Below are 71241 nucleotides of genomic sequence, written 5' to 3' on the forward strand. Positions count from 1 at the left end.
CCTGGGGACTGGGAGAAATTTAGAACTCAGCAGAGGAGGACAAAGGGTTTGATTAGGACAGGGAAAATGGAGTACGAGAAGAAGCTTGCAGGGAACATTAAGGCGGATTGCAAAAGTTTCTATAGGTATGTAAAGAGAAAAAGGTTAGTAAAGACAAACGTAGGTCCCCTGCAGTCAGAATCAGGGGAAGTCATAACGGGGAGCAAAGAAATGGCGGATCAATTGAACAAGTACTTTGGTTCGGTATTCACTAAGGAGGATACAAACAACCTTCCGGATATAAAAGGGGTCAGAGGGTCTAGTAAGGAAGAGGAACTGAGGGAAATCTTTATTAGTCGGGAAATTGTGTTGGGGAAATTGATGGGATTGAAGGCCGATAAATCCCCAGGGCCTGATGGACTGCATCCTAGAGTACTTAAGGAGGTGGCCTTGGAAATAGCGGATGCATTGACAGTCATTTTCCAACATTCCATTGACTCTGGATCAGTTCCTATGGAGTGGAGGGTAGCCAATGTAACCCCACTTTTTAAAAAAGGAGGGAGAGAGAAAACAGGGAATTATAGACCGGTCAGCCTGACCTCAGTAGTGGGTAAAGTGATGGAATCAATTATTAAGGATGTCATAGCAGTGCATCTGGAAAATGGTGACATGATAGGTCCAAGTCAGCATGGATTTGTGAAAGGGAAATCATGCTTGACAAATCTTCTGGAATTTTTTGAGGATGTTTCCAGTAAAGTGGACAAGGGAGAACCAGTTGATGTGGTATATTTGGACTTTCAGAAGGCTTTCGACAAGGTCCCACACAAGAGATTAATGTGCAAAGTTAAAGCACATGGGATTGGGGGTAGTGTGCTGACGTGGATTGAGAACTGGTTGTCAGACAGGAAGCAAAGAGTAGGAGTAAACGGGTACTTTTCAGAATGGCAGGCAGTGACTAGTGGAGTGCCGCAAGGTTCTGTGCTGGGGCCCCAGCTGTTTACATTGTACATTAATGATTTAGACGAGGGGATTAAATGCAGTATCTCCAAATTTGCGGATGATACTAAGTTGGGTGGCAGTGTGAGCTGCGAGGAGGATGCTATTAGGCTGCAGAGTGACTTGGATAGGTTAGGTGAGTGGGCAAATGCATGGCAGATGAAGTATAATGTGGATAAATGTGAGGTTATCCACTTTGGTGGTAAAAACAGAGAGACAGACTATTATCTGAATGGTGACAGATTAGGAAAAGGGAAGGTGCAACGAGACCTGGGTGTCATGGTACATCAGTCATTGAAGGTTGGCATGCAGGTACAGCAGGCGGTTAAGAAAGCAAATGGCATGTTGGCCTTCATAGCGAGGGGATTTGAATACAGGGGCAGGGAGGTGTTGCTACAGTTGTACAGGGCCTTGGTGAGGCCACACCTGGAGTATTGTGTACAGTTTTGGTCTCCTAACTTGAGGAAGGACATTCTTGCTATTGAGGGAGTGCAGCGAAGGTTCACCAGACTGATTCCCGGGATGGCGGGACTGACCTATCAAGAAAGATTGGATCAATTGGGATTGTATTCACTGGAGTTCAGAAGAATGAGAGGGGACCTCATAGAAACGTTTAAAATTCTGACGGGTTTAGACAGGTTAGATGCAGAAAGAATGTTCCCAATGTTGGGGAAGTCCAGAACCAGGGGTCACAGTCTGAGGATAAGGGGTAAGCCATTTAGGACCGAGATGAGGAGAAACTTCTTCACCCAGAGAGTGGTGAACCTGTGGAATTCTCTACCACAGAAAGTAGTTGAGGCCAATTCACTAAATATATTCAAAAGGGAGTTAGATGAAGTCCTTACTACTCGGGGGATCAAGGGTTATGGCGAGAAAGCAGGAAGGGGGTACTGAAGTTTCATGTTCAGCCATGAACTCATTGAATGGCGGTGCAGGCTAGAAGGGCTGAATGGCCTGCTCCTGCACCTATTTTCTATGTTAGGATACTTTCTGTCAGCTTTGTCCCTGATTGTGGGATCAACTTTACCAAGCATCTTTACAGTCATGACTTCAAAATCAGAATCATAACTTTCTTCATATAGTCCATGAACTTTTGGCTTGCCCTTATATTTAGGGTTGTGTGTAGACTTCTGCCTCAATCCACTTTGTGTGCACTTTTGAGAAAGGTGATTTAATTTGCCACAACTTGTGCAGGTCTTCCCATATGCTGGACATTTAGTTTTTTACAGCTCATGTATTTTGCCACAATATCTGCAATTGGTCGTGAGCTCTTTGTCAGTGAATTCTTTCTTTGTGGGTCGGGGTTTCTGTCTGACAGCTTTGACATCTTCAGAGTCTGTTTTAGTGAGCTTCATGGATTTCATTTGCGCAACTGTGGCCTCTGTAGCTTTACAGAGCATCACACAGTTATCGAGTGTTAGGCTTGATTCTTGCAACAGCCTCTTACGCAGAGTGTTTACAGATATTCCGCAAACTATGCGGTCTCTGATGAAATCATCCCTCAAATTGCTGAAATGACATAACGGTGCTAGCTCTCTCACTTTCACGAAATATCTGTCAAACCTCTCGTCTCCTTGTACACAGTTGTTAAACTGGTACCGTTCTTAGATGATGTTGGTTTTACCTTTACAGTGCTCTTCCCAGAGCTTCAAAATAATCTCAATTTGCTACTTGTCTTCCTTTGATTTGTAGGGAAGATTATTGTGGATATCTAGGGCATCGCTGCCAATGGCAGTGATATACGTTGCAACCCTAACTCTATCTGGTTTTTCCACAACATTCGGGATAATTGTAACTTTGAGTTTGTCACATACATGTATACAATTCAAATACCCAGAGGACTAGAACAAGTCTAATAGTAAAATATCGTGGCCTTGTAACTGTAACTTTTTCAATCAAGGCTCCACAATAATTTATGCCAATTTAAGTTTACTTTACTAATGCTTCTGTATTATTTTACAAGCTATGACTATTTATCACCCTTCACGGATCCACGCGCGATGTGTCAGAAGCACGCTCTGCACTGCACTGCTTAACGTCGATTTTGATTGGCTTAAAAAGTTTTACAGTTCCAATATGTCGATTGTAGATGCGTTCGATGAAAGATCGGAAGTCACCGCTTCTGACACCATGTATTTTATAGTCTCTTGAACTATAAACTCTATTTATTAACTCTATTTATTTGGGAGATCTCAGACAGCCATGTGGAGCGTAAGATGGCGTTCCTTCACTATAAGCTTGGTGCCAGATTTGAAGGCCTGATCTTCGAAGTTCCTGTGAGAACCTGTTCAACCTTCGTCGTCTCCAGGCCAGATCCAAGACCGTCCCAACCTCTGTCGTCGAGCTACAGTACACAGACGACGCTTGCGTCTGCGCACATTCAGAGGCTAAACTCCAAGTCATAGTCAACATCTTCACTGAGGCATACGAAAGCATGAGTCTTACACTAAACATCCATAAGACAAAGGTCCTCCACCAGCCTGACCCCACCACACAGCACTGCCACCCCCCCCCCCCCCCAATCATCAAGATCCACAGCGCGGCCCTGAACAACGTGGCCACTTTCCATACCCCGGGAGCCTACTATCAGCAAGGGCAGACATCGTCGACGAGGTTCAACACCACCTCCAGTGCGCCAGCGCAGCCTTCGGCCGCCTGAGGAAGGGAGTGTTCAAAGATCAGGCCCTCAAATCTGGCACCAAGCTCATAGTCTATAGGGCTGTAGTGATACCCGCCCTGCTGTATGGTTCAGAGACGTGGACACTTCAAATCGCTGGAAATTATATCGATACCTCCTAGCTAGAGGGCGCTATACATTATCTTGTTACAAGGGAGAGATGGAGAGCGTGATGGAAGATGGAGCGAGAAGAGAGAAGGAGAGATGGAGAGATGGAGAAGGGGCGACGAAGAGAGGGGGAGATGGAGTGAGAAAGAGGGAGAGATGGGAGAGAGAGGTGGGAGACGGGGGAAGAGAGGGGGGAGACAGCAGAAGAGAGAGGAGGGAGATGGGGGAAGAGAGAGAGGGGGAGACGGGAGAAGAGAGAGAGGGGGAGACGGAGAAAGGAGGAGATGGGGATGAGAGAGAGGGGCATCGGAAGGTAGGAGGGGGAGATGGAGCGAGGGGGAGACGAGGAGAGAGAGAAAGAGAGGGAGACGGGGAATGAGAGAGGGGGGAACGGAGAGAGCAAAGGGGAGAGAGAGGGGGACACAGAGTGAGAGAAGGGAGATGGAGTGAGAAGGGTACACGGTGAGAGAGAAGGGGGGGAAATGGGGAGAGAGGGGCATCGGAGAGAGGGGGAGACGGGCAGAGAGAGGGGGTGACGAGGAGAGAGGGAGAGCGAGAGGGATACGGGGAGAGAGAGGGATACTGTGAGACAGCGTGCGAGGTGGAGAGGGAGAGAATGGGAAACGAGGAGAGGGGTAGAGGGAGGGAGAGGAGAAGAGAGGGGGAGACGGCGAGAAAGAGAGGGAAGATGGAGAGGAGACATGGAGAGCGAGAGAGGGTGAGACGAAGTGAGGGGGCGAAGGAGGGAGAAAGAGGGGGAGATGGGGAGAGAGAGGGGGAGAGAGGGGCAGACAGAGAGAATGGTAGATGGGGAGAGAGGGGAATCAGAGGGAGGTAGGGGGAGATGGAGAGCGCGAGGAGGAGATGGAGAGAGGGGGAGACGGGGAGAGAGGGAGGGAAGGAGGAGATGGAAAGAGAGGAGCAGATGGAGAGAGGGGGAGATGGGGAAAGAGAGAGGGGCATCGGAGGGAGGGAAGGGGAGCTGGAAAGAGGAGGAGACGAGGAAAGAGAGGGAGAGAGAGAGGAGAAATGAGATAGAGAGAGAGGGTGAGACGGAGAGAGAGGCGGAGACAGGGGAAAAGAGAGAGGAGGAGATCGGAGGGAGGGATAGAAAGAGAGGGGGAAGACGGAGAGAGAGAGGGGGATCGGAGGGAAGGAGGGGGAGACAGAGAGAGAAAGAAGGTAGACAGAGAGAGAGATAGTGGGAGCCGGAGAGGGGGACATGGAGAGAATGCGGGGAGACGTGGAGAGAGAGAGGGGGAGACGGGGAGAGAGAGAGATGGAGAGAGGAAACGGAAAGAGAGAGGGGGAAATGGAGCGAGAGGGGGCAGAAGAGGAGAACGCGAGGGAGAGGGGGAAACAGAGAGAGAGCGGGGGGGCGTGGGGACAGGGGAGAGAGAGTGGGAGACAGAGAGAGAGTGGGAGATGGAGAGAGGGGAGAAGAGGGACAGAGAAGGGGAGAGAGATAGGAGGAGACAGAGGAAGAGAGAGGGGGGAGATCGGAGGTAGAGATAGAGGGAGAGACGGGAGAGAGAGGGGAGACGAAGAGAGGGAGAGACAGAGAGAGAGAGAGAAGAGGGAGAGATTAAGAAAGGGGGAGATGGGGAGAAAGAGGGATAGAGGGAGAGGGGGAGATGGGGAGAGAGGGGGAGACGGTGGAGAAAGGGGGAGAAAGGGGAGATGGGGAGAGAGAGGGCGAGAAGGGGAGAGGGGGTAACGGGGAAAGAAAGGGGAAGACGGAGAGGAGACGGGGGAAGAGAGAGGGGCATCGGAGCGTAGGAGGGGGAGATGAGGAGAGAGAGAGAGAGGGGGAGACGAGGAGAGAGAGAGAGAAAGGGAGAGAGGAAGATGGGGAATGAGAGAGGGGGAGACAGAGAGAGAAAGGGGGAGAGAGGGGTAGACTGAGTGAGAAGAGTACATGGAGAGAGGGAGGGGGAGACGGGGAGAGAGGGAGATGAGGAGAGAGGGAGAGTGAGAGGGAGACGGGGAGAGAGGGAGACTGTGAGACAGAGGGGGAGACAGAGCGAGAGAGGGGGAGACAGAACAAGAGAGGGGGAGACAGAGTGCGAGAGGGGGAGACGGAGCAAGAGAGGGGGAAACAGAACGAGAGAGGGGGAAACAGAACGAGAGAGGGGGAGACAGCAAGAGAGGGGGAAACAGAACGAGAGAGGGGGAGACGGAGCGAGAGAGGGGGAGACGGAGCGAGAGAGGGGGAGACGGAGCGAGAGAGGGGGAGACGGAGCGAGAGAGGGGGAGACGGAGCGAGAGAGGGGGAGACGGAGCGAGAGAGGGGGAGACGGAGCGAGAGAGGGGGAGACGGAGCGAGAGAGGGGGAGACGGAGCGAGAGAGGGGGAGACGGAGCGAGAGAGGGAGAGACGGAGCGAGAGAGGGAGAGACGGAGCGAGAGTGGGGGAGACGGAGCGAGAGTGGGGGAGACGGAGCGAGAGAGAGGGAGACGGAGCGAGAGGGGGGAGTCAGAGCGAGAGAGGAGGAGACGTTACGAGAGAGAGGGAGACGGAACGAGAGAGGGGGGGGACAGGGGAGGAGAGAGAGGGGGTGAGAGAGGGAGATGGGGGGGGAGAGAGAGAGAGGGAGACAAAGGGAGAGAGGTGGAGACAGTGGAGAGAATGGGTAGGAGATTGGAGGAAGAGAAAGAGATGAGTGATCGGAGGGAAGAAGAGGTGACGGAGAGATAAAGAAGGTGGACGGAGAGCGAGATAGTGGGAGACAAAGAGGGGGAGATGAAGAGAAAGAGGGGAGATGGGGAGAGAGAGAAGAGAGACAGAGAGAGATAGTGGGAGATGGAACGAGAGGGGGAGATGGAGAGAGAGGGGAGGCAGGGAAAGAGAGAGGGGGAAACAGAGCGAGAGGGGGCCGAAGAGGAGAGATAGCGAGGGAGAGAGAGATGGAGAAGGGGAGGCAGGGGAGAGAAAATGGGAGAGGGAGAGAGTCGGGGAGAGAGAGAGGAGGAGATGGGATGGGGGAGATGGGGAGAGATGTGGAGAGAGAGGGGGAAAGAAAGAGAGAGAGCAAGAGAGTGGGGAGATCAGAGGGAAGGCGAGCTATGGAGAACAGAGAGTGGGAGATGGAGAGAGAGGGGGAGATGGAGAGAGGGGAGACGAGGGACAGAGAGGGGGAGAGATAGCGGAAGACAATGGAAGAGAGAGAGGGGGAGATCAGAGGTAGAGATAGAGAGGGGGAGATGGGAGAGAGAAGGAAAACGAAGAGAGGGGGAGACAGAGAAAGAGGGGGAGATGGAGAGAGGGAGATTAAGAAAGGGGGAGAGGGTGAGAGAAAGGGGGGAGATGGGGAGAGGAGGAAAGAGAAAGAGAGGGGGAGATGGGGAGAGGGGGGGGGGAGACAGAGTGAGGGGAGACAGCGGAGAGAGAAAGGGGAGATGGGGAGAGAGAAAGAGGGGGAGACGCGGGAGAGAGAGAACGGGAAATGGAGGAAGAGAGATGGGGAAGACGGAGAGAGGAGGAGACAGTGGGGGGGGGAAGAGAGGGGCATGGAGAGTCGTGGAGAGAGAGAAGCGAGAGAGGGAGACGTGGAATAAAAGAGGGGGAGACGGAGAGAGAAAAGGGGAGAGAGGGGGAGACAGAGAGAGAAGAGATACGGAGTGAGAATGGTACACAGAGGGAGAGGGGAGGAAACAGGGAGAGGGGGGGCATCGGAGAAAGGGAGGGGGAGACGGGGAGAGAGGGAGAGTGAGAGGGAAACGGGGAGAGACAGAGGGAGACTGTGAGACAGAGGGCGAGGTGGAGAGAGAGAGGGGGAGACAAAGCAAGAGAGGGGGAGACGGAGCAAGAGAGGGGTGAGAGGGAGATGGGTAGAGAGAGAGTGGGAGACAGGAGAAAGAGGGGGAGACGGAGAGAGAATTGGTAGGAGATTGGGACAAGGGAGGTCAGAGGGAGGGAGAGAGGGAGACTGCGAGAGAGGGGGAGGCGGAGAGAGAGAGGGGGGAGACGGAGAGAGAGGGGAGACAGAGAGAGAGAGAGAGAGCGGAGATGGAGAGCAGGGGAGAGAGAGGGAAAAGCGAAGAGAGAGAGGGAAGACGAAGAGAAAGAGGGGGAGACGAAGAGAGAGAGGGAGAGACGAAGAGAGAGAGAACAGGAGAGAGGGAGGGGAGGAGGAGAAAGAGAGGGGAGACAGGGAGAGAGAGGGGGAGAGAGAAATGGGGAGACAGGGAGAGAGAGGGGGAGAGAGAAATGGGGAGACAGGGAGAGAGAGGGGGAGAGAGAAATGGGGAGACAGGGAGAGAGAGGGAGCGAGATGGGGAGACAGGGGAAGAGTGAGTGGGTGGGATTGGATGTAGGGATAGAGAGGGGGAGACGGAGAGAGTGAGGGGAGAGAGAGAGGGGGCGATGGAGAGAGAAGATAGATGGAGTGAGAGGGGTACACGGAGGGAGAGAGAAGGGGAGACAAGGAGGGAGAGAGGGGCTTCGGAGGGAGGGGGAGACGGTGAGGGAGGGTTGGAGACGAGGAGAGAGGGAGATGGGGGAGAGAGAAAGGGAGGCTGAGAGAGAGAGAGGGAGAAGGAGAGGAGAGGGAAAAGGGGGAGAGAGGGGAGTCGGAGAGAGAGAGGGGGAGACAGGGGAGGAGAGAGGGGGAGAGGGAGATAGGGGGAGATTCAGGAGAGGGTAGGGGATTGGAGGGATAGAAAGAGACGAGGAAGAGAGAGGGGGAGACGGGAGAGAGAGGGCAGTTCTGCGAGAGAGAAGGGGAAGTGGGGAGAGAGGGAGGGAGACAGAGAGAGAGGGGGAGACGTGGAGAGAGAGAGGGGGAGACGGACAGAGAGGGGGAGACGGACAGAGAGGGGGAGAGGGAGAGAGGGGGGAGGCCGGGAGAGCGAGGGGGAGGGAGAGATGGGGAGATCAGAGGTAGGGATAGAGAGGGGGAGACGGGGTGAGAGAGAGACGAAGAGAGGCGGAGATGGTGAGAGATTGAAACATAGAAACATAGAAAAATAGGTGCAGGAGTAGGCCATTCGGCCCTTCTAGCCTGCACCGCCATTCAATGAGTTCATGGCTGAACATTCAACTTCAGTACCCCATTCCTGCTTTCTCGCCATACCCCTTGATCCCCCTAGTAGTAAGGACCTCATCTAACTCCTTTTTGAATATATTTAGTGAATTGGCCTCAACAACTTTCTGTGGTAGAGAATTCCACAGGTTCACCACTCTCTGGGTGAAGAAGTTCCTCCGCATCTCGGTCCTAAATGGCTTACCCCTTATCCTTAGACTGTGACCTCTGGTTCTGGACTTTCCCAACATTGGGAACATTCTTCCTGCATCTAACCTGTCTAACCCCGTCAGAATTTTAAATGTTTCTATGAGGTCCCCTCTCATTCTTCTGAACTCCAGTGAATACAAGCCCAGTTGATCCAGTCTTTCTTGATAGGTCAGTCCCGCCATCCCGGGAATCAGTCTGGTGAATCTTCGCTGCACTCCCTCAATAGCAAGAATGTTCTTCCTCAGGTTAGGAGACCAAAACTGTACACAATACTCCAGGTGTGGCCTCACCAATGCCTTGTACAACTGTAGCAACACCTCCCTGCCCCTGTACTCAAATCCCCTTGCTATGAAGGCCAACATGCCATTTGCTTTCTTAACCGCCTGCTGCACCTGCATGCCAACCTTCAATGACTGATGTACCACGACACCCAGGTCTCGTTGCACCTCCCCTTTTCCTAATCTGTCACCATTCAGATAATAGTCTGTCTCTCTGTTTTTACCACCAAAGTGGATAACCTCACATTTATCCACATTATACTTCATCTGCCATGCATTTGCCCACTCACCTAACCTATCCAAGTCGCTCTGCAGCCTCACAGCATCCTCCTCGCAGCTCACACTGCCACCCAACTTAGTGTCATCCGCAAATTTGGAGATACTACATTTAATCCCCTCATCTAAATCATTAATGTACAGTGTAAACAGCTGGGGCCCCAGCACAGAACCTTGCGGTACCCCACAAGTCACTGCCTGCCATTCTGAAAAGTACCCATTTACTCCTACTCTTTGCTTCCTGTCTGACAACCAGTTCTCAATCCATGTCAGCACACTACCCCCAATCCCATGTGCTCTAACTTTGCACATCAATCTCTTGTGTGAGACCTTGTCGAACGCCTTCTGAAAGTCCAAATATACCACATCAACTGGTTCTCCCTTGTCCACTCTACTGGAAACATCCTCAAAAAATTCCAGAAGATTTGTCAAGCATGATTTCCCTTTCACAAATCCATGCTGACTTGGACCTATCATGTCACCTCTTTCCAAATGCACTGCTATGACATCCTTAATAATTGATTCCATCATTTTACCCACTACCGATGTCAGGCTGACCGGTCTATAATTTCCTGTTTTCTCTCTCCCTCCTTTTTTTAAAAGTGGGGTTACATTGGCTACCCTCCACTCTATAGGAACTGATCCAGAGTCAATGGAATGTTGGAAAATGACTGTCAATGCATCCACTATTTCCAAGGCCACCTCCTTAAGTACTCTGGGATGCAGTCCATCAGGCCCTGGGGATTTATCGGCCTTCAATCCCATCAATTTCCCAACACAATTTCCCGGCTAATAAGGATTTCCCTCAGTTCCTCCTCCTTACTAGACCCGCCGACCCCTTTTATAACCGAAAGATTGTTTGTGTCCTCCTTCGTGAAAACCGAACCAAAGTACTTGTTCAATTGGTCCGCCATTTCTTTGTTCCCCGTTATGACTTCCCCTGATTCTGACTGCAGGGGACCTACGTTTGTCTTTACTAACCTTTTTCTCTTTACATATCTATAGAAAGTTTTGCAATCCGTCTTAATGTTCCCTGCAAGCTTCTTCTCATACTCCATTTTCCCTGCCCTAATCAAACCCTTTGTCCTTCTCTGCTGAGTTCTAAATTTCTCCCAGTCCCCAGGTTCGCTGCTATTTCTTGCCAATTTGTATGCCACTTCCTTGGCTTTAATACTATCCCTGATTTCCCTTGATAGCCACGGTTGAGCCACCTTCCCTTTTTTATTTTTATGCCAGACAGGAATGTACAATTGTTGTAGTTCATCCATGCGGTCTCTAAATGTCTGCCATTGCCCATCCACAGTCAATCCCTTAAGTATCATTCGCCAATCCATCCCAGCCAATTCACGCCTCATACCTTCAAAGTTAGCCTTCTTTAAGTTCTGGACCATGGTCTCTGAATTAACTGTTTCATTCTCCATCCTAATGCAGAATTCCACCATATTATGGTCACTCTTCCCCAAGGGGCCTCGCACAACGGGATTGCTAATTAATCCTCTCTCATTACATAACACCCAGTCTAAGATGGCCTCCCCCCTAGTTGGTTCCTCGACATATTGGTCTAAAAAACCATCCCTTATGCACTCCAGGAAATCCTCCTCCACCGTATTGCTTCCAGTTTGGTTAGCCCAATCTATGTGCATATTAAAGTCACTCATTATAACTGCTGCACCATTATTGCATGCTCCCCTAATTTCCTGTTTGATGCCCTCCCCAACATCATTACTACTGTTTGGAGGTCTGTACACAACTCCCACTAACGTTTTTTGCCCTTTGGTGTTCTGTAGCTCTACCCATATAGACTCCACATCATCCAAGCTAATGTCCTTCCTAACTATTGCCTTAATTTCCTCCTTAACCAGCAATGCTACCCCACCTCCTTTTCCTTTTATTCTATCCTTCCTGAATGTTGAATACCCCTGGACGTTGAGTTCCCAGCCCTGATCATCCTGGAGCCACGTCTCCGTAATCCCAATCACATCATATTTGTTAACATCTATTTGCACAGTTAATTCATCCACCTTATTGCGGATACTCCTTGCATTAAGACACAAAGCCTTTAGGCTTGTTTTTTTAACACCCTCTGTCCTTTTAGAATTTTGCTGTACAATGGTCCTTTTTGTTCTTTGCCTTGGGTTTCTCTGCCCTCCACTTTTCTTCATCTCCTTTCTGTCTTTTGCTTTTGCCTCCTTTTTGTTTCCCTCTATCTGAAGATGGAGAGAGAGGAGAGATGGAGAGAGGGGGAGATTAAGAAAGCGGGAGACGGTGAGAGAGAGGGAGAGAGAGAGAGGGAGCAAAGAGAGAGAGAGGGAGAGATGGGGAGAGAGACATGCGGAGAGGGGGACAGATTGAGGGGGAGACGAGGGAGAGAGAGAGGGGGAAACGGTGTGCGGGGGAGACAGAGAGAGGGGGAGATGGGGGAGAGAGGAGTAGATGAGGAGAGAGAGAGAGGGAAAGATCGTGAGAGCGCGGGGGAGACAGGGGGAGATAAAGGAGAGAGAGGGGGAGATGGGGGAGTGAGAGAGGGGAGATGGTGAGAATCGGGGGAGAGGGGTAGAGGAAGGGAGAGGGGGAAAGGGAGAGACAGGGGAGATGAAGAAAGGGGAGATGGAGAGAGCGAGCGAAGATGGAGAGAGAGGAGAGAGAAAGAGGGATACGGGGAGAGAGAGGGGGAGAGAAGGGCATCGGAGGAAGGGGCATCGGAGGGAGGTAGGGGAGATGGAGAGAGAGGCGGAGATAGGGGAAGAGAGAGAGGGGGAGATCGGAGGGAGGGATAGAAAGAGAGAGGGAGATGGGGAGAGAGAGGAGGGGATCAGAGGGAAGGAAGGGGAGACGGAGATAGTGGGAGACGGAGAGGGGTAGATGGAGAGAAAGAGGGAAGACAGGGAGAGGGGGAGACGGAGAGAGAGAGGGGGAGTTGGAGAGAGAGAGGAGAGACAGGGAAAGAGAGAGGGGGCAGAAAAGGAGAGAGCGAGGGAAAGAGAGAGAGGGGGAAACAGGAGAGAGATTGGGAGACAGAGAGTCGGGGAGACGGGGAGAGAGGGGGACACAGGATAAGAGAGGATGAGAGACGAAGAGAGAGAGGGGGAAAGAGAGAAAGAGCGAGAGAGTGGGGAGATCGGAGGGAGGGCGAGCTAGAGTGGGGGAGACAGAGAGAGGGGGTGATGGAGAGACGGACAGAGAGGTGGAGAGGGATAGGGGGAGACGGGGAGAGTGGGGAAGATTGGAGGTAGAGATAGAGAGGGGGAGACGGGAGAGAGGGGAGACGGAGAGAGATGGAAGACGGAGAGAGAGACGGCAGAGGGAGAGGAGAGATAGAGAGCGAGAGGGAGAGATTACGAAAAGGGGAGATGGTGAGAGAAAGGGTGTAGACGGGGAGGGAGAGAGAGAGGGACAGAGAGAAAGAGAGAGAGGGGGAGACGGGGGAGAGAGAAAGGGGGAGGTGGGGAGAGAGAGAGGGGGAGATGGGAGGAGGGAGAGAGGGGTAGATGAGGAGAGAGAGAAGGGCAGAGACCGTGAGAACGAGGGGGAGACAGGGTGAGATGAGGGAGAGAGAGGGGGAGAGGGGATGGTGAGAGAGAGGGGGGGGCGACGGGGGTGAGGGGTAGAGTGGGGGAGAGAGAGACAGGGGAGACGAAGAAAGGGGGACAGAGAGAGGGAGCGAAGATGGAGAGAGAGAGAGAGGAGAGACGGGGAGAAAGAGGGAGACGGGGAGAGGGGGGGAGAGAAGGGCATCGGAGGGAGAGAGGGGGAGGAGATGGAGAGAGGGGTGACGGGGAGAGAGAGGGGCATCGGAGAGAGGGATGGAGAGAGGCTGAGGTAGGGGAAGAGAGAGAGGGCGAGATCGCAGGGAGGGATAGAAAGAGAGAGAGAGAGGGGGGGGTCGGAGGGAAGGAGGGGAGACGAAGAAAGAAGGTAGACAGAGAGATAGTGGGAGACGGAGAGAGAGGGGGAGATGGAGAGAAAGAGGGAAGTCGAGGAGAGGAGGAGACAGGGAGAGAGGCAGAGTGGGAGATCGAATGGAGAGGAAGAGTTGGGGGAGATCAGAGGGAGGAAAAGGGAAGGGGAGGAGAGAGTGGGAAGAAGGAAGAGTGGGAGACAGAGAGAACAAGAATGGGAGACGGAGAGAGAGAGGGAGACGGAGAGAGAGGGGGAGATGGAGAGAGACAGTGCGGGAGACAGGGTGGAGAGAGGGGGAGAACGAGAGGGTGATAGTGGGAGATGGGGTGGGGGGGAGAGAGGGTGAGACAGAGAAAAAGGGAGGGGTTGACAGGGAAAGGGAGGGGGATCGGAGGGTGAGACGGAGGGAGAGTGGGGAGACAGAGAGAGAGGGGGAGGTGGAGAGAGAGGAGGATATGGAGGGAGCGAGAGGGGAGATAGACACTGGGGAGAGAGAGGGGGAGATCAGAGGGAGGGGGAGATCAGAGGGAGGAAGAGAGGGGGACATTGGAGGGAGGGAGACAGGGAGAGAGAGGGAGACGGAGCGACTGAGGGAGATGGAGAGAGAGAGAGGTGGAGGAGATCCCCTGGACCTGATGGCTTGCATCTTAGTGTCTTAAGAGAAGTTGCAGCAGGGATTGTGGATGCATTGTGTTATGTATGTAACTATGTAATACTTGTCACCAGAGGGTGCGACTGTTGGAGTCCTAATGGTCAGCTGCACACACGTGCAGGGCCAGTATAAAAGGTTGGCTGCCGTGTTGTTTAGGCACTCTGGAGTTGTAATAAAGAAGACCAAGGTCACACTAAGTTTAGCTCACAGTACTCAGCCTCGTGGAGTTCTTCTATACACAACAATTGGCGACGAGTAACAGAATACGAACCTTCACGCAAGCATGGCTGCCATTGGAATATTAGAGAGATTCATAGAGGGTGATGATTGGGAAGTCTTCGTTGAGCAACTCGACCAGTACTTCGTGGCCAACGAGCTGGAAGGTGACACTAACGCAGCCACGCGCAGGGCAGTTCTCCTTACCGTCTGTGAGCCTAAAATCTACGGCCTCATCAAGAATCTGCTTGTAATGACAAAACCAATGGAGAAGGAATATACAGAGTTGTGCACGCTGGTTCGGGACCACCTCAAGCCGAAGGAGAGTATCCTCATGGCCAGATATTGTATTTACACACACCATCGCTCCGGGGACCAGGACGTGGCAGATTATGTCGCCGACCTGAGATGCCTCGTGGGACCTTGCGATTTTGGAGCTGCGTTGGGCAAATTCTGCGGGACTTTTTCGTGCTGGGCATCAGCCACGAGGTCATTCTTCGAAAGCTACTGGCTGCCGAAACCCTAGACCTGAGCAGGGCCATCGCGATCGCTCAGGCATGCATGGCCACGGACGATAACACCAAACATATATCTTCTCAACATCAAAGCTCACCGGCAAGTACTGTACATAAAATGACGTCGCTAGCAGGCCGAACTGCATATGGCAGGGCCTATACGTCTGCGGCTGCAAGAGCTGTGATGACTCAAGAGTCTGCCATCGGGGGTGAATGTGAATCCATTAGCACCGTGTTAGCGCTGCGGGGGTAATCATCGGGCCCATCAATGTCGATTCAAGCTCTACGTGTGCAAAGGCTGCGCAACGATGGGGCGCCTCCAGCAAATGTGCAAACGTGCTGCAACACACCACGTGGCAGAGGATGATCGATCCGGCGAGGATCACGCAGCACAGGCAACTCAACCCGAGAAAGAAGTGTATAGGGTACATGCCTTCACCACCAAGAGCCCTCCTATAATGCTGAAAGTCAAATTAAATGGAGTTCCAGTATCCATGGAGTTGGACATAGGTGCAATAATGAGCCACAAGGCTTTCGAGAAACTGTGGGGCAATAAAGCACAAAGGCCCAAACTGAGCCCGATTAATGCAAAGCTGCAAACCTACACCAAAGAGCTCATACCAGTCATTGGAAGTGCGGCAGTGAAGGTATCGTATGATGGAGCTGTGCATGACCTATCATTGTGGATTGTTCCAGGCAATGGCCCAACGCTGTTCGGCCAGAAGCTGGCGAGAAAAGATTGGATGGAATTGGAACGACATCAAAGCACTATCTTCGGTGGATGACGCCTCGTGTGCTGAAGTGCTGAGCAAGTTTCCCTCGCTATTCGAACCAGGCATCGGCAACTTCACAGGTACCAAGGTACAGATCCATCTAGGCCCCAATGCACGGCCCGTCCATCACAAGGCTTGGGCGGTTCCGTACATGATCAGGGAGAAAGACGAGATCGAACTGGACAGACTCCAATGTGAAGGAATCATATCAGCAGTCGAGTTCAACGAGTGGGCCAGTCCAATTGTTCCGGTGTTGAAAAGCGATGGCATGGTCAGAATCATAGAAACATAGAAAATAGGTGCAGGAGTAGGCCATTCAGCCCTTCGAGCCTGCACCACCATTCAATAAGATCATGGCTGATCATTCACCTCAGTACCCCTTTCCTGCTTTCTCTCCATACCCCTTGATCCCTTTAGCTGTAAGGGCCATATCTAACTCCCTCTTGAATATATCCAATGCACTGACATCAACAACTCTCTGCGGTAGGGAATTCCACAGGTTAACAACTCTCTGAGTGAAGAAGTTTCTCCTCATCTCAGTCCTAAATGGCCTACCCCTTATCCTTGTCTCCTGGTTCTGGACTTCCCCAACATCAGAGTGAGTGAGTGATGAGTGGGAGAGTGAGTGAGTGAGTGATTTGGTGAGTGTGAGTGAGTGAGTGAGTGGGAGAGTACAAGGTAATGATTAACTGAGTCTACAAGACTACAAGGTAACGATTAACCGAGTCTCACTACTGGACTAGTACCCACTGCCCAAGGCGGATAACATGTTCGCAATGTTAGCGGGAGGGGAGTCATTCACCGTTGGACCTAACCTTAGCCTACATGACACAAGAGCTGGCTGAATCTTCGAAAAGACTGACGTGCATCAACACACACAAAGGGCTGTTTATATACCAAAGGTGCCCTTTCAAGATTCGTTCGGCTGCAGCCATTTTCCAGAGAAACATGGAGAGTTTGCTGAAATCTGTTCCGCACTCCTTTGTGTTTCAAGATGACATCCTGATTACTGGTCGTGACATCTACACAACCTGGAAGAGGTTCTAAGTCACCTAGACAGACTAGGACTCAGGCTGAAACACTCCAAGTGTGTTTTCCTGGTGCCAGAAGTCGAATATTTGGGGACGAAGATTGCAGCTGACTGCATCAGGCCCACGGACTCAAAGACAGAGGCCATCAAGAATGCACCCAGACTACAGAATGTGATGGAGCTGCATTCATTCCTGGGACTCAACTATTTCGGTAACTTTCTACCCAGGTTGAGCACGTTGTTAGAGCCTTTGCACATGTTGCTACGTAAGGGTGATAACTGGGTTTGGGGCAAATCAGAAGGTCAGGAACCTGCTATGTTCAAATAAATTACTTGTACACTATGACCCATGTAAACGTTTAGTGCTAGCTTGTGACGCCTCATCGTATGGGGTCGGCTGTGTGTTACAGCAAACCAATGTATCAGACAACCTCCAACCGGTTGCATATGCGTCTAGAAGTCTGTCTAAGGCTGAGAGAGCCTATAGTATGGGCGAGAAAGAGGCGTTAGCATGTGTACATGGGGTTAAGAAAATGCACCAATACCTATTTGGACTTCGGTTTGAGCTTGAAACTGACCACAAGCCGCTCATTTCGCTGTTTTCAGAGCAAAGGTATAAATACCAATGCTTCGTCCCGCATTCAAAGATGGGCACCAACATTATCCACTTATGTTATCGCCCACAGACCAGGCACTGAAAACTGTGCCGATGTCTCAGCCGGCTACCATTACCCACCACTGGGGTTGAAATGGCACAGCCTGCAGACTTGCTACTGGTCATGAATGCTTTTGAGAGCGAGGGGTCACCCGTCACAGCTCACCAGATCAGGGCAACGAAAGTATATTCCAGTGAAAAAGAAGGGCGGTAGGAGAAGGGGTAACCAGCCGTGGATAACCAAGGAAATAAAGGAGAGTATCAAATTAAAAACCAATGCGTATAAGGTGGCCAAGGTTAATGGAAAACTAGAAGATTGGGAAAATTTTAAACGACAGCAAAGAATGACTAAGAAAGCAATAAAGAAAGGAAAGATAGATTACGAAAGTAAACTTGTGCAAAACATAAAAACAGATAGTAAAAGCTTTTACCGATATATAAAACGGAAAAGAGTAATTAAAGTAAATGTTGGTCCCTTAGAAGATGAGAAGGGGGATTTAATAATGGGAAATGTGGAAATGGCTGAGACCTTAAACAATTATTTTGCTTCCGTCTTCACAGTGGAAGACACAAAAACCATGCCAAAAATTGCTGGTCACGGGAATGTGGGAAGGGAGGACCTTGAGACAATCACTATCACTAGGGGGGTAGTGCTGGACAGGCGAATGGGACTCAAGGTATACAAGTCCCCTGGTCCTGATGAAATGCATCCCAGGGTATTAAAAGAGATGGCGGAAGTTATAGCAGATGCATTCGTTATAATCTACCAAAATTCTCTGGACTCTGGGGAGGTACCAGCGGATTGGAAAGCAGCTAATGTAACGCCTCTGTTTAAAAAAGGGGGCAGACAACTATAGACCGTTAGTTTAACATCTGTAGTGCTTGAAACTATCATTAAGGAAGAAATAGCGGGACATCTAGATAGGAATAGTGCAATCAAGCAGACGCAACATGGATTCATGAAGGGGAAATCATGTTTAACTCATTTACTGGAATTCTTTGAGGATATAACGAGCATGGTGGATAGAGGTGTACCGATGGATGTGGTGTATTTAGATTTCCAAAAGGCATTCGATAAGGTGCTATACAAAAGGTTACTGCAGAAGATAAAGGTACGCGGAGTCAGAGGAAATGTATTAGCATGGATCGAGAATTGGCTGGCTAACAGAAAGCAGAGAGTCGGGATAAATGGGTCCTTTTCGGGTTGGAAATCGGTGGTTAGTGGTGTACCACAGGGATCGGTGCTGGGACCACAACTGTTTACAAAATACATAGATGACCTGGAAGAGGGGACAGAGTGTAGTGTAACAAAATTTGCAGATGACACAAAGATTAGTGGGAAAGCAGGTTGTGTAGAGGACACAGAGAGGCTGCAAAGAGATTTAGATAGGTTAAGCGAATGGGCTTAGGTTTGGCAGATGGAATACAATGTCGGAAAATGTGAGGTCATCCACCTTGGAAAAGAAAACAGTAAAAGGGAATATTATTTGAATGGGGAGAAATTGCAACATGCTGCAGTGCAGAGGGACCTGGGGGTCCTTGTGCATGAATCCCAAAAAGTTAGTTTGCAGGTGCAGCAGGTAATCAGGAAGGCGAATGGAATGTTGGCCTTCATTGCGAGAGGGATGGAGTACAAAAGCAGGGAGGTCCTGCTGCAACTGTACAGGGTATTGGTGAGGCCGCACCTGGAGTACTGCGTGCAGTTTTGGTCACCTTACTTAAGGAAGGATATACTAGCTTTGGAGGGGGTACAGAGACGATTCACTAGGCTGATTCCAGAGATGAGGGGGTTACCTTATGATGATAGATTGAGTAGATTGGGTCTTTACTCGTTGGAGTTCAGAAGGATGAGGGGTGATCTTATGGAAACATTTAAAATAATGAAAGGGATAGACAAGATAGAGGCAGAGAGGTTGTTTCCACTGGTCGGGGAGACTAGAACGAGGGGCACTGCCTCAAAATACGGGGGAGCCAATTTAAAACCGAGTTGAGAAGGAATTTCTTCTCCCAGAGGGTTGTGAATCTGTGGAATTCTCTGCCCAAGGAAGCAGTTGAGGCTAGCTCATTGAATGTATTCAAATCACAGATAGATAGATTTTTAACCAATAAGGGAATTAAGGGTTATGGGGAGCGGGCGGGTAAGTGGAGCTGAGTCCACGGCCAGATCAGCCAAGATCTTGTTGAATGGCGGAGCAGGCTCGAGGGGCTAGATGGCCTACTCATGTTCCTAATTCTTATGACCTGGACCAGCCAGGATCCTGTGCTATCATTAGTAAAGAGTTGCGTCCTAAATGGGAACTGGTCGGCCGTTCCCGGGGAAATGCAAGATGAAATTAAGCCGTTTCACTGACGCAAAGTTGAAATGTCCATCCAGTCGCATTGTCTCTTATGGGGTAATCGCGAGGTTTCGCCAAAAAACGGCAGAGAAACGTTTATACGCGACCTACACAGTACCCGCTCAGGCATTGTCATGATGAAGGCAATCGCCAGGTCGCATGTTTGGTGGCCTGGCATTGACTCAGACTTGGAGTCATGCGTGCATCAGTGCAACACTTGCTCGCAACTGAGCAATGCACCAAGGGAGGCTCCACTGAGTCTGTGGTCATGGCCCTCCAAACCGTGGTCCAGGATCCACATAGATTTTGCCGGCCCCTTTCTAGGAAAGATGTTTTTAGTAGTTGTGGACGCTTACTCCAAATGGATTAAATGTGTAATCATGTCATCCAGCAAGTCCACAGCCACCATTGAAAGCCTCTGGGCCATGTTCGCCACCCATGGCTTGCCCGACGTCCTTGTCAACGACAATGGACCATGTTTCACCAGTTCAGAATTCAACGAGTTTATGACCCGCAATGGCATCAAGCATGTCAGGTCTGCTCCGTTTAAGCCCGCGTCTAACGGTCAAGCAGAGTGGGCAGCCCAAACAATCAAGCAGAGCGTGAAACGCGTGAGGGACAACTCCCTGCAGACACGCTTGTCTCGCATTCTGCTCAGTTACCGGACGCAACCCCACTCACTCACCAGGGTTTCCCCGGCAGAATTGTTAATGAAGAGAGCCCTCAAAACCAGGCTCTCCCTAGTCCACCCGGATCTTAATGATCACGTGGAAACCTGGCAACACCGGCAGAACATGTACCATGATCGCGCGACTGTTTCACGTGACATTGATGTTAACGACCCTGTGTTTGTCCTGAATTACGGTCATGGTCCCAAGTGGGTTGCTGGCACTGTTTTGGCCAAGGAAGGGAATAGGGTGTTTATAATCAAACTGTTAAATGGCCAAACATGCAGGAAGCATTTAGATCAGACCAAATTGCGATTTACTATCAACCAGGAATGACTTGAAGAGGACATCACCATTGACGATCCACTAACACAGACCCAACCAGCAATCGAACTCGCTGTCAATCATGAGGATGAACCCACCATTCCTGACAGTCGGTCAGACCAGTCGCGGTGCAGTGCAGCAATGGTCCGGCCAACTCACACACGCCAGGGTTTGAACTTAGACGATCAACCAGGGAAGGGCTCCGGATCGCCTCAACTTGTGAATAACTTGTACCGCAGATTTTTTTTTGGGGGGGGGGGGGAAAGTAATGTTATGTATGTAACTATGTAATACTTGCCACCAGAGGGCGCGACTATTGGAGTCCTAATGGTCACCTGCACACACGTGCAGGGTCAGTATAAAAGGTTGGCTGCCGTGTTGTTTAGACACGCCGGAGTTGTAATAACGAAGACTAAGGTTACTCTAAGTTTAGCTCACTGTACTCAGCCTCGTGGAGTTCTTCTATTCACAACACATTGGTTGTAATTTACCAAAATTCCCTGGGTTCTAGGGAGGTCCCAGCAGATTGGAAAACTGCAAATGTAACACCCTTATTTAAAAAAGGAGGCAGATAAAAAGCAGGAAACTATAGACCAGTTAGCCTAACATCTGTGGTTGGGAAAATGTTGGAGTCCATTATTAAAGAAGCAGTAGCAGGACATTTGGAAAAGCATAATTCAATCAAGCAGTCAGCATGGTTTTATGAAGGGGCAGTCATGTTTGACAAATTTGCTGGAATTCTTTGAGGATGTAAAGAACAGAGTGGATAAAGGGGAACCAGTGGATGTGGTGTATTTGGACATCCAGGAGGCATTTGACAAAGTGCCACATAAAAAGTTACTGCACAAGATCAAAGTTCATGGGGTTGGAGGATTGAGGATTGGCTAACTATCAGAAAAGAGTCGGGATAAATGGTTCATTCTCTGGTTGGCGATCAGTAACTAGTGAGATTCCGTAGGAATCAGTGCTGGGACCCCAACTATTTACAATCTATATCAACGACTTGGATGAAGGCACCGAGTGTAACGTAGCCAAGTTTGCTGACGATACAAAGATGGAAGGAAAAGCAGTGTGTGAGTACACAAAAAACCTGCAAAAGGACATAGACAGGCTAAGTGGCAGATGGAGTATAATGTTGGAAACTGTGAGGTTATGCACTTAGGCAGAAAAAAATCGAAGAGCAAGTTATTATTTAAATGGAGAAAACTTGCAAAGTGCTGCAGTACAGCGGGACCTGGGGGTCCTGGTGCATGAAACATAAAAGGTTAGTATGTAGATACAGCAAGTGATCAGGAAGGCCAATGGAATCTTGGCCTTGATTGCAAAGGGGATGGAGTATAAAAGCAGGGAAATCTTGCTACAGTTGTACAGGGTATTGGTGAGGCCACACCTGAAATACTGCCCACAGTTTTGGTTTCCATATTTAAGAAAGGATATACTTGCTTTGGAGGCAGTTCAGAGAAGGTTCACTGGGTTGATTCCGGAGATGAGGGGTTTGACTTATGAGGAAAGTTTCAGTAGGTTGGGATTCTACTCATTGGAATTCAGAAGAATGAGAGGTGATCTTATCAAAGCGTAAAAGATTATGAGAGGGCTTGACAAGGTGGATGCAGAGAGGATGTTTCCACTGATGGGGGAGGCTAGAACGAGGGGGCATAATCTTAGAATAATGGGCTGCCCATTTAGAACTGAGATGAGGAGGAATTTCTTCTCTCGAGGGTTGTAAATTTGTAGAATTCGCTGCCTCAGAGAGCTGTGGAAGCTGGGACATTGAATAAATTGAAGACAGAGATAGACAGTTTCTTAACCGATAAGGGAATAAGGGGCTATGGGGAGTGGGCAGGAAAGTGGACCTGAGTCCATGATCGGATCAGCCATGACCGCATTAAGTGGCCTACTCCTGCTCCTATTTCTTCCTAAGGAGGGAGAGACTGGGAAGAGCGCGGGAGACGGGGAGAGAGGGGAGGGTGGGGGGGAGATCGGTGGAAGGGAGGGGGAGATCGGAGAGATAGATCGGAGGGGGAGGGAAGAGAGTGAAAGAGAAGAGATCGGAGGGAGGGAAAGACGGGGAGATCGGAGGGGGTAACAGAGAGAAAGATCGGGGGAATTGGAGAAGGTGGAGAGAGGTCAGGAACTGGGTAGGGGTGCGGTGGGGTGGTGGTGGTAAAGAGTACAGAAAGCACAGTGGGGATAGCGGAAGAACGTGAACCAGGTCTAAACGGGGGGTGGGGTTGAGAGCGAGAATGTGATCCAGATGGTAAGACTGGATGATATCTGGCCACGACACTGTCACTATTCATTTCATACCTAATAAACATCATGACACTCCGTGACCAACACACAATGCCCCATCTATGGCGGGGGGTGGGGAGGCGCTCGGGGTCTTGTTGAGGGGAGGAAGGTCATGAATCCATGGGGGAGGAACTTGGGTAGGGGGAGAAGCATCAGGAACTCGAGGGAACGGGGAGGGTGGGAGGGCGAGGGTGGGGGGAAGGTCAGGTACTTGGGCGATGGGGAGGGGAAGGTCAGGTCAGGAACTTGGGCAATGGGGTGTGAGGGCAGCAACGTCTTTTGGGGGGGGGGGGGGGGATGGGAGAAGGTCTTAATCCGTGAAAGTGATCTCTATCTGTTCCAAACGAGCTCTGTTCTATCTAGAGTCGGCAGTCAGAATGGCTCGAATTATTTGGAAAAGAGAAACTGTTAGTTGTGTCTTATCCTCCAAGAGGAACAATCAGCAATCAGGACTTGTCATCAAGGGGGCCTAATCGAAGGTTTAAGTGTTGCAAATTACCGCATCCCTATATAAATGCAAGTTCTTTCTTTCTTTATGCTTGTGGGCAGGGTGAATGCTCAACATTCATACACCCTTCAGGGAAAAACATTAAAGAAGATGGAGAAAGAAAGGGATCTGGGCTTTCTAGTACACCTCTCAAGGTACATAAGCAATGCTGTGAAACGATGACACTAAAATTGGCTGTGTGGTTGATAATGAAGAGGAAAGTCATGGACTGCAGGAGGATATCAGTCCACTGGTTAGCTGGGCAGAGCAGTGGCAAATAGAATTTAATTTGGAGAAGTGTGAGGTAATGTACTTTGGGAGAACTAATAAGGAAAGAGTATACACATTAAGCAGTAGGCCATTTAATAGTGTAGATGAACAAAGTAGCAGGCCAGGTGGATAAGGTGGTTAAGAAGGCATATGGAATGTTTGCCTTTATTGGCCGAGGCATACAATGCAAGAACAGCGAGGTTATGCTTAAATTGTATAATACTCTGGTTAGCCACAGGTGGAGTACTGCGTGCAGTGCTGGTCGCCGTATTATAGGAAGGACTGTGTTTGCACTGGAGAGGGTGCAGAGGAGATTTACTAGGATGCTGCCTGGAATGGAGAATCTTAGCTATGAGGACAGATTGGATAGGCTGGGTTTGTTCTCATTGGAACAGAGGAGGTTGAGAGGTGACCTCATTGAGGTGTACAAAATTTTGAGGGTCCTGGATATAATGGATAGCAAGGGCCTATTTCCATTGGTGGAGGGATCAATTTTGAGGGGGCATAGTTTTAAGGTGGAATGTTCAGAGGGGATTGGGGGGGGGGGGGGTTCTTCACAGAGAGGGTTGTGGGGGTCTGGAACTCACTGCCTGGAAGGGTAGTGGATGCGGAAACCCTCAATACATTTAAAAGGTGCTTGGATGGGCACTTGAAGTGCCGTAACCTGCAGGGTTACAGATCTAGAGCTGGTAAGTGGGATTAGACTGGATAACCTCTTGTTGGCCGGCGCAGATACAATGGTAAGTACTGCAGGGAATAGAATACGGCCGGGGGATCTCCTGGACTAGTTTCAATCGCCTGGATGGGTCGGAAAGGAATTTTCACAGATTTTCTTTTTCCCCAATTGGCCTGGGTTTTTATCTGTTTTTTGCCTCTCTCAGGAGATCACATAGCTTCAGTTGGGGTGGAGTGTAGAATGTTTCAGTGCAAGGGGTGTCGCAGTTGTGTGGGGTGGAATGGTTGGGATGGGTGCTCTTTACCTTTCCGCCATTGTTCATTGTTCCTAAGTTTATATGTAACCTTCAGGGCTGCTGACCGAGGGCCATGCGGCCTTTGTCGGCCAACGCAGACATAATGGGCCGAGATGGCCTCCTTCTGCACTGTGAGTTTCTATGACTAGAGTCAATAGGGTGTTGGGGTGTATCCATAGCACAATTGATTATAAGACAATGTATACTATTCTGTCCTTGTACAAGATCTTGGTCGGGCCTCACTTGGAATACTGGTCTCCTCAAATGGCGATTGATATTTAGGCTTTGGAAAGGGTGAAGAGAAGGGCCACTGGACTAATTCCAAGTTTAAAGCATCTTAGTTGTCAAGATAGGCAAAAAGAGCTGGGACTCTCTACACTTTATACAAGCGTAGACAAGCCCACACACTTCAAAGGGGACGCAGATTAGCTGTCAAGAGTAGGAATCCTATCTGAATGTTTCTCTGTCTAACCAAGGGCACTGAGATCAATTGTAGTACCCGTAGCACCCCAAGCATAGTACGAGCCTGGCCTGGCTGATGAGCCAACTGAGCATGGGCTGGGAAATGAACTCGAGACCATAGGATACGCTAACCCTCTGAACTGTTTCAAAGTTCCTCACTAGATAATGGAATCACCTAATGCAATAGTTTAAATCAGACTCCACACTGTAGGAAGGAAGTTGAGGCAAAAGAGAAGAAACTGGACAGATTCCGGGTACTTTGCCTGGTATGAGGAACTACAAATATGAAGAAAGACTTGAAGAATTGTGGTTGTTTTTGTTCAAATAGTGGAGAGCAAGGGTTGATTTGTTTAAAATTAGAAGAGACAGGACAGAGTAGATAGAAATGGACTGTTTCAAGTGATTGTGAGTCTAGAACGAGAGGACATAGATATAGGATTAACATTTCAGGTGCAAATCCTGATTGGATAGACTGGTGTTGATTTCTTTGGAACAGAGGAGGCCGAGGGAAGATTTAATTGAGGTGTATAAAATTGTTATGGGCCTTGATAGAGTGGATAGGAAGCACCGATTTCCCTTAGCAGAGAGGTCAATGACCAGGGGGCATAGATGTAAAATAATTGGTAGAAGGATTAGAGGGGATTTGAGAAGAAATATTTTCACCCAGAGGGTGGTGGGGGTCTGGAACTCACTGCTTGAAAGGGTGGTAAAGGCAGAAACATCGCATTTAAAAAGTACTTGGATATGTACAAAGTGCCATAACTTACAAGGCTACAGACCACGAGCTGGAAAGTAGGATAAGGCTGAATAATTCTTTTTCAGCCGGCAGACATAGAATCATAGAAATTTACAGCACGGAAGGAGGCCATTTCGGCCCATCATGTCCGCGCCGGCCAACCAAGAGCTATCCAGCCTAATCCCATTTTCCAGCTCTTGATCTGTAGCCCTGTAGGTTATGGCACTTTAAGTGCACATCTAAGTATTTTTTAAATGTGGTGAGGCTTTCTGCATCGACCACCCTTTTAGGCAGTGAGTTCCAGACCCCCACCATTTTGTCCTTTTCCATAACTACCCTAAATCTTACTGAATTATGGTCACTAGCACCAAAATGCTCTCCTACTGATACCCCTTCCACTTGCCCCTCTTCATTCCCCAAAACCAAGTCCAGAACCGCCCCCTCCCTTGTTGGGCTTGTTACATTCTGACTAAAGAAGTTCTCCTGAATGCATTTTAGGAATTTCGCACCCTCTGTTCCAGTCACACTACTTTTTTCCCAGTTAATATTAGGGTAGTTGAAATCCCCCACAATTATAGCTCTATAGTTTTTGCACTTCATAGCAATTTGCCCACATATTTGTTATTCTATCTCCCTCGGACTGTTTGGGGGTCTATAGTACACTCCCAGTAGTGTGATCGCCCCTTTTTTCTTCTCCAATTCAACCCATATGGCCTCGTTTGATGACCCCTCTAACATATCACCCCTTCTCACAGCTGTAATTGTTTCTTTAATTAATACTGTACCCACCGCTTTTTTTTTTACCCCCCTCTCTATCCTGTCTGAAAACCCTGTAACCAGGAATGTTGAGCTGCCATACTTGTCCTCCTTTCGGCCATGTCTCAGTAATAGCTATATTGTACTCCCAAGTGTCTATCTGTGCTCTCAGCTCATCTGCCTTATTCCCTATACTCCTTGCATTGAAGTATATCCCATTTAGTGCTGCCAAACTCCCTTGTTATCTATTTTCCAGCCCTTGTTTCCTGTCTTCCAAATTTACTTTCTACTTTTCTGCTGCGCAATTGCAGCTTTGCTTCTCTCCCTACTGAATCTATTCTCTGGTTCCCAACCCCCTGCCAAGTTAGCTCTCTAAACTCTGCCTGCAGGACCTCATCTCTCTTTCTACCTATGTCATTGGTACCGATATGGATCACGACCTCCAGCTGTTCACCCTCTCCCCCCAGAGGGCCGAATGGCCTCCTCTGTGCCCTAAACTTCTACAATTCCAAATGTAAACGATTTAGGACAGAGAGTAGGAGAAAACTCTTTGCACACAGATTTGTGAGGATTCTGAGGACGGGTTGCACAGATGAGGCTTGTATTCCCTCGATTATAAAAGATTCAGAGGGGAAATAATTTAAGTGTTTAAGATGATTAAAGGATTTGATGAGGTAGATTCAGAGAAACTATTTTCTCTGCTGGAGGAGTCTACAACAAGGGAACATAACCTTAAAATTGGGCCATTCAGGGGTGATGTCAGGAAGTACGCCCTCACACAAAGGGTGGTAGAAATCGAGAACTCTCTCCCCCAGAAAGCTGTTGTGTCTGGGGGTTCAACTGAACAGTTCAAAACGGAGATTGGTGGATTTTGTTAGGCGATGTATTAAGGATTACGGAACCAGGGTGGGTAAATGGAGTTGATACAGATCAGCTATAATGTAACTGAATGGAATAGGCTTGAGGGGCTGAATGGCCTCCAGCTGTTCCTATGTTACTAACATGGATTGGTTGGGCTGCTTTAACATCGTAGCAGCTCTTATACTTATAGTATTTGGACAAAATGGAGCCCTTCCCCTTCCCCTTCCCTCTGACACCTCGGTCCTTTCCCCTCCCTAACTAACCCAACAGCCCTTCCCCTTCCCTTTGACCTCCGCCTCCCTAGCTGACCATTTGGCCTTCCCTGCCCCCTGACCATTACCTGTCCTCTGACCTTCAGCCCTTTCCCCTCTATAGAGAACAAAGACTTTGCCAGAAACCTGAGTAAAACGTCATTGCCCTAATTTCTCTGCGCGCTGGACGATAACAAGAGGAGCCGGCTCCATTGGGTGGAGGCCAGGCCAGTATCGTTGGTGAATTGTGCAAACACCCAATTTTATCTTGTGTAAGTGGTGACACAGCCTTTGTTTGGAGGTGGGGGTAAAGGACCTGTTAAAACAGGATATTGCAGATTGTCACACTGACATTTTGTATTGCAAGATAAGCCGCAATTTCCACAGCTAAACTGTCTCACAGTATGACTGAGTGCTACCAACTAAACTAAAGTCCTCTTTGCTCATTTCCCTCCCTGCTGCTGTTGTACCATCCTCTCCTGAAGGTGCTAGGGTACAGGTCCACAAGCACCAGCTACCCTCTGATGTCTCACCTGGGTGGGCCTGGACAGCAACTTGTCAACCATGGGGGTCATCACACATTATCCCATACTCCTTATCTGACATCCAGAAGAGACCACGCGATTTGGGCCAGGCTCATGAGGAGGTCAACGCCGAGGACAGCTGTTCCCTCCCTCCACATTTGTAGCATTGCTTATCCTTAGTCCTCTTCAACCAACTCAAAATTGGAAAAAGCCCAGCCTGTCCAGGGGCTCTCAGTCAAAGCCAACCCTGTCCAGGGGCTCTCGGTCAAAGCCCACCCTGTCCATCGGCTCTCGGTCAAAGTCCAGCCTGTCCACGGGCTCTCGGTCAAAGCCCACCCTGTCCACGGGCTCTCGGTCAAAGCCCCCCCTGTCCACGGGCACTCGGTCAAAGTCCAGCCTGTCCACGGTCTCTCGGTCAAAGCCCAGCCCGTCCACGGGCTCTGGGTCAAAGCCCCCCCCTGTCCACGGGCTCTCGGCCAAAGCCCACCCTGTCCACGGGCTCTGGGTCAAAGCCCCCCCTGTCCACGGGCTCTGGGTCAAAGCCCCCCCCTGTCCACGGGCTCTCGGCCAAAGCCCACCCTGTCCACGGGCTCTGGGTCAAAGCCCAGCCTGTCCACGGGCTCTCGGTCAAAGCCCAGCCTGTCCACGGGCTCTCGGTCAAAGCCCAGCCTGTCCACGGGCTCTCGGTCAAAGCCCAGCCTGTCCACGGGCTCTCGGTCAAAGCCCAGCCTCTCCACGGGCTCTGGGTCAAAGCCCCCCCTGTCCACGGGCTCTCGGCCAAAGCCCATCCTGTCCACGGGCTCTCGGTCAAAGCCCACCCTGTCCACGGGCTCTCGGCCAAAGTCCAGCCTGTCCACGGGCTCTCGGTAAAAGCCCCCCCTGTCCACGGGCTCTCGGCCAAAGTCCAGCCTGTCCACGGGCTCTGGGTCAAAGCCCCCCCCTGTCCACGGGCTCTCGGCCAAAGCCCACCCTGTCCACGGGCTCTGGGTCAAAGCCCCCCCTGTCCACGGGCTCTCGGCCAAAGCCCACCCTGTCCACGGGCTCTCGGTCAAATCCCAGCCTATCCACGGGCTCTCGGCCAAAGTCCAGCCTGTCCACGGGCTCTCGGCCAAAGTCCAGCCTGTCCACGGGCTCTGGGTCAGTGCTTCTGACTCTCCCTCTGTGATTTGATGCCTATTCCCTTTTGCTTCCCCCCCCCCCCCCCCCCCCCCAGGTGTTAAAGGGGCACTATCAATACAAGCTGGTGTATTTTCTGGCAGTGAGTGGGTGCCCTGGGATGGGTGGGAATGGACAGAGGGCAGTAAGAGAGAAACTGGACTCTAAAATTTTCTGAGGCCCACGTGAGAGAAGGGGTGAGCAGCAAGTTGTAAGTGAGGAAGTGCGAAGGTGGCCAATCAACAGTGAGGGGGATTGTGACTCAATGCCTATAATTAAAGGGAGGGCAAGATTGGTGACTACTCTGGTGAGTCTGATTCACTCTCTCCTCCCTCCAGTGCTTCCACTAAAGTTGGCAAAAGACACAAGCCCACGTATTTTCTCCATTCCATCTGTCCGTCTGAACTCTGGTCAGGCTTTGCCTTGGCCAGTGGAACTTTGGCGCAGGTGCGGTGAAAACCCCTTTCAACCGTGAAAACGGGGTTACCACTACACTTACGGTGAAGTTAGTTAGTCCCAGAATACCCAGTCTCTGACCCGCTCTTGTTGCCACAGTATTTATGTGGCTGGTGCAGTTAAGTTTCTGGTCAATGGTGACTCCCAGGATGGTGATGGTAGGAGAATTGGCGTGTGGGTAAATGGGGTTGATCTATGAACAGGGGAGATGGCCTTGGGACTGATGTCTTCCTACTTATAAGAAATACTTTTAAACTGTGTTTAGTTTTGAACTGGGGCGGCAAGAATAACTTAATCTTCAAAGAATAATGGGAGCAGGTGTGAGTTGAGTGTTAATGTCATTTACACTATGTGGTGGTGGTGGTGTGGTGGGGGGGTACATAAACAACACGTTCGGTGGGTTTTCTAGAAATTCAGCCTTGGCGCAGTGGGTAGCACCCACGCCTGAGTTAGCAGGTCGTGGGTTCAAGTCCCACTCGAGACTTGAGCACATAATCAATGCCAACACGCCAGTGCCGTGCTGAGGGAGTGCTGCACTGTCGGAGGTGCAGTATTTCAGATGAGACGTTAAACGGAGGACGAAGGGTCATCAACCCGAAATGTTAACCCTGCTTCCTCTCCACAAATGCTGCCTGACCTGCTGAGATTTCCAGCATTTTCTGTTTTTATTTCAGAATCCGCAGTATTTTGCTTTTGTAAACCGAGGCCCCGTCTGCCCTCTTGGGTGGACGTAAAAGATCCCATGGCACTATTCAAAGAAGAGGAGGGGAGTTCTCCTCGGTGACCTGGCCAATATTTATCCCTCAACTGACATCACTAAAAAGATTATCTGGTCATCATCTCATTGCTGTTTGTGGGAGCTTACTGTGTTTAAATTAATTGCCTACATCACAACAGTGACTTGCAGTTCAAAAGTACTTCATTGGCTGTAAAGTGATTTGGGTCAATCCTGAGGTTGTGAAAGCCACTATATAAATACAAGTCTTTCTTTCTGTTCACATCTGGAGACAGAAAACACAAAGGCAGCTAAGCTGAGCATGTCAGGTATGTTTATTACACAGGGAAGTAATGCCACTGGGGTGGGATAATGAAGCAGGTCTCTAGTGCAGATTACAGTCATTGGCACTAGTTGATCACCAGTAATTTAGCCTTTAGTTTCTCCATTCTTGCCGGCAGTAGGGTGGCCATCTCAGCACAGAGCTCCAGCTCGGGTTCCATCGCCTTGGCAGCTTCGGGCTGGGTCTCGCAGTATTTCACCACAAAGCGGTAACAGTCCACCGACTGCTGCATGTTCTCCAGTTGCGTCTTCAGATCAGAAGTGATCATCTTGCTGTACAACCAACCGATGCGAAACTTGCCCACCAGGGCCGGCCGCACAACATCAGTTTCCAACTTCTCCGGAAACATCTTGTCCGAGTTCTTCAGGGAGTCCAGGAAGAGGTTGTAGTAGGCAATGGCTGATTGGGCAAGGTGATTGATTTTCTTGATGTTGTGGCTATCCAGCTCATCCAGCCGGTTGGCAATGGAGACCTTCAGCTCCATCATTTCATAATATGTGTCTGCTATCTCAAACTGAAGCTGCCTACAGACCAAGAGGTAATACTGCGGGTTTAACTCTGTGTACACCGTGTCCAGCATGTCTATGCGCCGTTTGTGCATCTTGCAACGTCTCTCTTGGTCCTCTTCAAAGAATGCCAGGGACTTGAATAATGCGCTGTGGTCCTGAACCACCTCAATGTGGTCTGTCACATGGTCGTCGAGCTGGAAAAATTCCTTGGCCTCTTGCACATAGTTCTGTCCGACCAAGAATACCTCACGGGCTTTCAGAAAGTCCTCAGGATAAGTGCAGCTCACTTTCTCCTCGACTGACTGGATCAGATCGAACGTATCGCTGGATCCAAACAACACTGCACTTTTCCTTCCCTGCTCCTTCTCCTCCTCCTCTTTTTTCAGTTGGATTTTCAGCTCTTCCTGCCGATCCCAATCCAGTTCACCAATATCATCCTGTAAAAAAGGACGACAGCTACAGCAAACAAATAAGATGCTCCCTTGGAGCTATTGCCACATAGTGTAAATGTCGTACACTTTCACCTTTACCATCTAACAAAGACAGAGGTATATGATAAAATCAGTGGCCAAATACACCAGTGGGTGGTCTACTAAACTCCACACACCAGGAACATCCCTCATCGCTGCTCCACTCCTGATGGCTATGGGATGAGCCCTGCGAGATGGTACGTGTTATTTGAAGGTGGGGGCGGGTTCAGCTCTACATTGGTTAGACAGCCAGCAGACACACAGAGCTTGAACTCTCAACCAGCTCAAACCCAGTCTTCAAACAGGGCCAGTGAGTTGTTACCTGGGAGGGTAACACTCAGTAGGTATGCTTCGGGGTTTAACCCCAGATGTTTGCTTGGTTAACTGGTCTTGGTCAGGATCTGCCAATGTGAGAACGGCCACTTGGGCGAGGGGCTGTACCTGAGTGCGACTGGGGTCTGTGGCACCACTTACCAGGAAGAGAGAGCACCTTTGAACAAAGGAACTGGCCTGATACAAAACACCTGATTAAGGACCACAGCCCCACCTACTGGAGCCAGTGTGCGGCAGCCCAGAGACATCAGGAGGTGGAGGGGCAATTTTGCTCGTCGGAGTGGCGGGACTTCTTCCCACACCTCCAGGTCCTCACCAGCCCTAACGCAGGGACCCGGTTGGCCTCACTGCCTGAATTTTCCCTCATTCTCCGCCACACTTTCGTGCAGAGTTAGAGAACTTCCCCTCTCTTACACACACCTTACGAACCCTATCGTTCATCTTATTGAAGTTCAAGGCACAGTCACTGGCTGAATCCCATGTGTTTCAGTACGGGGCCTAGCACAAAGATACAGATACCAAACAAACCCATTGCAGATACCTCAAGCAGCTTGCGCGCGTCTTGCAGCAGATTGAGGCAGTACTTTATCCAACACCGGGCTATTTCTGCCTTCTTCTGTTGGAGCTGGTCACGGCGTTCCCTCTCCTCTTCACCTGTGTTGGAGATAAATGTCTTGCTCAGTGTTTCACGTTAACCCCACTCAGCGAATGGAAATATGAGGCAAGGATTTGGGTTTGTTGATGGGAATGTAAGTTGTGAGGAGGATGCAAAGAGACTTCAAGGGGATATAGACAGTGAGTGGACAAGAACATGGCAAATGCAATATAATGTGGAGAAATGTGAAGTTATCCACTTTGGTAGGAAAAATAGAAAAGCAGAATATTTTTTTTAATTGTGAGAGATTGGGAAATGTAGGTGTTCAGAGGGACCTGGGTGTCCTTATACAAGAATCACAAAGTTAACATGCAGGTAGGTACAGCAAGCAATTAAGAAAGCAAATGATGTGTTGGCCTTTATTACAAAGAGGATATGAGTATAAGTGTCTTACTGCAATTATATAGGGCCCTGCTAAGACCGCACCTGGAGTATTGTGTACAGTTTTGGTCTCCTTACCTAAGGAAGCATATACTTGTCATTGAGGGAGTGCAACGAAGGTTCACTAGACTGATTCCTGGGATGGGAGTATTGTCCTATGAGGAGAGATTGAGCAGACTTGGCCTATATTCTCTAGAGTTTAGAAGAATGAGAGGTGATCTCATTGAAACATACAATATTCTTACAGGGCTTGACAGGGTAGATGCAGGGAGGATGTTTCCTCTGGCTGAGGAGTCTAGAACCAGGGATCACAGTCTCAGAATAATGGGTTGGTCAGTTAGGACTGAGATGAGGAGAAACTTCTTCATTTAGAGGGTGGTGAATCTTTGGAATTCTCTACCCCAGAGAGCTGTGGAGTTTCAATCTTAAGACAGAGATCAATAGATTTTTGGATATTAAGGGAATCAAGAGATACAGGGATAGTGCAGGAAAGTGGAATTGAGGTAGCCATGATCTTATTGAATGGCAGAGCAGGCTCGACGGGCCAAATGGCATAGTCCTGCTCCTAATTCTAATGTAATAATCTCTTGGAACTGAACGTTTTAGAACAATCTGAGATAAAGGAGAAGCAATCTCTGCGAGCAGCTCACATCATAAGAACATAAGAAATAGGAACAGGAGTAGGCCATACGGCCCCTCGAGCCTGCTCCGCCATTCAAAAGATCATGGCTGATCTGATCATGGACTCAGCTCCGCTTCCCCGCCCGCTCCCCATAACCCCTTATCGTTTAAGAAACTGTCTATTTCTGTCTTAAATTTATTCAGTGTCCCAGCTTCCACAGCTCTCTGAGGCAGTGAATTCCACAGATTTACAACCCTCAGAGAAGAAATTTCTCCTCATCTCAGTTTTAAATGGGCGGCCCCTTATTCTAAGATCGTGCCCTCTAGTTCTAGTCTTCCCCATCAATGAAAACATCCTCTATGAATCCACCTTGTCAAGCCCCCTCATAATCTTATACGTTTCGATAAGATCACCTTCTTCTGAATTTCAATGAGTAGAGGCCCAACCTACTCAACCTTTCCTCATAAGTCAACCCCCTCATCCCCAGAATCAACCCAGTGAACCTTCTCTGAACTGCCTCCAAAGCAAGTATATCATTTCGTAAATATGGAAACCAAAATTGCACACAGTATTCCAGGTGTGGCCTCACCAATACCTTATATAGCTGTAGTAAGACTTCCCTGCTTTTATACTCCATCCCCTTTGCAATAAAGGCCAAGATACCATTGGCCTTCCTGATCACTTATTGTACCTGCATACTATCCTTTTGTGTTTCATGCACAAGACCCCCAGGTCCCGCTGTACTGCGGCACTTTGCAATTGTTCTCCATTTAAATAATAACTTGCTCTTTGATTTTTTTTCTGTCAAAGTGCATGACCTCACACTTTCCAACATTATACTCCATCTGTCAAATTTTTGCCCACTTACTTAGCCTGTCTATGTCCTTTTGTTCCACACTGTTCCACATCACTGGACTTCGGCTTACTGCAAACACTTCAATTTTGCAGTGAAGTGGGAAACGGGAGACGCCCTGCTCTGGGACAGGGGACAGTTGTCCTGCAGAGTGTCTGCTTCACGAAGCTCCGATCGATGTTCTGATGAAATCTCCCATGCACTGGTGTGCCTGCTGTGCTTTTAGTTGGGATCAATGTTCACTGGTCTATGGGACTGATAGGGCTTCTTTCAGAAACAGCTGCCGAATCGCCGTGGGGCGAAAGAACAAATGGTCAAGACGCACTGCCCCACCTCAGCCCCTGTGGCTCTGTTCAAAGCTCTCTGGGAGCTCCCTGCTGACTCAGTGGCTGAATGGCCCATGTGGTGTGGTCCTGAGCCAGGAATGGCAAAAGATCCCGATCCATTTCCAATCAGGCCCAGTGAGCTGGTCTTACCCTAGGGCAAGGGTTCAGGGCCCAGTGAGCTGGTCTTACCCAAGGGCAAGGGTTCAGGGCCCAGTGAACGGGTCTTACCCAAGGGCAGGGGTTCATGGCCCAGTGAGCTGGTCTTACCTTAGGGCAGGAGTTCAGGGCCCAGTGAGCTGGTCTTACCTTAGGGCAAGGGTTCAGGGCCCAGTGAGCTGGTCTTACCCAAGGGCAGGGGTTCATGGCCCAGTGAGCTGGTCTTACCTTAGGGCAGGGGTTCAGGGCCCAGTGAACTGGTCTTACCTTAGGGCAGGGGTTCAGGGCCCAGTGAGCTGGTCTTACCCAAGGGCAGGGGTTCATGGCCCAGTGAGCTGGTCTTACCTTAGGGCAGGGGTTCAGGGCCCAGTGAACTGGTCTTACCCTAGGGCAGGGGTTGGGATACTACCACTGGTCTCAGTGCCCACTGAAAAAAGTGGATGATGGGGGAGTGGGGGTTGAGGGGAGTGGGAAAATCAGCCAGAGTATGCACTCCTGGTCATAAACCAGTGACTCCCCACCACCCGCATTAGAGACTGCATGTGTGCGGACGTTGCGGTAAGACAGTGTTGGCCATGGCTACAATGCCTTTCATAATTGAATAGCCTGTCAACACACAAAGAATGATGAGTTTTGAGCCTACAGAACCATCTCCAGCATGAGGCAGCACCTTGAAGGCGAGAACTCCCTGGTAAATCTGCTTCAGGGCCCAGATATCTCAGTCTAACACCCAGCCCTGTGTGTCACAGCTGGTTCATCAGTGTTCAGACGGGACATGATTCCATGATTCTACACTTAACATGGAACATGCTGCTAAAACACTTCAGCAGTTCAACCTTTAAAGACTCTGAATGTTTCTCATACACATTACTGCCGAGACACTGAAACCATCACTAGATAATCAAACTTACTTTCCTCTACGGGACATTCAGAGGACACGCCTCCTGCCTGGTTGAAGATCACGGTAGAAGCAGCAAGGCACAGCCGACCTTCCATATACCGCTGCTGCTCGAGAGAGAGAGAGAGAGAGAGAGAGAGAGAAACACAGTCAGCCTGCTGGGTACCACCGGAGCTCTATACAGTGCCCTGCAGCTCTCTCCTCATGTTGTACAGCCCTGCTCCCCACCCCCCCGGGCTCTGTTGTTCTCCTCGTTCTCCTCCTCCTCCTCCTCCCCCTCCTCCCTCCCTCCCTGCCCCCACCCACCGTGCTCTGCTCCCCACCCCCCCGGGGCTCTGCTCTTCTCCTCCCCCACCACCCACCCACCCTGCCGTGCTCTCCCCCATCTCAGCCCGGGCTCTGTACCCCCCCACCCCTCCCCAATCCCCGGGCTCTGCTTCTTCCTGCTCGCTAAGCTCGACAATTGCTGACCCTCTGGGGTCCTGACCAAATTAGCCTTTCTTCAAGTGTGAGCCAGGAGCACCAACATCCTGCCGATTCCTGTCCTGCCACTACTTCCAGCAGAGTGATGAGATTGCTATCAGGGTCTTTGCCCAGTCGGTCTGTCTAGCCCTGGGGAACTGAGGGCAATTGTAGCACCCTATCAGTTTCTGACTGAGATCACCAGCACAGACCAAGGGTTAAACTGGGGCCATCCTGCCAGCTGCTTTTAAACCAGCAATGAAAATGTTAACAGAGACCACCACCTCTACAGCCTCATTGTCAAATTCCCCAACCCGCTCCCCTCCTACCCTCCACTCACCAACAATGCTGCTAATTTGCTGAAACTGCGCTCTTGCCTCGATCACCTTGTTCCCACTGTCCACGGGGCAGCTTTCACCTTCACTCTCCGCAGTCTCAGGGACATGAAACACAGCAGGCACTGCCGGGCCTCACTCTCCTCACACATAGAAACATAGAAAATAGGTGCAGGAGTAGGCCATTCGGCCCTTCTAGCCTGCACCGCCATTCAATGAGTTCATGGCTGAACATGCAACTTCAGTACCCCCTTCCTGCTTTCTCGCCATACTCCTTGATCCCCCTAGTAGTAAGGACTTCATCTAACTCCCTTTTGAATATATTTAGTGAATTGGGCTCAACTACTTTCTGTGGTAGAGAATTCCACAGGTTCACCACTCTCTGGGTGAACAAGTTTCTCCTCATCTCGGTCCTAAATGGCTTACCCCTTATCCTTAGACTGTGACCCCTGGTTCTGGACTTCCCCAACATTGGGAACATTCTTCCTGCATCTAACCTGTCTAAACCCGTCAGAATTTTAAACGTTTCTATGAGGTCCCCTCTCATTCTTCTGAACTCCAGTGAATACAAGCCCAGTTGATCCAGTCTTTCTTGATAGGTCAGTCCCACCATCCCGGGAATCAGTCTGGTGAACCTTCGCTGCACTCCCTCAATAGCAAGAATGTCCTTCCTCAAGTTAGGAGACCAAAACTATACACAATACTCCAGGTGTGGCCTCACCAAGGCCCTGTACAACTGTAGCAACACCTCCCTGCCCCAGTACTCAAATCCCCTCGCTATGAAGGATAACATGCCATTTGCTTTCTTAACCGCCTGCTGTATCTGCATGCCAACATTCAATGACTGATGTACCATGACACCCAGGTCTCGTTGCACCTCCCCTTTTCCTAATCTGTCACCATTCAGATAATAGTCTGTCTCTCTGTTTTTACCACCAAAGTGGATAACCTCACATTTATCCACATTATACTTCATCTGCCATGCATTTGCCCACTCACCTAACCTATCCAAGTCACTCTGCAGCCTCATAGCATCCTCCTCGCAGCTCACACTGCCACCCAACTTTAGTGTCATCCGCAAATTTGGAGATACTACATTTAATCCCCTCGTCTAAATCATTAATGTACAATGTAAACAGCTGGGGCCCCAGCACAGAACCTTGCGGTACCCCACTAGTCACTGCCTGCCATTCTGAAAAGTACCCATTTACTCCTACTCTTTGCTTCCTGTCTGACAACCAGTTCTCAATCCATGTCAGCACACTACCCACAATCCCATGTGCTTTAACTTTGCACATTAATCTCTTGTGTGGGACCTTGTCGAAAGCCTTCTGAAAGTCCAAATATACCAGATCAACTGGTTCTCTCTTGTCCACTCTACTGGAAACATCCTCAAAAAATTCCAGAAGATTTGTCAAGCATGATTTCCCTTTCACAAATCCATGCTGACTTGGACCCAAACCCAACCCACCATTCCAAGGTCACCCTAGGGGTAAGGACAACGCCAGGCTCCTTGTTCCCAACACCAACCGCCTCCTTAAACACCTCCCCACCGAGTTCATCCTCCCCTTCGATACTGAGCGACGAGATCACCCATTTCAGCACCAAGATCCAGACCAGCCGAGCAGCTGTGTTCTGCAGCCCTTGCACTGCCTGTCACACTACTTCCTTGCATCGCCTCCCCATCATCTCTCTATCCCATCGTCCTCGCAATCCCCGTCTCTCCCATCCCATCTCCCTCGCACCCCCTCCATCTCCCTCGCACCCCCCCCGGCCCCATCTCCCTCGCACCGCCTCCCCACTCCCCCGTTCCTCCCGCCCCATCTTCCTCGCACCGCCCCATCTGCCTCGCACCACCCACCCCCCGTTCCATCTCACTCGCAACCCCCCTTCCCCAGCACCCCCACCCCATCTCCCTCGCACCCCTGCCCTCCCCACCCCCACTCACATCCCCATTTCATCGCCCTGACCCCAAGTCTTCCGTCCCCAAGTCTCCCCCAACCCCGCTCCCAATCTCCCCACCCCCCTTATCTACTGAAGAGGCCTGCGATGCTGTGTCAGGAATCCTCTCTCAGAAACCAAGAGAGATTATTTTCCACAAGGGATTAAATTCCATGAGGAGTGCCGGCTGGGAGCTCAGAGCTCAACACAGCCATTAAATCGCCACATAAAACCCGCACGTAGCCTGGATCTGCCCCGTGATCCTGGCACCAGACATTACAACACTAGCAAGGGCTGCTGCCCGCAGACAGAGCACAGGCAGGCTTACCTTGGTGATGTAATACTGTGACAAGGTGGCAGCATTGATGGCCCACTCCACGGGGTTATAATGGGTAAACTGCAGCTGGCGTTGCAGGGTAGTGTGGCAGTACCAAGCAGCCTTCTCATTCATATCCAGGTGTTTGTAGACTTGTGCCAGGTAATACAAGGTGTGAGTATAAACCTTCTCAAACCTGGCCAAAGCAAACAACACACAGTGTCATCAAAGAAAGGGCGAGGATGTGAGCGGTCAGTTACAGGCAGGGCGGTGAGCGGTCAGTTACAGGCGGGGCGGTGAGCGGTCAGTTACAGGCGGGGCGGTGAGCGGTCAGTTACAGGCGGGGCGGTGAGCGGTCAGTTACAGGCGGGGCGGTATCTTTACCAGCTAAAGCAAATGAGCGTGTCGAACAATGTTGAAGTTAAGCTTAAAAGTTCCTCGGCCCCTCGGAGGAGACAAGTCCCTGTTGCGTAATTTTGCAGGAAGAGTTTTTGTGCCACGGATCATTTGTTCACTGGAAAGTTCCCCAAATCTCTGTGTTTACCCTATCAAATCATTTAATCAGCTTAAACACCTCGATCAGATCTCCCCTTAATCTTCTATACTTGACGAAATACATTCTAAGTCTCTGAAACCTCTCATAATTTAACCCCTTTATCCCTGGTACCATTCTGGTGAATCTGCGCTGCACCCGCTCCGTGGCCAATATATCCTTCCTGAGGTGTGGTGCCCAGAACAAAGCGCAGATTCCAGATGCAATCCAACCAGAGCTCTAGACAACTGTAGCATAACTTTACTCCACTTTGTATCCCAGCCCCCTTGTGATGATAAATTCCATTAGCCTTTATCATTATTTTTCGTACCTGACCACAAGCTTTGTGATCCCTAAATCTCTCTGCTCCATAACAGTTCACAGCTTCTTACCATTTAGAAAATACTCAGCCATATTTCTTAGCTCCAAAGTGATGAGCTCACACTTCCCCACATTGAATACCATCTGCCAGTTTTGCCCACTCACTCACTCCTTTGCAACTTTCTGCTCCCATCTACACTGTGGTATCTAACTTAGTGTGGTCAGCAAACTTAGAAATATGGCTCTTTATTGCTTCATCCAAGTCATTGATATAGTAAAAAGCTGAGGCCCCAGTACAGATCCCTGGGAGACATCACTAGTCATATCCTGCCAAATGGAGTACGTACTCATTATGCCTATACTTTGTCTCCTCCCTCCGAACTTATTCACTACCCAGGACAATAGGTTGCCTTCAATTCCATGCTCTTTCATCTTTTGATAAGTCTCTTGTGTGGAATCTTATTGAATGCCTTCTGGATGTCCATATAAATAACATCCATAGACAGTCTCTTATCTACCAAAAAATAAACTAGGTCCGTTAGACAAAAGGTAAAAGATAAACTAATAAGTGGCTGAACTTCAGGCTCATTCACTCTGTCGTGAGTTGGCACACCACGTTTCTATATAATCTGAGTGCTAGCACTCAGAACCCTCGTGACTGTCTCAAAGGTTAACAGACAAACACGATGTCCAATCTCTGACAAACACATGTTTAGAACCGCCCTACCGTTTATGTCTCTCCTGCTCACTCAGCCTCTCTTCTTCTGCCAGGAAGTGCTCATGGGTATCCAACGGTGGAGTCCCGATCTAAACAATAAACACACTGGCTTTACGCACCTGCGGAATTTTGTTTACACATCTCTCCCCTCTGCAATTACTGCCGAGTGTTTCTTTTTTCACCCAACCACGCCCCCTCTCCTGAAGGCACCAACTCTTGGGCTATAGTTTCACAGCAGCTGCCGGGCACCTCACCCAGGAATGGTAGCATAGTGGCTATGCTATTGGACTAATAATCCAGAGGCCTGGACTAATGGTCCGGGAACACGGCACGGCAGCTGGGGAATTTAAATTCAGTTAATTAAATAAATCTGGAATAAAAAGCTAGTGTCAGTAATGGTGACCATGGAACTACTGGATTGTTGTAAAAACTCATCTGGTTCACTAATGTCCTGTAGAGAAGGAAATCTGCCATCCTTACTTGTCTGGCCTATATGTGACTCCATACTCACAGCAATGTGGTTGACTCTTAACTACCCTCTGAAATAGCCTAGCAGGCCACTCAGTTATACTGAACCATTATGAGAAACAATAATTAGAATAAAACCAGACAGACCACCTAGCATCGACCTTGGCTTTGGACACGAAAATGGCCTAGTCGACCCTGCAAAGTCCTCCTCACTACCATCTGGGGATTTGCACCAAAATTGGGAGAGCTATCCCACAGACGAGTCAAGCAACAGCCTGACATAGTCATACTCACAGAATCATACTTGTCAGCCAATGTCCCAGACTCTTCCATCACCATCCTGTCCTTGTCTCCTGTCCCACCGGCAAGATAGACCCACCAGGGGTGGCAGCACAGTGGTATACAGTCGGGAGGCAGTGGCCCTGGAAGTTCTCAATATTGACCCCATGAAGTCTCATGGCTTCGGGTCAAGCATGGGCAAGGAGACCTGCTGATTACCACCTACCGCCCTCCCTCAGCTGATGAATCAGTACTCCTCCATATTGAACACCACTTGGAAGAAGCACAGTGTACCAAGGGCACAGAATGTATTATGGGTGAGGGATTTCAATGTCCATCACCATAGATAGTCCCTTGAAATCGAGGAAGACTTGCTTCCACTCTAAAACTGAGTTCACAGGTGACTGTACAGTCCAACATGTAAATTACAGTCTCTGTCACAGGTGGGACAGACAGTGGTTGAAGGAAAGGGTGAGTGGGGAGTCTGGTTTGCCGTACTCTCTTTCCACCATCTGCGTTTGGTTTCTGCATGCTCTCGGCGACGAGACCCGAGGTGCTCAGCGCCCTCCCGGATGCTCTCCATCACCAAGAGTGATTCGGCAGCACCACTACTGACCAAGCTGGCCAAGTCCTGAAGGACATAGCTGTCAGACTGGGCTTGCGGCTCATGATAAGAAAACCATTATGAGGGGAAAAACTTACTTGACCTCATCCTCACCAATCTACCTGTCGCAGAGTCATTGTGGAGATGAAGTCCGGTCTTCACACTGAGGACACCCTCCATCGTGTTGTGTGGCATTACCACCGTGCTAAATGGGATAGATTCAGAACAGATCTAACAGCTCAAAACTGGGCATCCATGAGGCGCTGTGGGCCTTCAGCAGCAGTAGAATTGTATTCCACCACAATCTGCAACCTCTTGGCCCGGCATATCGCTCACTCTACCATTACACCAAGGGACCAATAGAGCACGCCAGGAGCAGCTTCAGGCGTACCTAAAAATGAGGTGCCAACCTGGGAAACTGCAACACAGGACTACATGCATACTAAAAGTAGAAGCAGCATGCTATAGACAGAGCTAAGCGATCCCACAATCAAAGGATCGGAACAAAGCTCTGCAGTCCTGCCACATCATGTGTTAAATGGTGGTGGACCATTAAACAATAGGAGGAGGAGGTTCCATGAATATCACCATCCTCAATGATGGCGGAGCCCAGCACGTGAGTTCAAAAGACAAGGCTGATGCGTTTGCAACCGTCTTTTGCCAGAAGTGCAGTGTGAATTATCCATATCGGCCTCCTCCTGAGGTACCCACCATCACAGAAGCCAGTCTTCAGCCAATTCAATTCACTCCACGTGATATCAAGAAACAGCCAAGCAGACTGGTTACAGCAAAGGCTATGGGCCCCGACAACAACCCGGCTGTCGTACTGAAGACTTGTGCTCCAGAACTAGCCGCGCCTCTAGCCAAGCTGTTCCACTACAGCTACAATACTGGCATCTACCAGACAATGTGGAAAACTGCCCAGGTATGTCCTGTCCGCAAAAGCAGGACAAATCCAATCCAGTCAATTACTACCCCATTAGTCTACTCTCTGTCATCAAAGTAATGGAAGGTGTTGTCGATTGTGCTATCAAGCGGCACCTACTCACCAAAAACCTGCTCACTGATGCTCAGTTTGGGTTCCGCTCAGACCACTTGGCTCGAGACTTCATACAGCCTTGGTCCAAAAATGGACAAAAAAGCTGAATTCTAGAAGTGAGGCGAGTGAGACTGCCCTCGATATCGAGGCAGCATTTCACCAAGTGTGGCATCAAGAAGTCATTGGGAAGCAGGGGGAAAACTCTCCACTGGCTGGAGTCATACCCAGCACAAAGGCAGATGGTATTGGTTGTTGGAGGCCAACCATCCCAGGGTCAGGACAGCACTGCACGAGTTCCTCAGAGCAGCGTCCGAGGTCCACCCATCTTCAACTGCCCTTCCCTCCATCATAAGGTCAGAAGTGGGGATGTTCGCTGATGACTGCACAGTGTTCAGTGCCATTCGCAAATCCTCAGATAATGAAGCAGTCCGTGCCCACATGCAGCAAGATCTGGATAACATGCAGGCTTGGGCTGATAAGTGTCAAGTAACACTCGCACCACTCAAGTGCCAGGCAATGACTATCTCCAACAAGCAAGAGTCTAACCACATTCAACAGCATTACCGTCGTCGAATCCCTCACCATAAACATTCTGGGGGTCACCATTGAACAGAATCTTAACTGGACCAACCACAAATACTGTGGCAACAAGAGCAGGTCAGAGGTTGGGTATTCTGTGGTGAGTGTCTCACCTCCTGACTCCTCAAAGCCTTTCCACGTCGACAAGGCACAAGTCAGGAGTGTAATGGAATACTCTCCACTTGCCTGGATGAGTGCAGCACCAATATTCAAGAAGCTCGACACCGTCCAGGACAAAGCAGCCCATTTGATTGGCACCCCACCCACCACCTTAAACATTCACTCCCTTCACCACCAGCGCATCGTGGCTGCAGTGTGTACCATCTACAAGATGCACTGCAGCTACTTGCCCAGGCTTCTTCGGCAGCACATCCCAAACCCGCAACCTCTACCACCTAGAAGGACAAGGGCAGCAGGCACATGGGAGCACCATCACCTGCAAGTTCCCCTCCAAGTTACACACCATCCTGACTTGGAAATATATCGCCATTTCTTCATTGTCGCTGGGTCAAAATCCTGGAATTCCCTCCCTAACAGCACTGAGGGAGATCCTTCACCACAAGGATTACAGTGGTTCAAGAAAGCGGCTCACCACCACCTTCTCAAGGTCAATAAATGCTGGCCTTGCCAGCGACACCCACATCCCAGGAACAAAAATAGAAAAAAAGGAACATAGGTACAGGAGTAGGTCATTGAGCCCCTTGAGCCTGTTCCACCATTCAATAAGATCATGGCTGATCTGTAACCTAACTCCATATACCCTCTTTTGGCCCATATCCCTTAATACTTTTGGTAAAAAAAAAAGCTATCAATCTCTGATTTAAAATCGACAATTGATCTAGCATCAATTTCACTCCTGAAAGGTCTGGCTCTAATTATTTTTTTAAAACGATACCTTCTAGTCCTAGAATCTCCAACCAGCAGAAATAGATTCTACCCTATCTGTTCCTCTACTATCTTGAAAACTTTGATCAGATCACCCCTTAACCTTCGAAATTCTGGGGAATACAATCCTAATTTGTGCAATCTCTCCTCAAAACTTATCGCTTAAAGTCCAGGTATCATTCTGGTAAACCTATGCTGCACTCCCGCCAATATATCCTTCCTAGGGTGTGGTGCCCTGAACTGCTCTCAGTATTCCAGGTGTGGTCTTGCCAGGATTTTGTGTAGCTGCAGCATAACTTCTACCCCCTTGTATTCTAGTTCTCTAGAATAACAACGTGGACCATTTCCCGTACCTCGGGAGCCTTTTATCAACAAAGGCAGACATTGATGAGGAGATTCAACATCGCCTCCAGTGCGCCAGTGCAGTCTTCAGCCGCCTGAGGAAAAGTGTGTTCGAAGACCAGGCCCTCAAATCTATCACCAAGCTCATGGTCTACAGGGCTGTAGTAATACTTGCTCTCCTGTATGGACCAGAGGCATGGATGATGTACAGAAGACATCTAAAGTCGCTAGAGACATATCACCAATGATGTCTCCGCAAGATCCTGCAAATCCCCTGGGAGGACAGGCGCAGCAACATTAGTATCCTCGACCCGGCTAACATCCCAGCAGTGAAGCACTGACCACACTCGGTGGGCAGGCCACATGGTTCGCATGCCAGATACGAGACTCGCTAAGCAAATGCTTTATGTGGAGCTCCTTCACGGCAAACGAGCCAAAGGTGGGCAGCGGAAACGTTTCAAGGACACCCTCAAAGCCTCCCTGGTAAACTGCAACATCATCACTGACACCTGGGAGTCCCTGGTTGAAGACCGCCCTAGGTGGAGAAAGTGCATCCGGGAGGGCGTTGAGCTCTTCGAATCTCAACGCCGAGAGCGTGAAGAGGTCAAGCGCAGGCAGCGGAAGGAACATGCAGCAAACCAGTCCCACCCACACCTTGCCTTGGCGAATGTCTGTTCCACCTGTGACAGCCTCTGTGGCTCTCGTATTGGACTGTTCAGACACTCTTTCTCGATTCCGAGGGACTGCCCATGATGATGAGTCCTCTAGATATAAAGGCCAGCATCCCATTCGCCTTTTTGATTATTTTGTGTTTATGACATTTTAATGATCTATGTACCTGGACCCCCAAGTCTCTTTGGACCTCCACTGCTTTTAGCTTTTCACCATTTAGAAAGTACCCTGTTCTATCCCCTTTAGGTCCAAAGTGGATGACCTCACATTTGCTTACATTGAAGCCCATTTGCTGCAGTTTTGCCCATTCACTTAATCTGTTGATGTCCCTTTGTAATTTTATGCTTCCACTGCCTACAATGCTGCCTATCTTTGTGTCATCGGTAAATTTGGATATATCACTTTTTAATGCCATCATCTAAGTGGTTAATAAATACAGTAAGTAATTGAGGCCCCAACACAGATCCCTGCAGGACACCACGAGTCACCCCCTGCCAATTTGAGCACCTATTATTATCCTTACTGCCTGCCTCCTGCTGCTCAGTCAATTTCCTAAACAGGTCAATAATTTGACCTCAATTTCGTGGGCTGCTTCAAGTGTTGGTCTAGGCAGTGGCTGGCTATTCAACTATAGATGGCATCACTACCACGCTCCATCTTGTCCCCACAAGTGCACACCAGGAGTCACTGGATAGTTGACCCTGGCTGATTTGCCTCAATCTCAGCAGACCCTTGCTGATGTTGCTGGTGTCCAATCACTTTTATTGTAACATTCAAATTACTTCAATAAACATTGAGTGAAGTCTGGTGAAGAATCCAGCCCAAGGTGAGTGCCAATACAGAATGCGCTTACAGGATGTACTGTTTTCAACAGTTGGGACTGTGGATCGATGTGAGCAGGATCTATCTCACCTTGGAAGGGCCATGTTTTAGTGTGCCTTGTACACAGAGGTGTTCTAGATGTGTGTCAACGTGCTGTCGGGGCTTTTAGTCAGCACAATAACTGTTTATCATGGGGCAATGCATTCCCCAGCATGCTCTCCACCCCTACTGTACAATATACACACAGTAGTCACTGGTTGTACTACTATTAAGGATAGTATTGGGTTAAAAGAGGCTTATAATGTTGCAAAGAATAGTAGTATGCTTGAGGATTGTGAGAGCTTTAGAAACCAGCAAAGGGAGAAAATAGATGAGAGTAAACTAGCAAGAAATATAAAAACAGATTGTAAGAGATTCTACAAGTATGTAAAAAAAAAAAAGAGTAGCAAAAGGATTGGTTAACAGACAGAAAACAGAGCAGGGATAAACGGGTCATTTTCCGGTTGGCAGGCTGTAGTGGAGTGCTGCAAGGATCGGTGCTTGGACCTCAGCTATTTACAATTTATATCAATGACTTAGATGAAGGAACCAAGTTTAATGTATCCAAGTTTGCTGATGATACAAAGCTAGGTGGGAAAGTAAGCTGTAAGGAGGAGACAGTGGGCTGGACTTCCAATATGAAATGAGGCAGCATGGTCTCGTGTGTCCGGTCGGGAGCTTCGGGCCGGGTTTTACGACAGCGCTTAGCAACACCGCTGGGAAGAGCTGTGCCGGGTGTGCAACGCTGCTCGTTGCAACATCATCCGAGTTTTGACTCGAACCCAAGCTGTACGCCTGTAATCGCGCCTCACAATGATCGCCTAGGAAACCAGAGCAGTCCAGTGGCGGTGAGGAAGGTAACATGCTGTAAAAGTAAGTCCGAGTGTTTGTTCTTTTAATTTTTTTTTAGCGATTTGTGTTATGGTGGCGTGGGCAATGTTTTTGTGTTGTTTTTTTAAGATTTCTACGGCCCCCCCCACCCCACCCCACCCCCAATGCCTCTCTCGGAGCATACACGACCCGGCAATTTAGTTCACAAGGTTCTCAATTTGCACCTCGAAAATTGTGCAACGCCTCCCTTCGCGCTGTGCACCCTGGCGCAGGGCCCAGATGGCGAAAATTCCTTACTAAAGCGCAACCTATTCCCGGCTGGTAACTTTCCCGCCCCACCTCCAGGTTGAACAGGTTAAGTGAGTGGGCAATAAGGTGGCAGATGGAGTTGTGAGGTTATTCACTTTGGTAGGATGAATAAATATTTTTTAAATGGTGTTCAGCGAGATTTAGGTGTCCTTGTACTGGAAACACAGAAAGTTAGTACGCAGGTACAGCAAGCAATTAAGAAGGCAAATGGGCATGTTGGAGTACAAGAGTAAGGAAGTCTTACTACAATTGTACAGGGCTTTGATGAGACCACACCTGGAGTACTATGCACAGTTTTGGTCTCCTTATCTGAGAAAGGACATGCTTTAGAGGCGGTGCAACGAAGGTTCATTAGGGTTGTCCTATGAGGAGAGATTGAGTAGATTTTCCGACAATTTGGAGTTTAGATGAATGAAAGTTGATCTCATTGAAACATATCAGATTCTGAGGGGGATTGACAGGGTAGATGCTGAGAAATTGTTTCCCCTGGTTGGAGAGTCTAGAACTAAGGGGCAATGTCTAAGGATAAAGGGTCGACCATTTAAGACCGAGATGTGAAGGAATTTCTTCTCTCAGAGGGTTGTGAATCTCTGGAATTCTCTACCCCAAAGAGCTGTGGATGCTGAGTCATTGAGTATATTTAAGACTGAGATAGACAGATTTTTGGAATCGAGGGATATGGGGATCGGGCGGGAAAGTGGAGTTGAGGTCGAAGATCAGCCATGATCTTATTGAATGGTGGAGCAGGCTCGAGGGACCATATGGACAACTCCTGCTCCTAATTCTTATGTTCTAATGTTATCCCCATGCTCTTGCTGTTCGATGAAAACTCTACTTTACCTCCTTGGTGTACTGGTTGTAAAGTGATTCAGCATCTTCCAGATAAGTCTGTGCTTTTTCCATTTCTTCCAGTCCTGCCCATAGGATTCCCAGCTGGTTCTGAAATCAACAAAGCATTCCACACGCTACTTACTTCTGTAAATTGATTAGTGAAATTTGAATTTTAATTTAATGGCAGTGGTTGAGTGTTAGTTGGGTGGGTGGGTGGGTGGGGGGGGGTTATGCCAGCTGACATTGTAAATGGTTCCTTCTCCTCCTTTCAATTCTGTCAGCATCCCTCTCCTCAAAAAACTCACCCTTGATTCCTCCGTCCTTGCAAACTACTGCCCCAGCTCCAACATCCCTTTACTCTCCAAAGCTCGTGAACCTGTTATCATAGAATCATAGAAGTTTACGGCACGGAAGGAGGCCATTTCGGCCCATCCTGTCCACACTGGCCAACAAGAGGCTATCCAGCCTAATCCTATTTTCCAACTCTAGGTCCATAACTCTGCAGGTTATGACACTTTAAGTGCACATCCAAGTACTTTTTAAATGTGGTGAGAGTTTCTGCCTCTACCACCCTTCCAGGCAGTGAGTTCCAGACCCCCACAACTCTCTGCATGAAGAAATTTCCCCTCAAAACCTTCTACCAATTACTTTAAATTTATGTCTCCTGGTTGTTGATCCCTCTGCTAAGGGAAATAGGCCCTTTCTATCCACTATATCTAGGCCCCTCATAATTTTATACACCTCAATGATGTCTCCCCTCAGTCTCCTCTGTTCCAATGAAAACAAATCCAATCTGTCCTCATAGCTTAGATTCTCCACTCCTCGTAAATCTCCTCTGTACCCTCTCCAGTGCAATCACGTCCTTCCTGTAATGCAGTGACCAGAACTGCACGCAGTACTCCAGCTGTGGCCTAACCAGTGTTTTATACAGTTCAAGCATAACCTCCCTGCTCTTACATTCTATGCCTTGGCTAATAAAAGGCAAGCATTCCGTATGCCTTCTTAACCATCTTATCCACCCTAGCCTGCTACCTTCAGGGATCTGTGGACAAGCAAACCCAGATCCCCTTTGTTCCTCTACACTTCTCAGTGTCCTACCATTTAATGTGTATTCCTTTTCCTTGTTAACCCTCCCCAAATGCATTACCACACTTCTCCAGATTAAATTCCATTTGCCACTGTTCTGCCCACCTGACCAGTACATTGATATCTTTCTGCTGTCTGCAGCTTTCTTCTTCATTACCAACCACACAGTCGATTTTTCTATCACCTGCAAACTTCTCAATCATACCCCCTATATTCAAGTCTAGAATATTGATGTATACCACAGAAAGCAAGGGACCAAGTACTGAACCCTGCGGAACCCCACAGGAAACATCCTTCCAGTCGCAAAAACACCCATCAATCATTACCCTTCGCTTCCTACCTCAGCCAGTTTTGGATCCAACTTACCACTTTGCCCTGGATCCCATGGGCTTTTACTTTCATGACCAGTCTGCCATGTGGGACCTTATCAAAAACTTTGCAAAAATTCATATACATTACATCATACACACTGCCTTCATCGACCCTCCTGGTTACCTCCTCGAAAAATTCAATCAAGTTATTCAGACACGACCTTCCCTTAACAAATCCGTGCTGACTGTCCCTGATTAATCCGTGTTTTCTAATCCATGTTTTGGAGGGAGCAGCGCGCGGTGGCCCAGCCTGGAAATCAGCGTGGTCCCGGCCTGCAAGACCATCGGCAGGCCGGGGCCACTGCAGGGAGCAGCAGATGCTGTTGCAGGAGAGCGACGGCTGCGAAGTCAGGTCGCTGATTGCAGTGCGGGCAGGCACAGCAGGAGGGGGCGAAGGAGCGGCAAGAGTTTGTAGAGGGAAGTGACCGGGGCCCAGGAGAGGCGTGAATCTGGGGCCCAGAAGAGGTGAGGGCCCAGGGGCAGCACGGGCCAGCCCACACTGCGATATGTGTGCACGTTTGGTCTGTGCAGCAGAGCTGGTCTCCAGTTAGTCTTGGGTAATCCTTGCCACTGAACCAAGACCTAGCTCTGTCAAGCCCGTGTGGTGGCTGGTGTGCAACGGCCACCACACGTTTAAAAAAAAAATCCAAGTACCGGCATCTTCCACCCTTCATGATGTTCGGGATCTGGAATATTAGGTTCTTCATTGAAACTCAAGCCTTTTTGACATGGAAGCAAGTCATCCTCACTTCGAGGGACTGCCTGTGATGATGATGATGTTTCCTAAATGTAGATTTATCCTGTCCTTCAGGATTTTTCCATTAACTTCCCACTTCTGAGGTTAGGCTGACTGGCCTGTAATTACTCAGTCTATCGCTTTCTCCCTTCTTAAACAAAGGTACCACATTAGCAGTCCTCCCAAATCCGTGCCCATCTTTCCTGCAACTCCATGTATGAATCACTCCCATCAGGTTTCCGCCCATGCCACAACACTGAAACGGCGCTTAACCAAGTCACAAATGACATCCTATGTGACTGTGACCATGATAAACAATCCCTCCTCATCCTTCTTGTCTGTAGCCTTTGACTGCCTATCCGGTGTCAGGGGGTGGGATTGTTGCTTGGGGGCGTGGTGTCGGTGGTGGGAAAGGGGGGTGTCGTTGTCTGGTAGGGCGATGCCAACAGGGTAGGGACATTGCCTGGAGGAAGTTGGTGCCAGGCAGGGTGGGGACATTGCCCAGGGGGAGGCGAAGTTGGGGGAGTTGGTGCCAGGCGAAGTGGGGACATTACCCGGGGGGGCAGGGTAAGGTGGAGTTGGTGCCAGGCGAGGTGGGGACGTTGACCGGGGAGGGGGAAGGAGAAGGTGCCAGGGTGCGGGGTCGGTGTCCGGGGGATGGCGGTCCGTGCTGAGAGTGGGTGCCGGCGATGTGGGTGTTGAGTCGGTGCCCGGGGGTCTGTGCTGGGGTTCGGTGCCGGGGGAGTGGGGGCCGGCGATGTGGGTGTTGGTCGGTGCCCGTGAGACGGCAGTCGGTGCTGGGGGTCGGTGCCCGTGAGACGGCAGCCGGTGCTGGGGGTCAGTGCCGAGGGATGGTGGTCGGTGTCGGTGGTCGGTGCCCGTGAGATGGCAGTCGGTGCTGGGGGTCGGTTCCCGTGAGACAGCAGTCGGTGCTGGGGGTCGGTGCCCGTGAGATAGCGGTCGGTGCCGAGGGATGGCGGTCGGTGTCGGGGGTCGGTGCCCGTGAGACGGCAGCCGGTGCTGGGGGTCGGTGCCGAGGGATGGTGGTCGGTGTCGGGGGTCGGTGCCCGTGAGATGGCAGTCGGTGCTGGGGGTCGGTGCCCGTGAGACAGCAGTCGGTGTCGGGGGTCGGTGCCCGTGAGACAGCAGTCGGTGCTGGGGGTCGGTGCCCGTGAGACAGCAGTCGGTGCTGGGGGTCGGTGCCCGGGGGTCGGTGCCAGTGAGACGGCAGTCGGTGCTGGGGGTCGGTGCCCGTGAGACAGCAGTCGGTGCTGGGGATCGGTGCCCGTGAGACAGCGGTCGGTGCCGAGGGATGGCGGTCGGTGTCGGGGGTCAGTGCCCGTGAGATGGCAGTCGGTGCTGGGGGTCGGTGCCCGTGAGACGGCAGTCGGTGCTGGGGGTCGGTGCCGAGGGATGGCGGTCGGTGTCGGGGGTAGGTGCCCGTGAGATGGCAGTCGGTGCTGGGGGTCGGTGCCCGTGAGACGGCAGTCGGTGCTGGGGGTCGGTGCCGAGGGATGGCGGTCGGTGCCGGGGGCCGGATCAGTGAAGCCGGTTGCCTGGGACCCTTACCTCTGCCTGGATGAAGATAGACACGGCTGCGGGACTGAGTTTGAAGGGCTCCAGGACCCGCACGCATTTCGCCAGGTGCTCCTCCCCGGCCGACAGCTCCTCTGTCTCCGTGTGGTTGAGCCCGAGCTGCAGTTCCACAACCGCCAGCTTCTGCAGCCAGTGCCCGTCCTGCGAGAGCCTCTGCTCGGCCCGCTCATCCTCCGAGTCCCCGGCCTGGGCCCACTGGCCCACCTCGGCCTTCAGCTCCTTCAGGAGCTCCCGGGCCGCGTACTTGGAGCGGTAGGGCTCAGATTCTGGGTCGTGCTTGGACTCCACCTCCGACAGGTTTAGGGCCCGCGAGTATTTCAGCCCCAGTCCCAGCCCTTCTCCCTGCGTCGCCATCTTCACCGCACTGAAGGGCCCAGCGCCACCCGGTGGCGGGGAGGAAGCAGTGCAGGCCCCGAGAGAGCGCCACCCGGCGGCGGGGAGGAAGCAGGACAGGCCCCGGGGCAGCCCTGTCCATGAGACAGACCCACCTCCTGTTACTTCCACCCGATTCCCACTAAACTGCTGGCCACCCAACTTCCCTTCCTGACCTTCATGTTAGCTGATATTATTAATGGTTCCCTCTCCACCCACCACCGATCTACCCCATCTCCAACATCATTTTCCTCTCAAGTTCCGGCCAGTAATGTTGCCTCCCAAATCTATGGCCATCTTTGCCGGAACTCCATGTTTGAATCCTTTCCTACATTACAACAGTGTCTACATTCCAAAAGTACGTAATTGACTGCAAAGGGCTTTGAGACGTCCAGTAGTCATGAAGGGTGCTATATAAATGCAATTTTTTTTTTCCACTCATGTTCCCGCCCCTGCCACAGTATTGAAACGATTCTGATCAAAGTCACAAATGCCATCCTATGTGACTGTGACAAAGGTAAACTATCGCTCCTCACCCTTCTCGTCCAGTCTTTAGCCTTTGACACACATGACCACTCCATCCTCCTCCAATCATAGAAAATTATAGCACGGAAGGAAACCATTGTGTCCATGCCAGCCAACAAAGAGCTGTCCAGCCGAATCCCACTTTCCAGTTCTTGGTCCATAGCCCTGTTGGTTAAGGCACTTCAAGTGCACATCCAAGTACTTTTTAAAATGTGGTCAAGGTTTCTGCCTCTCAGGCAGTAAGTCCCAGACCCCCTGGGTGAAGAAATTTCCCCTCAAATCCCCTCTAAACCTCCTACCAATTACTTTAAATCTATACCCCCTGGTTGTTGACCCCTCTGCTAAGGGAAATAGGTCCTTCCTAGGCCCCTCAATTTTATACACCTCAGCTTCCTCTGTTCCAAAGAAAACAGACCCAACCTATCCAATCTTTCTTCATAGTTAAGATTCTTCAGTCCAGGCAACATCCTCATAAATCTCTGTACACTTTTTCTCGTGCAATCACATCTTTCCTGTAATGTGGTGACCAGAAATGTACGCAGTACTCTAGCTGTGGCCCAACTAGTGTTTTGTACAGTTCAAGCATAACCTCCCTGCTCTTGTATTCTATGCCTCGACTAATTAAGGCAAATATTCCGTATGCCTTCTTAAACACCTTATCTACCTGTCCTGCTACCTTCAGGGATCTGTGGACGTGCACTCCAAGGTTCCTTTGTTCCTCTACACCTCTCAGTGTCCTACCATTTAATGTGTATTCCCTTGCCTTGTTAACCTACACCATTACAGACTTAATCCATGTTCGGACCGGGGTCAAACAGGGCTGCGTCATCGCTCCAACCCTCTTCTCAATCTTCCTCGCTGCCATGCTCCACCTCACAGTCAACAAGCTCCCCGCTGGAATGGAACTAAACTACAGAACCAGTGGGAAGCTGTTAAAGACCACCCCAACCTCTGTCATCGAGCTACAGTACGCGGATAGCATCTGCACACACTCAGAGGCTGAACAGCAGGATATAGCCGACGTATTTACTGAGGCATATGAAAGCATGGGCCTTACACTAAACATCCGTAAGACAAAGGTCCTCCGCCAGCCTGTCCTCGCTGCACAGCACTGCCCCCCAGTCATTAAGATCCACGACGCAGCCCTGGACAACGTGGACCATTTCCCATACCTCGGGAGCCTCTTATCAACAAAAGCAGACATTGATGAGGAGATTCAACACCGCCTCCAGTGCACCAGTGCAGCCTTCGGCCGCCTGAGGAAAAGAGTGTTCGAAGACCAGGCCCTCAAATCTACCACCAAGTTCATGGTCAACAGGGCTGTAGTAATACCCACCTTCCTGTATGGCTCAGAGGCATGGACCATGTACAGTAGACACCTCAAGTCACGAGAGAAATACTATCAACGATACCTCCGCAAGATCCTACAAATCCCCTGGGAGGACAGACGCACCAACATTAGCGTCCTCGACCAGGCCAATATCCCCAGCATTGAAGCACTGACCACACTTGATCAGCTCCGCTGGGCAGACCACATTGTCCGCATGCCAGACACAAGACTCCCAAAGCAAGCGCTCTACTCGGAACTCCTTCATGGCAAACAAGCCAAGGGTGGACAGAGGAAATGTTACAAGGACACCCTCAAAGCCTCCCTGATAAAGTGCAGCATCCCTACTGACATCTGGGAGTCCCTGACCAAAGACTGCCTTAAGTGGAGGAAATAGAAACACAGGAAATAGGTGCAGGAGTAGGCCATTCGGCCCTTCGAGCCTGCACCACCATTCAATATGATCATGGCTGATCATGCAACTTCAGTACCCCATTCCTGCTTTCTTCCATACCCCTTGATCTATTTAGCCGTAAGGGCCACATCTAACTCCCTTTTGAATATATCTAATGAACTCGCCTCAGAAAATTCCACAGGTTCACAATTCTCTGAGTGAAGAAGTTTCTCCTCATCTCAGTCCTAAGTGGCTTACCCCTTATCCTTAGACTGTGACCCCTGGTTCTGGACTTCCCCAGCATTGGGAACATTCTTCCTGCATCTAACCTGTCCAATCCTGTCAGAGTGTTATATGTTTCTATGAGATCCTCTCTCATTCTTCTAAATTCCAGTGAATATAAGCCTAGTCAATTCAGTCTTCATATGTGAGTCCTGCCATCCCGGGAATCAGTCTGCACTCCCTCAATAGCAAGAATGTCCTTCCTTGAAATAGGAGACCAAACCATACAAAATATTCAGGTGTGGCCTCACCAAGGCCCTGTACAACTGCAGTAGGACTCCTTGCTCCTATACTCAAATCATCTCGCTATGAAGGCCAACATGCCATTTGCCTTCTTCACCGCCTGCTGTACCTGCGTGCCAACTTTCAATGACTGATATACCATGACACCCAGGTCTCGTTGCACCTCCCCTTTTCCTAATCTGTCACCATTCAGATAATATTCTGCCTTCCTGTTTTTGCCACCAAAGTGGATAACCTCATATTTATCTACATTATACTGCATCAGCCATGCATTTGCCCACTCACCTAACCTGTCCAAGTCACCCTGCGGCCTCTTAGCATCCTCCTCACAGCTCACACTGCCACCCAGCTTAGAGTCATCTGCAAACTTGGAGATATTACATTCAATTCCTTCGTCTAAATCATTAATGTATATTGTAAATAGCTGGGGTCCCAGCACTGAACCTTGCCCCACTAGTCACTGCCTGCCATTCTGAAAAGGACCCGTTTATTCCTACTCTTTGCTTCCTGTCTACCAACCAGTTCTCTATCCACATCAGTATATTACCCCCAATACCATGTGCTTTAATTTTGCACACCAATCTCTTGTGTGGCACCTTGTCAAAAGCCTTTTCAAAGTTCAAATACACCACATCCACTGGTTCTCCCTTGTCCACTCTATTAGTTCCATCCTCAAAAAATTCTAGAAGATTTGTCAAGCATGATTTCCCTTTCATAAATCCATGCTAACTTGGACCGATCCTGTCACTGCTTTCCAAAAGCGCTGCTATTGCATCTTTAATAATTGATTCCAACATCCTGGAGGGCACTGAGCGCCTTGAGTCTTATCGCCAAGTGCATGCAGAAAACAAGCGCAGACAGTGGAAGGAATGCGTGGCAAACCTGTCCCATCCTCCCTTACCCTCAATGACTGTCTGTCCCACCTGTGGCAGGGACTGTGGCTCTCATATTGAACTGTTCAGCCACTTAAGGACTCATTCTAAGAGTAGAAGCAAGTCTTCCTCAATTCCGAGGAACTGCCTATGATGATGATGATGATAACCCACACTAAATGCATTACTTCACCCTTCTCTGGATAGAATTCCATTTGCCAATATTCTGCCCACCTGACCAGTTGATTGATATCTTCCTGCTGTCTACAGCTTTCTTCATTATCAACCACACAGCTGATTTTAATATCATCTGCAAACTTCTCAATCACACCCGCTATATTCAAGTGTAAATCGTTGATATATACCACAAAAAGCAAGGGGCCTAGTATTGTTCCCTGCGGAACCCCCGCTGGAGTTCCAGTCATAAAAACACCCATCAACCATTACCCTTTGCTTCCTGCCTCTGAGCCAATTTTGGATCCAACTTGACACTTTGACCTGGATCCCATGGCTTTTACCTTTGTGACCAGTCTGCCCATGTGGGATCTCTATCTAAAGCCTTGCTAAAATCCATATACACTACATCATAAGCACTGCCCTTGTTACCTCTTCAAAAATTTAAATGTAGTTAGTCAGACACTGTCATGTATTCAACTGTCATTGTAATCCATGTATAAACTGACCTAAGTTGTACACCGTGAGAACACTGACCACTAGGTGGTGAACTTGTGGGAGACACTCCTAACCTGGACTATCAGGTATAAAAGGGGAAGCTCCACCCACCTTCATCACTTCAGTGCTGGCTAATAAAGATTACTGGTCACAGAGTGACCTGCTCTCTAGTATGGGCCTCGTGTGCATTTGTACTGCAGAGTAAGGACATATTATTGGCGACAAGAAACTGGGATTTAAACCACGCGAGCATGGTCACTAGCAGCACAGATGAGAGGTACTGTGTTGGTGATGATTGGGACGATTTTATTGAGAGACTACAGCAAAGTTTCGTCACTAAGGAATGGCTGGGACAGGATTCGGCCGACAAACACAGGGCTCATCTCCTGACAGTTTGTGGATCCAGGACGTACCCCCTGATGAAGGACCTTCTAGCGCCAGAGAAGCTGATGGACAAGACTTTTGAAGAGCTCAGTAAGTTGATCGGGGAACACTTTAAACCGGCGAGCAGCATGCACATGGCGAGACATCGGCTTTCACGCACCGGCGGCGAGAAAGGCAAAGCGTTCCAGACTTCGTGGCAGACCTCCGGCGACTGGCGAGCCTATGTAAGTTCCCAGATGCATGCAGAGCGGAGATGCTGCGAGACTTTTTTATTGAGGGCATCGGGCACGCTGGGGTTTTCAGGAAACTGATTGAGACCAAAGACTTGACCCTGGAAACAGCGGCTTTGATGGCCCAGACATTTATCTCAGGGGAGGAAGAGACCAGAATGATGTTTGACAAAAATCTTGGTTTAAATGCAGCAAATGGACAGGGAGTCAACATTGTTAATGCGGCACACAGTTCTCCAGGCAGACAGGTGCAATCGGACATGCCCGAGCATGTAGTCGAACCCAAAGGGGGAATTCAACAGAGACAATGGCTAGCTGAATGGCGATTCATGCCATCGCAAGGGACAATGCGGCCAGTAATGGGGCCATCAATACCTGTTAATGGTGCACTTAAGGACAGTTACAGAGACAGTCAGAGACAATCGACTGGTAATGGACCTTTTGTTTCCAACAACGGCTCATGTTGGAGGCGTGGAGGCAAACGCACAGCCAGAGCTTGCAGATATCAGCAATATACCTGCAGAAACTGCAACGTCAGCGGTCACTTGGTGTGTATGTGCAGGAAGCCTGCAGCCAGGTTGATGTACGAGGAGGACAGGCCCAATGTAAGCCCTATGAGGCCAAATGGACACTGGGGGAAATTGCTGGAAGCTGAAGTTCAGCGAGTTCATGTGGAACACATATACAGTTCATACACCAGGGCGCCACCAATAATGATGAAAGTGCTCCTCAATGGCATCCCAGTATCAATGGAGCTCGACACGGGGGCCAGCCAGTCCCTGATGAGTTCGGCAAGTTGTGGGCGTCCAAGGCCAGGAGGCCAAAATTATTGCCGATTGACGCACAGCTACAGACATATACAAAGGAGATCATTCTGGTGCTAGGCAGCACCATGGTAGTCGTGACCCACAAATATTCGGAGAACAGGTTGCCACTCTGGATTGTCCCGGGGGATGGTCCCGCACTGCTGGGGAGGAGTTGGCTTGCTGTCATAAACGGGAAATGGGGCAATGTCAATGCAATTTCTTCTGTGGAGTGAATATCATGCTCACAGGTCCTGGACAAATTTGACTCACTATTTCAACCCGGCATTGGCACTTTCATGGGGGCCAAGGTAGTGATTCACATAAACCCGGACGCCAGGCCAGTACACCACAAGGCCAGAGCGGTGCCGTACGTGATGCAGGAAAAGATAGAAGGCGAATTGGACTGCCTGCTGAGAGAAGGCATCATCTCGCCAGTCGAATTCAGTGACTGGGTGAGCCTGATTGTGCCGGTGCTCAAGGCGGATGCGTCGGTCAAGATATGTGGGGATTACAAGGCCACCATCAATCGGGTGTCGCTCCAAGACCAGTACCCGCTACCGAGAGTGGAGGACCTCTTTGCGACGCTATCCGCTGGCAAACTTTTTTCAAAATTGGACCTGACCTCAGCTTACATGACCCAGGAGCTGGTGAGTGAGTCGAAGAAGCTGACCACCATCACGACACACAAGGGTTGTTCGAGTACAACAGATGTCCGTTTGGGATTCGCTCGGCCGCCGCGATCTTTCAATGAAATATGGAAAGCCTCCTCAAGTCGATTCCAAGGACAGTGGTTTTTCAAGACGACATCCTCATCACGGGTTGTGATACTGAAGAACACCTCCACAACCCGCAGACTGGACTGGGTAGGTTTGCGACTGAAAAAGGCGAAGTGCATCTTCCTAGCTCCAGAGGTAGAATTCCTGGGGATGAGGGTAGCAGCAGACGGGATCAGATCTACTGCGTCCAAAACAGAAGCGATCCAGAGAGCACCCAGACCCCGTAACATGACGGAGCTGCATTCGTTCCTGGGGCTCCTGAACTATTTTGGTAACTTTCTTCCCAAATTGAGCACGCTGCTAGAGCTGCTACACGTGTTCCTACGCAAAGGTCGCGAATGGGTCTGGGGGGACAGCCAGGAAAAGGGCTTTTGATAGAGCACGCAATTTGTTATGTTCCAACAATCTGTTAACTCTATATGACCCATGTAAGAAACTTGTTTTAACGTGCGATGCGTCGTCCTATGGGGTCGGGTGTGTGTTGCAGCATGTCAATGCCAAGGGTCAGTTACAGCTGGTAGCTTATGCCTCCAGAAATCTGTTCTGGGGAGGTGGGACCAGTACAAACCGGACAGTCTGCACCTAGGCAGGACCGGAACCAATGCCCTAGGGGGGAGTGCTTGCTAGTGCTGTTGGGGAGGAGTTAAACTAATATGGCAGGGGGATGGGAACCAATGCAGACAGAGGGAAACAAAAAGGAGACAAAAGCAAAAGACAGAAAGGAGATGAGTAAAAGTGGAGGGCAGAGAAACACAAGGGAAAAAACAAAAAGGGCCACTGAATGTAAAGGGGCTGCAGGAGGGGTCAAAACTAAAAATCATGGATTAAAAACTAGTATTAAAACACTCTACCTAAACGCATGCAGCATTCGAAATAAAGTAAATGAGTTGACGGCACAAATCATTACAAATGGGTATGATTTGGTGGCCATTACAGAAACGTGGTTGCAGGGTGGCCAAGACTGGGAATTAAACATACAGGGATATCTGATGATTCGGAAAGATAGACAAGAAGGGAAAGGAGGTGGGGTAGCTCTGTTAATAAAGGATGATATCAGGGCAGTTGTGAGAGACGATATTGGCTCTAATGAACAAAATGTTGAATCATTGTGGGTGGAGATTAGAGATAGTAAGGGGAAAAAGTCACTGATGGGCGTAGTTTATAGGCCCCTAAATAATAACTTCACGGTGAGGTGGGCAATAATCAAGGAAATAATGGAGGCATGTGAAAAAGGAACGGCAGTAATCATGGGGGATTTTAACCTACATATCGATTGGTCAAATCAAATTGCATGGGGTAGCCTGGAGGAGGAATTCATAGAATGCATATGGGATTGTTTCTTAGAACAGTATGTTACAGAACCTACAAGGGAGCAAGCTATCTTAGATCTGGTCCTGTGTAATGAGACAGGAATAATAAATGATCTCCTAGTAAAAGATCCTCTCGGAATGAGTGATCACAGTATGGTTGAATTTGTAATACAGATTGAGGATGAGGAAGTAGTGTCTCAAACGAGCATACTATGCTTAAACAAAGGGGACTGCAGTGAGATGAGGGCAAAGTTGGCTAAAGTAGACTGGAAACACAGACTAAACGGTGGCACAATTGAGGAACAGTGGAGGACTTTTCAGGAGCTCTTTCATAGTGCTCAACAAAAATATATTCCAATGAAAAAGAAAGGCGGTAAGAGAAGGGATAACCAGCCGTGGATAACCAGGGAAATTAAGGAGAGTATCAAATTAAAAACCAATGCGTGTAAGGTGGCCAAGGTTAGTGGGAAAATAGAAGATTGGGAAAATTTTAAATGACAGCAAAGAATGACTAAGAAAGCAATAAAGAAAGGAAAGATAGATTACGAAGGTACACTTGCACAAAACATAAAAACGGATAGTAAAAGCTTTTACAGATATATAAAACGGAAAAGAGTGACTAAAGTAAATGTTGGTCCCTTAGCAGATGAGAAGGGGGATTTAATAATGGGAAATGTGGAAATGGCTGAGACCTTAAACAATTATTTTGCTTCAGTCTTCACAGTGGAAGACACAGAAACCATGCCAGAAATTGCTGGTCACAGGAATGTGGGAAGGGAGGACCTGGAGACTATCACTATCACTAGGGGGATAGTGCTGGACAGGCTAATGGGACTCAAGGTAGACAAGTCCCCTGGTCCTGATGAAATGCATCCCAGGGTATCAAAAGAGATGGCGGAAGTTATAGCAGATGCATTCGTTATAATCTACCAAAATTCTCTGGTCTCTGGGGAGGTACCAGTGGATTGGAAAGCAGCTAATGTAACACCTCTGTTTAAAAAAGGGGGCAGACAAAAGGCAGGTAACTATAGGCCGGTTAGTTTAACATCTGTAGTGGGGAAAATGCTTGAAACTATCATTAAGGAAGAAATAGCGGGACATCTAGATAGGAATAGTGCAATCAAGCAGACGCAGCATGGATTCATGAAGGGGAAATCATGTTTAACTAATTTACTGGAATTCTTTGAGGATATAACGAGCATGGTGGATAGAGGTGTACCGATGGATGTGGTGTATTTAGATTTTCAAAAGGCATTCGATAAGGTGCCACACAAAATGTTACTGCAGAAGATAAAGGTACGCGGGGTCAGTGGAAATGTATTAGCATGGATCGAGAATTGGCTGGCTAACAGAAAGCAGAGAGTCGGGATAAATGGGTCCTTTTCAGGTTGGAAATCGGTGGTTAGTGGTGTGCCACAGGGATCGGTGCTGGGACCACAACTGTTTACAAAATACATAGATGACCTGGAAGAGGGGACAGAGTGTAGTGTAACAAAATTTGCAGATGACACAAAGATTAGTGGGAAAGCAGGTTGTGTAGAGGACACAGAGAGGCTGCAAAGAGATTTAGATAGGTTAAGCGAATGAGCTAAGGTTTGGCAGATGGAATACAATGTCGGAAAGTGTGAGGTCATCCACCTTGGGGAAAAAAAACAAAAAAAGGGAATACTATTTGAATGGGGAGAAATTACAACATGCTGCGGTGCAGAGGGACCTGGGGGTCCTTGTGCATGCCCCAAAAAGTTAGTTTGCAGGTGCAGCAGGTAATCAGGAAAGCGAATGGAATGTTGGCCTTCATTGCGAGACGGATGGAGTACAAAAACAGGGAGGTCCTTCTGCAACTGTATAGGGTATTGGTGAGGCCGCACCTGGAGTACTGCGTGCAGTTTTGGTCACCTTACTTAAGGAAGGATATACTGGCTTTGGAGGGGGTACAGAGACGATTCACTCGGTTGATTCCGGAGATGAGTGGGTTACCTTATGCTGATAGATTGAGTAGACTGGGTCTTTACTCGTTGGAGTTCAGAAGGATGAGGGGTGATCGTGTAGAAACATTTAAAGTAATGAAAGCGATACACAAGATAGAGGCAGAGAGGTTGTTTCCACTGGTCGGGGAGACTAGAACTAGGGGGCACAGCCTCAAAATACGGGGGAGCCAATTTAAAACCGAGTTGAGAAGGAATTTCTTCTCCCAGAGGGTTGTGAATCTGTGGAATTCTCTGCCCAAGGAAGCAGTTGAGGCTAGCTCATTGAATGTATTCAAGTCACAGATAGGTAGATTTTTAACTAATAAGGGTATTAAGGGTTATGGGGAGAGGACGGGTAAGTGGAGCTGAGTCCACGGCCAGATCAGCCATGATCTTGTTGAATGGCGGAGCAGGCTCGAGGGGCTAGATGGCCTACTCCTGTTCCTAATTCTTATGTTCTTATGTTCTTATGTCCCAGGCAGAACTGGGCTAGGGGATGGTAGAAAAGGAAGCGCTTGCATGTGTATATGCTGTAAAAAAAAATGCACCAGTACCTGTTTGGCAGGAAATTTGAGCTGGAGAAAGATCACAAACCCCTAACGTCCCTGTTGACCGACAACAAGGCCATAAATGCAAATGCATCGGCCCGCATACAGAGGTGGGCACTCACGTTTGCCGCCTATGACTATACAATTCGGCACAGACTGGGCACTGAAAACTGCGCCGATGCACTCAGCAGGTTCCCACTAGCCACCATTGAGGGGGCAACCGAGCATGCTGCTGAGATGGTCATGGCTGTTGAAGCTTTTGAAAGCGAAGGCTCACCCGTGACAGCCTGTCAGATCAAAGTCTGGACAAATAGACACCCGCTACTGTCTTTAGTCAAGAAATGTGTCCTGAATGGGGACTGGGCATCCACGTACGGGGCATGCCCTGAAGAATTTAAACCATTTCACAGGCGCAAGGATGAACTCTTGATTCAGGCCGATTGTCTACTATGGGGAAATCGAGTGACTTTAATATGCATATAGATTGGGCTAACCAAACTGGAAGCAATACGGTGGAGGAGGATTTCCTGGAGTGCATAAGGGATGGTTTTCTAGACCAATATGTTGAGGAACCAACTAGGGGGGAGGCCATCTTAGACTGGGTGTTGTGTAATGAGAGAGGATTAATTAGCAATCTCGTTGTGCGAAGCCCCTTGGGGGAGAGTGACCATAATATGGTGGAATTCTACATTAGGATGGAGAATGAAACAGTTAATTGAGAGACCATGGTCCAGAACTTAAAGAAGGGTAACTTTGAAGGTATGAGACGTGAATTGGCTAAGATAGATTGGCGAATGATTCTTAAGGGGTTGACAGTGGATAGGCAATGGCAGACATTTAGAGACCGCATGGATGAACTGCAACAATTGTACATATCTGTCTGGCGTAAAAATAAAAAAGGGAAGGTGGCTCAACCGTGGCTATCAAGGGAAATCAGGGATAGTATTAAAGCCAAGGAAGTGGCATACAAATTGGCAAGAAATAGCAGCGAACCCGGAGACTGGGAGAAATTTAGAACTCAGCAGAAGAGGACAAAGGGTTTGATTAGGGCAGGGAAAATAGAGTACGAGAGGAAGCTTGCAGGAAACATTAAGACGGACTGCAAAAGCTTCTATAGATATGTAAAGAGAAAAAAGTTAGTAAAGACAAACGTAGGTCCCCTGCAGTCAGAATCAGGGGAAGTCATAACGGGGAACAAAGAAATGGCAGACCAATTGCACAAGTACTTTGGTTCGGTATTCACGAAGGAGGACACAAACAACCTTCCGGATATAAAAGGGGTCAGAGGGTCAAGTAAGAAGGAGGAACTGAGGGAAATCCTTATTAGTCGGGAAATTGTGTTGGGGAAATTGATGGAATTGAAGGCCGATAAATCCCCAGGGCCTGATGGACCTCATCCCAGAGTACTTAAGGAGGTGGCCTTGGAAATAGCGGATGCATTGACAGTCATTTTCCAACATTCCATAAACTCTGGATCAGTTCCTATGGAGTGGAGGGTAGCCAATGTAACCCCACTTTTTAAAAAAGGAGGGAGAGAGAAAACAGGGAATTATAGACCGGTCAGCCTGACCTCAGTAGTGGGTAAAATGATGGAATCAATTATTAAGGATGTCATAGCAGCGCATTTGGAAAGAGGTGACATGATAGGTCCAAGTCAGCATGGATTTGTGAAAGGGAAATCATGTTTGACAAATCTTCTGGAATTTTTTGAGGATGTTTCCAGTAGAGTGGACAAGGGAGAACCAGTTGATGTGGTGTATTTGGACTTTCAGAAGGCTTTCTGCAAGGTCCCACACAAGAGATTAATGTGCAAAGTTAAAGCACATGGGATTGGGGTAGTGTGCTGACGTGGATTGAGAACTGGTTGGCAGACAGGAAGCAAAGAGTAGGAGTAAATGGGTACTTTTCAGAATGGCAGGCAGTGACTAGTGGGGTACCGCAAGGTTCTGTGCTGGGGCCACAGCTGTTTACATTGTACATTAATGATTTAGACGAGGGGATTAAATGTAGTATCTCCAAATTTGCGGATGACACCAAGTTGGATGGCAGTGTGAGCTGCGAGGAGGATGCTATGAGGCTGCAGAGTGACTTGGATAGGTTAGGTGAGTGGGCAAATGCATGGCAGATGAAGTATAATGTGGATAAATGTGAGGTTATCCACTTTGGTGGTAAAAACAGAGAGACAGACTATTATCTGAATGGTGACAGATTAGGAAAAGGGGAGGTGCAACGAGACCTGGGTGTCATGGTACATCAGTCATTGAAGGTTGGCATGCAGGTACAGCAGGCGGTTAAGAAAGCAAATGGCATGTTGGCCTTCATAGCGAGGGGATTTGAGTACAGGGGCAGGGAGGTGTTACTACAGTTGTACAGGGCCTTGGTGAGGCCACACCTGGAGTATTGTGCACAGTTTTGGTCTCCTAACTTGAGGAAGGACATTCTTGCTATTGAGGGAGTGCAGCGAAGGTTCACCAGACTGATTCCCGGGATGGCAGGACTGACATATCAAGAAAGACTGGTTGGCAGAAGGAAGCAAAGAGTAGGAGTAAATGCGTACTTTTCAGAATGGCAGGCAGTGACTAGTGGGGTACCTGGGATTGTATTCACTGGAGTTCAGAAGAATGAGAGGGATCTCATAGAAACGTTTAAAATTCTGACGGGTTTAGACAGGTTAGATGCAGGAAGAATGTTCCCAATGTTGGGGAAGTCCAGAACCAGGGGTCACACTCTAAGAATAAGGGGTAAGCCATTTAGGACCGAGATGAGGAGAAACGTCTTCACCCAGAGAGTGTTGAACCTGTGGAATTCTCTACCACAGAAAGTTGTTGAGGCCAATTCACTAAATATATTCAATAGGGAGTTAGATGAAGTCCTTACTACTAGGGGGATCAAGGGGTATGGCGTGAAAGCAGGAATGGGGTACTGAAGTTGCATGTTCTGCCATGAACTCATTGAATGGCGGTGCAGGCTAGAAGGGCCGAATGGCCTACTCCTGCACCTATTTTCTATGTTTCTATGTTTCTAGTCATGCCCCAGATGGGCAGAGAGATCTTCATCAGAGAACTCCACAATGAGTACCCGGGCATTGTCATGATGAAAGCAATTGCCAGGTCACACGTTTGTTGGTGAGGGATAGATGCAGACCTGGAACTTTGTGTTCGCAGGTGCAACACGTGTGCCCAGCTGAGCAATGCGCCCAGGGAAGCCCCCCTTAGCCCCTGGTCCTGGCCCGCCAAACCATGGTCACGCATCCATGTGGACTATGCAGGTCCTTTCCTGGGAAAAATGTTTTTGGTTGTAGTAGACGCCTCCTCCAAATAGATCGAGTATGACATTCTCAATTCAAGCACATCCTCTGCCATGGTAGAAAGTCTACGGGCAATGTTCGCCGCCCATGGTCTACCGGACGTCTTGGTCAGCGACAGTGGCCCGTGCTTTACAAGCTTTGAATTCCAGGACTTCATGGCAGGAAATGGTATCAACCATGTCAGAACGGCACCGTTCAAGCCGGCCTCAAAAGGCCAGGTGGAACGAGCAGTGCAGATAATCAAACAGGGGATGCTCAGAATCCAAGGGGTTTCCTTACAAAGCCGCTTATCACGCCTCCTGTTGGCCAATAGATCCCGACCACACTCGCTTACAGGGGTTCCACCCGCAGAGCTGCTAATGAAAAGGATGCTCAAAACCAGGTTATTCCTTATACACCCCACCATGAAAGAAATTGTTGAGAGCAGGCACCGGTCACAATGTGACTACCATGACGGGAATGCGAAGGCGCAATGTATTGATGTCAATGACCCTGTCTTTGTCCTCAATTACGCTGCAGGGCCCAAATGGCTCGCAGGCACTGTGATTGCCAAAGAGGGGAATAGGATCCTGGTAGTTAAACTTACCAATGAACAAATCTGCCGTAAACATGTGGATCAAACAAAAAGGAGGTTCAGCAACCCCATAGAAGAAAAAGAGGAAGAACACGATGTAGAGTTCACTCCACCACAGGTGACCGAACACCGGAACCAAGTGCAGGAGAGCCCAATCACTGTGGGCATTCCGGACAGGCCTGAGGCACCGCAAACAGTAGACACTCAGGCCAGCGCCCAACAACTGGAGCCCCAACTCAGGCGCTCTACAAGGGAGCGTAAATCACCAGAGAGACTTAACCTGTGATCCCAATAAGACTTTGGGGGGGAGGTGATGTCATGTATTTCAACTGTCATTGTAATCCATGTATAAGTTGACCTAAGTTGTACACCGTGAGAACACTGACTACTAGGTGGTGAACTTGTGGGAGACACTCCTAACCTGGACTATCATGTATAAAAGGGGAAGCTCCACCCACCTTCATCACTGGCTAATAAAGATTACTGGTCACAGAGTGACCTTCTCTCAAGTATGGGCCTCGTGTGCATTTGTACTGTATGGTAAGGACATATTAGACACGACCTTCCCATAACAAATCTATGCTGACTGTTCTTGATTAATCCATGTCAGTCTAAAGATTACCTGCAATGGCTTCTCTCCCCGCGTTGTTACCTCTAATGTCCCCTAAGGATCTATCCTTGGCCCCTTCCTATTTCTTATCTACATACTGTCCCCTAGGCGACCTCCTCTAAAAACGTACCGTCAGTTTCCACATGCACGCTGACAATACCCTCCACCACCTCTATTGACCACTTCATTGTCGGAGTTGTCACATTGTTTGTCCAACATCCAGTATTGGATGAGCAGTAATTTCCTCCGCTTAAACAGGGAAGACTGACGCCATTGTCTTCAGTTCCCGTCACAAACTTTATTCTCATATCTTCTCCATCACCAAGATTGCATACTTCCACCACTAATAATTGCTTATCTCTGCCCGCTTCAGCTTATCTGCTGCTGAAACCCTCATCCATGTCTTTGTTATCTCCAACACAAGAATCCCAAAGCAAACGCTCTACTCTGAACTCCTACATGGCAGGCGATCCCCAGGTGAGCAGAGGAAACATTTCAAGGACACCCTCAAAGCCTCCTTGATAAAGTGCAACATCCCCACTGACAGCTGGGAATCCCTGGCCAAAGACCGCCCTAAGTGGAGAAAGAGCATCGGGAGGGTACCTAGCATCTCAAATCTAGTCGTCGAGAGCATGCAGGAAACAAGTGCAGGCGCGGAAGGAGCGTGCGGCAAACCAGACTCCACACCCACCCTTTCCTTCAACGACTGTCTGTCCCACATGTGACAGAGACTGTAATTCCCGAATTGGACTGTACAATCACCTGAGAACTCACTTTTAGAGCAAGTCTTCGTCGATTTCAAGGCACTGCCTATGATGATGACGTCCAAACTCACCTAATATGCATTCATAGGTGGCCTCCAAAAAAAGTTAGTGGGAATATTGCCCATCTCTCCTGTGCTCACTGACCTACACCTCCATTGGCTACATTGGATCCCAGTCCAGCAATGCCTCGAATTTAACATTCCCATCATGTTCAAATCCCTCCATGGCCTCACCCCTCCCCATCTCTCTAACCTCCTCCAGCCTTACAACCCTCCGAGACATCTGTGCTCCTCCAATTCTGGCTTCTTGCGCATAGTAGAATAAATAAGGGGGAACCAGTGGATGCGGTGTATTTGGATTTTCAGAAGGCATTTAAATAAGATGCCACATAAGAGGTTATTAAACAAAATTAGGGCTCATGGGATTGAGGATTGGTTAATGGACAGAAAACAGAGTAGGAATAAACGGGTAATTTTCGAGTTGGCAGGCTGTAACTAATGGGGTCCGTAAGGATTGGTGCTTGGGCCCCAGCTATTCACAATCTACATCAATGATTTGGATGAGGGGACTAAATGTATTATATCCAAGTTTTCTGATGATACAAGTTTGCTGATGATACAAAGCTAGGTGGGAATGTAAGTTGTGAGGAGGATTCAAAGAGGCTTCAAGGGGATATAGACAGACTAAGTGAATGGGCAAGAACATGGCAAATGGAATATAATGGAGAAATGTGAAGTTATCCATTTTGGTAGCAGAGTATTTTTTTTAATGGTGAGAGATTGGAAAATGTCAGTGTTCAGAGGGACCTGAGTGTCCTTGTGCAAGAATCACAAAGTTAACATGCAGGTACAGCAAGCAATTAAGAAAACAAATGGTATGTTGGCCTTTATTACAACAGGATTTGAGTATAAGAGTAAAGACAGCTTACTGCAATTATATAGGGCCTTGGTGAGAACACACCTGGAGTATTGTGTACAGTTTTGGTCTCCTTACCCAAGGAAGGATATACTTGCCATAGGTGTGCAGCAAAGGTTCACCAGACTGATTCCTGGGATGGGGGGTGGGGTGGAGGGCGCGGGCGGAATTGTGCTATGTGGAGAGTTTGAAAAGACTAGGCCTATATTCTCTAGAGTTTAGAAGAATTAGAAGTGATCTCATTGAAACATACAATATTCTTACAGGGCTTGACAGGGTAGATGCAGGGAGGATGTTTCCTCTGGCTGGGGAGTCTAGAACCAGGGGGTCACAGTCTCAGAATAAGGGGTCGGCCATTTAGGACTGAGATGAGGAGAAACTTCTTCACTCAGAGGGTGGTGAATCTTTGGAATTCTCTACCCGAAGGTACTGTCGAGGACCATGTCTTTGAGTATATTCAAGACGGAGATCGATAGATTTTTGGATATTAAGGGAATCATCATCATAGACAGTCCCTCGAACAAGGATGACTTGCTTCCACACCAAAAAGGACGAGTTCACAGATGTTTCAATGAAGGACTATTGTTCCAGTCCTGAACTCCAATTGAAGGGTGGAAAATACCTGTGCGTGGATTTTTTTAACGTGTGGTGACCGTTGTACATCAGCCACCACACGGGATTGATAGCTAGGCCTTTATCCAGTGGCAAGGGTTAACCAGGACGACTGGAGACATGCTCTGCTACATGGACCTAGTGCGCACACATATCGCAGTGTGGGCTGGTTCCCCTATCCCCCATTTACTGGTTCCCCTCCCTGTCATAGGAACAGAAAACAGGAGGCCATTCAACCCCCCGAACCTGTTCCGCTATTCAATGAGATCTTGTATGTATATAAATATATATATATATAAATAATGTGTGTGTGTGTATTAAAAAAGTTTATGTTTATCTAAGAAATACTTGCCTTTATATAGCACTTTTCAGGACCACCTGACATCTCAAAGCGCTTTCCATCCGTCAATGCTGTAATGTGGGAAACGCGGCAGCCAACCTCCACATAAGCAACTCCCACAAACAGCAATGTGACAATGACCAGATAAATTGTTTTATTATGTTGATTGAGGGATAAATATCTGCCAGAACCCTGGGGCTAACTCATTCGGATGAGACGTTAAACTCTTCCTCGAAATAGTGCCATGATCCACTATATCCACCCGGGAGGGCAGACTGCAATTGTACAGGGCTTTGGGGAGACCACACCTGGAGTACTGTGCAGTTTGTCTCCTTAACTGAGGAAGGATATACTTGTCTTAGAGGTGGTGGAACAAAGGTTCACTAGATTGATTCCTGGGATGAGAGGGCTGTCTTTATGAGCAGAGATTGTGTAGAGTGGGCCTATCCTCTCTGGAGTTTAACAGAATGGGAGGTGATCTCATTGAAAAATATAAAATACTGAGGGGGATTGACAGGGTAGATGCTGAGAGGTTGTTTACCCTGGTTGGAGAATCTAGAACTACGGGGTCACAGTCTCAGGATAAGGGGTAGGCCATTTAAGACCGAGTTCAGGAGACATTCCTTCACCACTCAGAGGGTTGTGAATATTTGGAATTCTCTCGTCCAGAGGGCTGTGGATACTCAATCGATGTAAGAAAGACTTGGATTTATAGAGCGCCTTTCATGACCGCCATTTCAAAGCGCTTTACAGCCACTGTCGGAGGATCAGTACTGAGGTGCATTGTCGGAGGTGCTGTCTTTCGGATGAGATGTTAAACATCTGGCCTCTCGGGTGTATGCAAAAGATCCCCTGGCACTATTTTGAAAAAGAGCAGAGGAGTTATCCCCGGTGTCCGGGGCCAACATTTATCCCTCAATCAACACAATAAAAAAAAGATTACCCGATCATTAGAACATTGCTGTCCGTGGGAGCTCGATATGTGCAAATTGGCTGCCGCGTTTCCTGCATTACAACAGTGACTATACTCCCTCAGTACTGCCCCTCCGACAGCGCGGCGCTCCCTCGGTACTATCCCTCCGACAGCGCAGCGCTCCCTTGGTACTGCCCCTCCGACAGCGCGGCGCTCCCTTGTTACCAGCCCTGACAGATGGGTGGATGTAGATATGGGGGTGGGGGGGGGGAGGCGGCGTGGGGAT

At 49.2% G+C, this 71241-nt stretch overlaps 2 protein-coding genes across 3 annotated transcripts; both read right to left on the reverse strand.

The window, feature by feature from the left end:
* Positions 1-28457: 28457 nt before the first annotated feature.
* On the reverse strand, positions 28458-30876 carry LOC139255263 (eukaryotic translation initiation factor 3 subunit A-like). Its single transcript, XM_070873894.1, has 3 exons — positions 30837-30876; positions 28805-29316; positions 28458-28727 (listed from the first exon to the last, which is right to left on the reverse strand). Exons 1-3 carry the CDS (start codon positions 30874-30876, stop codon positions 28458-28460), a joined length of 822 nt encoding a protein of 273 aa, XP_070729995.1.
* Positions 30870-52585, reverse strand: kifbp (kinesin family binding protein). Of its 2 annotated transcripts, XM_070876308.1 has the most exons (7): positions 52186-52585; positions 48433-48531; positions 40733-40812; positions 39165-39348; positions 36112-36205; positions 32749-32861; positions 30870-31841 (listed from the first exon to the last, which is right to left on the reverse strand). In XM_070876308.1, exons 1-7 carry the CDS (start codon positions 52564-52566, stop codon positions 30963-30965), a joined length of 1830 nt encoding a protein of 609 aa, XP_070732409.1. In that variant the 5' UTR covers positions 52567-52585; the 3' UTR covers positions 30870-30962. The 2 variants fall into 2 exon arrangements, with proteins under 2 accessions (XP_070732409.1, XP_070732410.1); XM_070876309.1 differs by lacking the exons at positions 39165-39348; positions 40733-40812.
* Positions 52586-71241: the final 18656 nt, after the last annotated feature.

This window comes from Pristiophorus japonicus, chromosome 3, assembly GCF_044704955.1.
Source record: "Pristiophorus japonicus isolate sPriJap1 chromosome 3, sPriJap1.hap1, whole genome shotgun sequence".
In the NCBI taxonomy this organism is placed as follows: domain Eukaryota; kingdom Metazoa; phylum Chordata; class Chondrichthyes; family Pristiophoridae; genus Pristiophorus; species Pristiophorus japonicus.

Coding starts and splice junctions, on each gene's coding strand:
- kifbp (XM_070876308.1), bottom strand. CDS start 52,566: ATGGCGACGCAGGGAGAAGGGCTGGGACTGGGGCTGAAATACTCGCGG. Junction 40,813..48,432: donor ACAACCAGTACACCAAGGAG/GTAAAGTAGAGT, acceptor TTTATTGTTTAG/ATCGGGACTCCACCGTTGGA. Junction 36,206..39,164: donor CACAGTATTACATCACCAAG/GTAAGCCTGCCT, acceptor TCTCTCGAGCAG/CAGCGGTATATGGAAGGTCG.
- LOC139255263 (XM_070873894.1), bottom strand. CDS start 30,876: ATGCTCAGCTTAGCTGCCTTTGTGTTTTCTGTCTCCAGAT. Junction 29,317..30,836: donor TGTGTTTTCTGTCTCCAGAT/GTGAACAGAAAG, acceptor GCCCGTGGACAG/GCTGGACTTTGGCCGAGAGC. Junction 28,728..28,804: donor ACCCAGAGCCCGTGGACAGG/GTGGGCTTTGGC, acceptor GCTTTGACCCAG/AGCCCGTGGACAGGGTGGGC.